At 59.5% G+C, this 55,416-nt stretch overlaps 1 protein-coding gene across 1 annotated transcript; it reads left to right on the top strand.

Annotated features, from left to right (window-relative positions):
• The first annotated feature begins 1,106 nt into the window (after positions 1-1,106).
• On the top strand, positions 1,107-26,101 carry SEMA7A (semaphorin 7A (John Milton Hagen blood group)). Its single transcript, XM_045531968.1, has 14 exons — positions 1,107-1,317; positions 15,917-16,068; positions 16,586-16,627; positions 16,980-17,072; positions 17,289-17,373; positions 17,511-17,621; positions 18,257-18,396; positions 18,876-19,060; positions 19,952-20,060; positions 20,144-20,342; positions 23,373-23,500; positions 23,679-23,833; positions 24,034-24,095; positions 24,408-26,101. Exons 1-14 carry the CDS (start codon positions 1,146-1,148, stop codon positions 24,767-24,769), a joined length of 1,995 nt encoding a protein of 664 aa, XP_045387924.1. The 5' UTR covers positions 1,107-1,145; the 3' UTR covers positions 24,770-26,101.
• The last annotated feature ends 29,315 nt before the right edge of the window (positions 26,102-55,416 follow it).

The following is a 55,416-nucleotide window of genomic DNA, read 5'->3' as shown; positions in this document are numbered from 1 at the left end:
TGAACATTCATTCACCTCTGTCTCCTCTCAGTGCAGCCCACCTTGCGCTAGACGTCCCTCGAGCACCAGATGAGTGCTTACTGAGCTGCGTGGATTTCCCAGTCATGGGTCCCCGGGGCACAAGCAGAGGTGGTAGGTCTGGGCCCGTCTCTGGCCTGAGGGAAAGGAGACCCGTTTACCAAAGGCAGTCCGGTTCTGAGAGGATGAGCTGCTGGCAGATCAGCCTGGGCTCCTCAGGTGACTGCGAGAGGCTGGGCCTCCAAGGGAGTCACCACTGGGTCATCAGGTTGCCTGTGGTAGCTGAGCCCTAGGCAGTGTTGTGAGCAGAGATCCCCTTAAGCTGGTCTGACCCTGCCTCCCCCACAGTGCATCTGGGGCATGCGGGATGCTCCCCTCTCTGTCTACTTGGGGAAGGGGCCCTCCTAATTATATCCCCCTCCACTCACATGGAAATTAGTTTGGATTTTCTGAGCGTACACCAGCTGGCTGGGGGGGAGGCAGCCCAGAAGCCTGCTGGCTGGGGAAGGGAGGAGAAGGGAGAGGGAGGGGAAGGAGCCAGGCCAAGATGAAAAATCCCCAGTGTTCTCACAGGCAGAGCAATAATGGGGCCCTGAGTGCTCCCCACGCACTATCACCCGCTCCCGCCCCCTTAGGGGAAAGCGTCTTGCTCCTGCTGGTAGGCTCAGCAGGGAGCTGGGTCCACTCCGGCAAGTCCATCTCCGACAACCATAGTCCTCAGGGTCCAAACCACTTAGCTGGCCACAGCGAGGCTGACTGGTGTTAGACTCCTCTTGACTCCTCCGTGCCCGCGGAGAGGTCCTCCACGACTTCTAGGCCAATCGTTTTATGGGGCGGAGGGAGTGGAACTGAGGCCCAGAGAGGGGCTGGGGCCTGCAGCCGATGACAGAAGACCGCAGTTCCGTCTTGTCCGCAGCTGGGTTCTCCCGGTGCAGTTGCCGGGAGGGGGTGGCGCAGGTTGCCCCCGGCAGCTCTGCTTTGCGTCTGGGTAGCGAGGCAAGGCAGAGGGGGCGGGGGAGGGGCGGGGTGGGGTCAGGCGTTTGACTCCGCCTCCTGGCTTGGCTCTGCCTGCGGCCGGGCGCTGGCTCAGTCTCGGCTGCTTGCCGCTGTCGCTCCGGGGCCGCGGGATGACGCCTCCTCCGCCCGGACGTGCCGCCCCCAGCGCACCGCGCGCCCGCGTCCCTGGCCCGCCGGCTTGGTCAGGGCTCCCGCTGCGGCTGCTGCTGCTGCTCTGGGCGGCCGCCGCCTCGGCGCAAGGCCACTCGAGGAGCGGACCCCGCATCTCCGCCGTCTGGAAAGGTAGGCGGCGCCGCACGGCCGGCCCGGCGCGGGATCGGACGCTGCGCTGGGCGGGCGCGGAATGTGCGGCACCCGGAGGGAGTGAGTGCGCGCTGCTCTGCGGGTCCTGGGATGTCCCCGCTCTGTCCCCGCTAGGAGCGTGTGGGTCTGGGTGAGTGTGTGCGAGTGTGCGCGCGGGCAAGCCGGAGCCGGCTGGAACGCTGCGGCGAGCGCGCGCCGGGGGCCGGAGCCCCGGCTAAGTCGCTCCAAGTCCGCGGGCAGCCTGGAGCCGCAGCGCCCGGGCGCAGGGGGAGGAGGCGGGCCCCTGTCTCGGCCCCGAGCCGCTCTCGGTCCTCCGGCGCGGGGGCTTCTGCGCAGGATCCTTTCCCCGCCCGGGCCCCCCATTCCAGCCACCTCCACCTGAGCTGCGGGCTCTGCTGGCGCGCGGGGCGCAGGCTGGGCGGGCGAGGGGGGCGCGGACCTCTTGCAGCCGCTGCCGCGCTTCGGCTGCGGGAACAAAGACCCCGCCGCCTGCCCCCGCCCCCGCCCCGGCCCGGAGCGCGGGCCAGGCAAGGGGGTGGGCACCCTGCGGCGAGGCGGGACGCGGTGCGGTGCAGGGGCTTGGAGCACCCGGGCTCTGCCTCTGCAATATCGGGACCGGCCGCTCCCCCCTTGCCCGCACGTGGCAGTTGTCACCAGAAATCGTCGCCAGCGTGGGGGGCAGTGCCCGTTGGGTGGGGCGCGGCTGTTGGGACCCCCAGGCGGCTGATCTGGGCAAGGGGTGCAGCTTTTAGGCCATCGTGGCTGTGATAACCTGGGGGAGCAGTCTCCTCCTGGGGCACCTCAGTTGAGACCCCTGTACTATGGGACAGAAAGCCTGCTAGGCGGGGGTTTGAGGCTTTCTGCCGCAAGGGATTGAGCTCCCCTCCCCTGCATTGCACACAAATGCCTCCCCACCCCCAGACCAACTCGGCTCTGTCCCCAAATTTGGCGTCTGCGGCCCCCCTGTGGTGGTTGTGGGGGACTCACAGTGGGGGCTGGGGGGACTGGCCCGGTCTGGCCCCACCTGGAGCCTTTTTGATGCCTTTGACAGTTTGCAGGGATTGCAGGAGTCTGAGCATTATCTGGGGCAGGTATTCTTAGCAGAGGGGAAAAAAAAAACCCACACACAAAACGAGTGGTCCAAACTGCAGCAGCAGCTGAGGGAGTGTGACTCGCCCAAGGTCACCGGGCAGCTTGCGAGCTCAGGGTGCAGGCAGGGTCTCTGATTTGGCGCAGGACTAGTTCTGGTTCTGGGTTAAGGAGGGGAGAAGGATTTAGGTGGTTCTGTGACCATGATTGAGGTGTGCTGGGGGCGAGCTCTGCTACCCAGCCTGATGTGTTCCCAGTGGGAGTGGAGCAGTGCGGCCAGAGCTCTGACCACCTTCTCCTGGGGGACACCTGCACTCTCCTCCGTCATCCTAGCTCCAGCGCAGGCTTCCTCTGCCCTCCCAGCAGCTTTGCCTTCCTTCAGTGCTCCTGGCTGCCTTGGGCATCACAGCGCGTGGGCACTCCGGAGGGGACGAATGGCCATGTCTGAGTGTTCTGGAATCTTTCCCTGCATCAAACCGTTTGCATTTGGCTCTGCTTGCTTTTCCCCCAAAGTCTTCCATGACCCTCCCTCCCCCCTTAATGTATACCCACCTCTTAGCACTTAATGCATACGTCCCATCCCAGGCACTTAGTCCCCACCCTGAGGCTATCTAAAGCTGCTTTCAGTCCTCTCACCCACTTCTAAGCTCCAGCCTAGCTCCATGCACCCCCCCCCCCCAGTTCACTGCTGTAGCCACACTGGCCATGCCCTCTGCTTGGTAATGCACTATTGACCCCCACTGGCTGGGGTCTGCCAGCCACTCAGCAATCTTGTCCAAGGACAGTCTGTGGTCTCCTTCACCCAGTGCCAGGTGCCCTACTGGCCAGACAGGGCCTGCCACTCACCTTCTCCCCCTCGCCCCCCAGGGCCACCAGCTGGTGATGGTGTGCCTGGCTGACAGCTGCCTCCTGTCTCCTGTGGGGTGACACATGGCAGTCGGACAGGAATGGGCTTGGGTAAGGCAAACCCAAGAGTGGGGTGGGGGGGGACCCTCCTATGCTTGCTGTAAGCCTAGAGCCCAGTCCACCAGTGGGTGGGTGGGGGAATGGTGGCCTCTAGGAATGACAAGATCAGCAATGATGATGGTTTCTGGAGCCAGTTCTCTATAAGGCTCTATTGGGGTTTTAGTTTTGAGCCAGGACAAGTGTGGGAACTGGAATAGGTATGGAAAGTTCTTTATTTTCTGCGGCTTGGATCTCCAAGCCCTAAGGAAAGATTTGAGCCAGAAACTCTGAGAGGGTCCCAGCCTGCACTGATCTGGAAGGTTGCTGTCTCTGCAGCCTGACAAAGTCTGGCAGAGCAGCTTGGGCCAGGGAGGGGGCAGTGCTGGCATGGACCTGCTGGGTGTCCTTGAGCTCCACACTTGTCTTTGACTCTCAGAGCTCACCAGAGCAGGAACGGCTCTGGGGGGTTGTATCCCCTAAGGGCTGTCACTGGCACATGGACCAGTCAAAGATGTAAATGTGTGGTCCCTCTCTGCAAGCAGGGGCTGGAGGGGAGTGGATTGCAGGTAAGGGCAGGGGGTTGGCAGGAAGTTGGCGTGCCCGTGTAAGCTGTGCACACCTCCCCACTTCCATCAATGCTTAGAGGAGCTGGAGAAGCCCAGGAAGGTCCTGACCCCTAAGGTCAGAGGTGAGTTAGTCTGTCCACAGAGGGGAAACAGAGCCCAAGTTTCCTATCTCTACCTGCCTAGCTGGTTCTGCCCTCCCTCTCTCTTGTCCAATTAAACAACAGGATGTTATTTTTGACTGGGTGGCTGCTGGGGAGCCATTATGGGGCCATTCCCCAAGGGCAGGGGGTTGTTGTCACCTCCTCCAGGGGATGAGATCACAGCTGGGGCTCCCCAAGCATCAGCATTTCCAGTGGAAATCCTTGTCCCCTTGGGGGCTTATATGTGTTCGTCACCTTCAAGGTGAACTCCCCCTGCAGAACGGCATGGGGGGGGCAGTTCCCTGGAGAAGGGGAGTTTCCTGAGCTGGGAGAGATGCTCGGTGAGGTCACCAGGCACTTCCTACCAAGCTCTGTGACCCCTCCGCCCTGAATGGTGGAGATTGTGGGAGCAGGTGGGGCTGGAAGGACACTGGCGCAGGTCCGAGGATGACCATGCGTAGGGGAAAGAAATGGTTTCTTGGGAGCCTGGTTCAGGCCCCAGCTATGGCCTGATTTGCTGTGTGACTCTGGGCAAATCCTTGCCTTTTTATTTCTTTATTTTTTATAGGGCCTGATCTGTTCTAAAATCCTTGCCTTTTTCTGAGCCTCATTTTCCCCAGATGCCCAAAGAGGGTGGAGGGAGGGGCTCATTCTTTTCTGAACCCTAATGTCTTGGGATTCCTGCCTCTTGGGGGTGGTAAGGGCTTGGCAGAGGCTGCGGTGGCCTGTTCAAATCTTAGATTTCAAGAAACATGAAGGAGAAATTAAAACCTGGGAGGTCAGGGGAAATCCTTTAGTTTCATGTTCTTGTCTGCCTTTTTCTCTTGGGCCAAAGGCTGAGAATCAATTAGAGGAAGTGCCTTGTTGGCTTCTGGCCTCAGGGGTGGACATTCATTCAGCAGACATTTGCTGGGGCCAGCCTTGTGCTGGTCTTGGGGCTGGGCTCCGGGATCCATCGATAAGAGGCAAGATGAGACCATGCCCTTGTAGACTTCTCAGTGTAGGTGGGGAGATAGGCAGATCAACCTCCAGGTATAATGGAATGGGCCAGAGCCTATAACAGAGGGCAGCTGTGGGGGCTAAGGAGATGCCTAATGCAGTCCTCCCAATCCGGAAGGGCTTCCTGGAGGAGGTAGCAAGCCAAGATGGCAAGAGGAGTAAGAGTCAGCTTGGGGAGGGAAGGGACAGGAGGAACCACCCCACCTGATAGGATTTCAGACTCAAAAATTTGCAGCTAGGACCACAGAGAGGAGACAAGCCACATGAGGGACCTTAAGAGGGAGGTGTTGAGTTAGCCTAGGCCTGGGCATGGGTGCTCCAGGATAGTTTTTTGCAGGAGGGGATGTCCGAGCTGGGCCACCTGTCATTCTGTGGCCAGCGCGGCAGTGGGGAGGAAGGCTGTATCCTCTGGAGAAGGACCGTGGCAGGCAGGGAAAGCCTCCCCGGTGCTGGCAATGCCTGACTCCGTCATGGGAAGCTGGGTCTGGGTCTAGGGGGACCAGGGCTTTCCCAGGGACTCTTGACCATGGGGGAAGCTCCAGGTGAGGAGGCCTGTCCCCCAGCTCTGTCACCTCGTGATCTTCCTCTGCTGAGACTCTCCCTGAGGGGAGGAACTCCCCCAGCACCAGCAGGCCCTGCCGGGGGAGGGGGCAGACACCCTTCTTCTGACCAGCTTCCCCTTCCAGGAACCTTGGCCTCCTTAGTGGGCGATGGGGGGCAGATCACTATCTGGCTGAGGGTGGGGTCTGGGGATTTGAGGGGAGCAGGAAAACTGGGCCCCCTTTTTTGAAAGGAGGGCCAGGGGCAGGTCTGGCAGCCAGCTGATGACCTATCCTTTTCCCCCAGCCCCACGTACCTCATTTCACCCACTGAGGGACAGCTGGCTGCGTCACAAGAGACTGACCACACCACACTTCCCCTGCTTCAGCTACCAGTTCGGGGGCTGAAGAGTTTCTGCTTTTTTTGATTTCCTGTTTTGGGCTGGCCTCGCTTACTCCAAGCCTTTCCTCTCCCAGGGTGGGCGGAGGAAGGATACCCTTCGCCTGCTCTGCCTTCAGGAGAGCCAGGGTTCCCTGGCCTTGCAAGGAGGGCCGGCTGCCAGGTGTGTGGCTAGCCGACCTGTCCTCAGGGAGCCAGGCAGGCTAGAGAGAAAGCTGGGGGAGGGAGGACCATGGCCCTTGTTTGGGCCCTGCCTCCTCCTGAGGGCCTGTCCCCTCCCTGCTCCCTGTGGTACGAGATGGTTCTCCAAGCCCTTTTCTCTACCCAGCCTTGACGCTGGCCCTGCTGACTCTCTGGGACTGAGCCCTGGCCTCCTTGAGGCCCCTGCGTCCCTCCACGTCCCTGTGCTGAGCATCCACCAGGAACACACAGCGGCCCGGCCACTCCTTTCCCCAGTGCCTGCATGGTGGCCTGGCCCCACTGCCACCTGAACAGCCACGGTTCTTCCCTCCCCACTCCCCAGCTTCCTGCTTCCTGCCTCGGTGCCACGGCCCTGCGCACTGTTCCTCTCTACACCCTGTTCGCCTGCCTCCTGCTTTCTGCCTGGCAAAGTCATACCAGTTCTTTCTCAATTCCTCTGAGGAACCTTCTTGGATGACCCCAACCCACACAGCCTGACACACAGAGATTAGGACGTCAGAAAAGAGATGTCAGAGATCAGCTGGGCGAGCCACACATGGCACAGATGAGGAAACTGAGGGCCAAGGTCACCGGGTGAGACAGGCAGAGCTGGGACCAGGGCCATCTTCTGCCCCCGAGCTCCCAGCTCTCGGCCTCTCTCCAACTGTCCGTCTGCCTTCATGCTCTGTCCCAGGCATGAGGCTCCTTGAGCCCGTGTCATCCTCTGCCAGCTCAGCCAGGCCCAGACCCTTCCTGCCCCAGTGCTGTCTAGTCCTAGGAGCCGCACCAGCCATGACCTTCCTCTCTTTGGATTCGGACCATACACCTCTTCTGATCTTCCCTCAGGTCGGCTGGGCCTTGGGTCTCGTGGGCAGGTTGATCTGTGTCATGGCTGAGGCTAATCTGGGTTTAGCCGTCACGGCAGCCTGGGATTAGGCTGAACCTGCTGTGCCTTCTGCACCCCCTGCTTCCAATCAGAGGCTCGGGCCCTGTGCCACCACCCCTGGGGTGACCCCTCATCGTGGAGGGCAGGCAGCCTAGGTCTGTGTTCAGCACCTCTAGGGAGAGGCAGGAGGACAAGGCCTGGGTTTGCCCTTGGGCGTCCCCCAGGTGCCTGAAGAGGCAGGTCTCGTGCCTGTGTCATTGGGAGGACCCCTGGAGGTCAGCAATGACCTGTAGATGTAGCCTAGGACTGTGACAGGTGAGAGCAGGGAAGGTCCGCGTGGGGTGGTACAATCGAGGAAGGCTTCCTGGGGGAGGGGAGAAGCCAGGCTAGAGCTAGGACCAGGGGCATGGGGGGTGGGCAGAGACAGCACAGAGAACCATTCATGTTGTCTTCTGCGCCCAGGGCTCTGGCCCAGCCTATCAAGGAAGGAAGGTCACGTAACGAGCTCTGTACCCCATCGACAGCCCAGGAACATGTTCTGAGATGTCTGCCGCTTTGGCATGGGGGCTTGGCTTGCCCCAGTGCGGCCCCGCCTACTGTCAGAGCTGTCCCCTCTTCTCAGCCCTGGCAGTGGATGACAGTGGAGTGAGAGGAGGCCTGGCCCTCACCTTCAGAGCCCCACAGCCCAGGTGAAATCCCACCAGACAGTGTGATTTGAGAGAAGATGATCTGTGCCAGGTGGTGTATGGCACAAGATCGGGGTGGGGTGGCGTGGCGGTGAGGGCTGGAGCAGTCTGGAGCACTTCCTGGATCCAGGAGGTTTAGGCTAGACCTTCAAGGACAGGTAAGATCCACGGGCACAGAGAGAAGAGGAAAGGGCATTCCGGGGGAACGGAGGACAGGAGCAAAGCGTGGAGAGGGGAGTGAGCCAGGGCAGAGATGTGCAGGGATGAGGTGGGCCTTGACTGCCCTGCCCTGCCCTGCTTGGATGGACAGTTGGGAGCCGTGGTGGGTTTTTTTTTTTTTTTCCTGAAGGGGTGGGGTGTTGTGAGGAGGGGTGCTCAGTTGCCTTGTTAGTTTTTGTCGAGACAGAGCCTCACTCTGTTGCCCTAGGTAGAGTGCAGTGGGGTCATTGTAGCCAGGTTTTTTTTTTTTTTTCCCCTTTCTTTTTGGTAGAGACAGGATCTCACTCTTGCTCAGGCTGGTCTTGAACTCCTGAACTCAAGCGATCCTCCAGCCTCGGCTTCCCAGAGTGCTAGGATTACAGGCATGAGCCACCGTGCCCGGCCCATGGTGGGTTTTGAGCTGAGGAGCCAGGGGTGGAGGCGAGAGTTTTGGCCAGTGCTTAGGCCAAGTGCAGGCTGGGTAGGCCCAGAAAGAAGGGCTGGTGAGTGCACTCTGGCCTTTGCTGTGGTCAGCCCCAGACCACACAGTGTTTTCTATTCTGGGCAGAGATCTCTGGAGACTCATCTTCCCAGTTAGTCATGCTGGTACACTCGGGGCACACCCCATGCTGCACCCCAGATTCCTGCCCCCCTGTTTTGATTAAGGAGCTTTGAGATGGAGAACACCCTTCAATGAGAGACACAGATGGAAATGCAGATTTCATTAATAACAGGTCCTGGGGGATACACGGCATACCAGGGGCCACACACACACGCACGCACACACACGTGGAGGTCAGGGAGCATGTCGAGGAAGAGAGAGAGAGCACGTGCATGCGCCGTGGGCCTACCTCTTTATTGGGTCCAGCGTGTTATTCAAACAAGTTTTCCACTGGGACTTTTACTTGGTGGGTTTAGAGCAAGCAGGGTCACGCAGTGACTGAGAGGGGTCACTGTGGCACATCCGCACAGTCCGTACGGGGGTGGAGTCAGCGGGATCAGCCAGGCGGGCTGTGTCTAGCTGTCCCATGGCGGGTGGTCACCAGGAGGCGGTTGCATAAGGCAGGTACCTGGATGCGCACGGTGAGGAGCTGGGAGGAGGGAGGACGGGGAACTGTCGGGTGGCAGAGTGGGTGCCGAGGCAACAGAACAGTGCAGGCCTTCACTGCGCTCACCCGGGCCTGCACACCACGCTCGCTCACACACAGCATCCTCAGGGTGTCGCGGCAGAGGTCAGGCCTTCACTGGCCAATAACCCCTGCCTGGGCTCCACCCCTCTGGGCCTTGGTCCCTCACTGTCTGGGAAGGGCTGGCCCGGAGGCCTCCAAGAGCCTGTCTGTGGAATACTGTGTCATAAGCATAGGTTCTGGAATCAGCCGGCCTAAGTGTCAACGTCTGCTCCACCACTTACTGGCTGTGTGACCCTGGGTAAGTCACTCAAATTCTCTGGGCCTCACTGTCCCCATCTGTAAGAGAACCTACCTCATAGAGTTCACTGATGAGTAAATGAGTTAATATTTCTAAAAATCACTTAGAGTAGTGCTGGACACATTGTGAATGCTGTGACAAGGCTGGGTGGTAGGGGCGTCATCACCGTCGTCATCCTTGGGCATCTCTGGCTTCTGATGGAACGCAGCCCCGGCAGCCCAGCCCCTGCCAGCTGTCCCCATGGGCCATGCTGGCTGGCTGCCCTTGTGCCGTCTCCCCTGCTGGTTCAGGCTAAGGCTAAGGCCGGGGAACCTTCTGTTTCTCAGCAGTCTTCCACCTGCCCCCTCCCTCCACTTGGGGTGGTGTAGCCATCCTCTGCCCTCTCCCCACCCCTGCCCTGGCTCCGGGCCCAAGGGCAGGCCCTGTACCTCTGCCCATTCTCTGCTTTGAAGGTGCTACCGGCTGACCTCAGCCCCACTCTAGGGCTTTTGGAACCTGCTGGGCTGAAGAACAGGCAGAAGGTGGACAGGACACAGTGTTGGTCCCAGACTTCCTGCTTTCCCCGGGCTTGGGCTCAGGGCCTCCTACCCACTCTGGCTGGGTCTCAGTGCCAGCCTTCCCGCCCTGAGCCCCTGAGTTCTGCTCGGCTCAGCCCCCTACAGCTTGCTTTCCACACTGCCCCTTCTCCCCAAGACTTTGCCCAGCTAGTCTCCCCACCAGCCAAGCCTCCTGGTCCTTGAACACAGTGGTGCAGTGCAGAGAGCACCCAGCCCTTGGTGGCCTTAGTTTTCCTATCTGTAAAATGAGGATGCAGAGCCTTGTCCCGCCTTCTTTGCAGGGTGGGTGGGGATTTGGTGGGCTTAGTCAGTGGAGGTGGATGAGAATGTCGGCTTCTGCTGTCTCTGACTTCTCCAGCACTCATAGACTCACACTTTCCCAAAATGAACCATGAATTTAACTCTGATTGTTTTGTGACTTGTTCCAAGAACCACGGTGGGTCATAAAACCCAGTGTTTACCAAATCCCAGCACTCTGCCTCTCCCCGCCCCTGCCAATCCACAGTGGGGGAAAATGGACTCAGGAAGGCCCAGCCCCTGATCACCGTCTCAGCCAGCCAGCCACCTGGCTGCCAAAGCGAGCACGAGGCTCCTTGAAGCCAGGGCTGAACCCACACGTGACATACGCCCCCTCCCACCCACGGCTGACCTTGGTGGGTGGCAGGATGCTCCCCTTTGGCCCAGCACATAGCTCGCTGTTCCCACGGCTGATAAAGACAGATAGACCTCTCACTCCTCCATAAGGCCCCACCACCTGCCCCAGCACACGGGCCCTGCCCTTGCCAGGCAGCTTTCTGGAACCCAGCTCTGCCTGAGAGTTGCCATGACCCCAACAGCAACCATGACCTGTCCTTTTTTTTTTTTTTTTTTTTTTCTTTGAGACAGAGTCTCACTCTGTTGCCCAGGCTAGAGTGCCATGGCGTTAGCCTAGCTCACAGCAACCTCAAACTCCTGGGTTCAAGCAATCCTTCTGCCTCAGCCTCCCGAGTAGCTGGGACTATAGGCATGTGCCACCATGCCCCGCTAATTTTTTTCTATATATATTTTTAGCTGTCCAAATCATTTCTTTCTATTTTTAGCAGAGGCGGGGTCTTGCTCTTACTCAGGCTGGTCTCGAACTCCTGACCTCGAGCTATCCTCCTGCCTCGGCCTCCCAGAGTGCTGGGATTACAGGTGTGAGGCACCGTGTCCAGCCTCATGACCTGTCCTTAGCGCCTGGCCAGTGCCGCTCTGGCACTGGGCTTCTCATGCCCTCTTACCTGGCCACACCAAGAGAGACAGAACCGAGGAAACATTAGTTCCTGCGCTCCTGCCCCCAGCGGAGAGGTTTCCCTGCTCTGCTCTGACACAGCACCTCCAGTTCCACCATTAGTCATTCCTTTGGATTTAAGGCTTTGATTGGTAAAGGCCCCGGGAGATCAGGGTCTCACCTGGAAGGTGGGTGGGTGGGTGATTCCCTGTAGTTATCAGGTTAGTGACTTGGCACCTGGTGAATGAGGGAGGAAGGGTAGAGAGCAAGAATGACTCAGAGAAGTAGAGAGAGACTGAATAGGCAGCTTTTTGCAAATCAGAGGCTCTCCAGGAAATCCAGGATGTGGTTCTGGAGAGAGGGAGCTGGGTGATGGGTACCGGAAGCCCTGAGCCTCCCTTGCTGTGTGCCCTTGGGCCAGGGACACAGCCTCTCTGATCTCTGTGCCCCCTTAGCTCAAGGCCTGTTCAGATCCCTGCCCTTCCACCTTGACCTGTGGGGTGTGGGATTCCAAAGGCTGGAGAGGCTGCAGGCTAATTCTTGAGCCCCACGTGGGCCTGCCTTCTCCTCTCTGTGCCAGCGTGTGGCTGGGAGAGGGTATAAGGTGGGCCTGGCAATGCAGGGTGGGGCACAACTGTGGGAGGTGGCTCCTGCAGATGTGGCTGGGTCCCTAACCTGAGGTTAGCCTGGCTCCTGCCTCTTGGCCCAGGGCCTCCCTGGCTGCCTGACTTGGACATGCCCTGTGGGGGTGCCCACATTCCTGCCATTTTCAGAGTCCACCTCTCTGCCCACATTCCTGCCATGGGCTCCTTGAGGTTAGCCTTCAAGGCCCGCTGGGTCAGTGGGTCAGGCTGGACCATGGGGCCCAGCCCTTTTGTGGACAAAACAACCCCCACTCCACCCTCCCCTCAGGCCGCCCTCTTTCACAAGCAACAAGGCTGAGGGGACAGTGGGTGACAGATGGTGACAGCACCCAGAGGGACTAGGACGAAGAGTGGTGCTCCGCCAGGCAGGCCTGCTTTAGGAAGACCCACTCCGCAGAAGTTCAGACTTGCCGTCTCAGCTGCTGGGACGGGATGGGCTGGGGCCCCAGGAGGAGTCAGACCTGATTCTTTCCAGCAGGTCAGAGCTCTGCGAGCACCTGCCCAGGGGGCTGTGTCTGGGGGACTGTCTCCCACAGCCCAGCCCTCCTCGCGGCCCTCACATCTGGCTGGGGCTGGGCCTTGCTGGCCCTGTCACCATGAGGAGGTGGGACTCAGGAGGGCCCCGGAGTCAGGCTGGGCGGGGGCAGCCTGAATGTGCTTTCTTGGTGCAGCAAGGGCGAGCTGGCTTGGAATCACATGGGGGTGGAGGTGGGTTGTCTTGTGCCCAGCCTGCCTCTGGGCCATGCCCTCCCCATGTGCCCCTGGCCCCTCCCTGCCTGAACCCCTGGTTATTCTGGGAGCTTTTAGCTACCACTTAGTCAGCCACTAATGCGTCAGGCTGGGGAGTGAGGGGGGAGTCATGGTGCCAGACGGTGCTCCTTTTAGACAAGCAGGACGGCAAGCAGGGGGAGCCAGGAGGTAGGGGCTCACCATGGGAGGGGAGGCATTTCCCACATCCATCCCTGCTTGTAGAGAGCAGGCAGCAGGGAGACCGATGGCCGGTGGGGCAGAGTATCCTTGGGCTGGCCGTGCCGCCCCTTCCCTGCCACCTTCCTGATTCTGTCATCAGGACTGGCTAGTCTGCAGCATGATACCTCTGTCCCCCGTACCTACTACACACCGGCTTCCCACCATTGCTCTGCGTTTCCCCTGCCGGGAATTCTCTCCTCACCTGTTCCTGCCCATCTAACTCTTACTTGCCTTCCTCATCCCTTTGGATTCATAAAGCAGCAAAAAGAAAGTGTTTAGGGATGTGACACTCCTGTGGCCTGGGCCTTCTTAGGGGCAGCCCTGGCCTCACTCAGGCCCTGGCTGGCAGAGCCTTGGAGGCCGGCCCTCCCAGGCCCAGCTCCCTCCGCGCTGATCCGGCGGGGCACAGACCCTGGCCGCGATGCCTTGGTGCTGCCTTCACTTCCAGGCAGGCCTCCTGCCCCGGAGCCCCCAGCCCCCGCTCCTGCCAACCTGAACAAAGCTTCCTTTCATGTATTCATCGAGCTGCTGCCGCTCGACACTTCCCGGACACAATCAGCCCCTTTGAGGGCCGCAGGCAGTGCAGGAGCCCGGGCCGGGGCTGGGTGGAGAATGGGCCAAGGCCTTGTGCTGGGGCAGAGCTCGTGTCATTCCCCTGCCCCATACACATCACCAGGCGCACAGCTGGGAGGGCCAGGGACCTGGGGGTCAGGGGAGGCAATGCTCCTGTCTGTTCTTCTGCAAAATGGGCTGAGCAGTGCTTGCCCCATCCCACCCTGGCTGCGGCGGCTAGGATTTTGGGGGAACTGGGCTCAGGCTTGCAGACCCGTGTGGGATTGTCCTGGTCCTAGCGTTGCAGCAGCTCCCCCGATCCCCGCTGGCTCTTACCCTTCTTCCGTGTCTTCAGCAAACACTTTGTGAGCAGCGCCAAGGTCTGTACTGAGACAATTTTGCTTGAGAGCTGTGGCTGTCTCACCCCTCAGTTCGCATTCCCAGGGTGTGGCCAGGCCTCTCCCCTCGGGCTTGACTCCCTGAACAGGACTACTCTCCTTCTCCCTTTGAGGGTCCTGCACCGCCGCCCCGCCCCCAGCCTCCTTGCGAAGCCCTTGCCAGTCCCCTTTGAGGCCTGGGACTGAGGTGACTGGTGCAGGTGGTCAGCACGGCCTGAGCACTTGGGGGGCTGTGGCTCTCAGGCCCCAGCCCAGCATCTCCAGACGCAGACGTGCACCTTGTCCTGGCTGCCCGGCTGGCCGTGAGCTGGGGGCTGGGGCTGTAGACTGTCTGGATCCTGGGCTGCCGCTCAGGCTGCGGGTGAAAGGGGAGCCGTGGGAGCTGAGTCAGGAAGACCGTGTGTCTGTAGGGCGCTGACCCAGCTGGAAGGGAGGGGGAGCAGGGCACTGTCCGAGACCTGCCAGCCCTGCCCAGGCCTTGGCCAGCACCGCTCCCTCCCCCTGAACCACCAGCACAGAGCTGGGCTCTCAGCCCCTGCCCTGTACACCTGGGGCTGACGTGCCCTGTTCCGTGGGCTGTTTGTGGAATGCCCAAGAAGAGGCAGGCCACACGAGGGCAGTGAGCTCAGCACTTCTGTCTGTGGCAACCATGCTAGCATCTCCCCAGACGTTCCTGAGAACCTGTACTCAGTCTGGACAAGCTGATCTGTCCTACCCGCTAGTGTGACCTTGGGCTACGCATGTCCCTCAGGGGCCCTCAGTTTCCTCCTCTGTACAGTGAGCCAGGCCATAGCAGAGGTGAAGAACAAGAACGTTCCCACTTCCAGGATGACTGGCCATGCAGGGAGGTGTTTAAGGAAAGCGAAGGAAGGTGTGGTTGCAGTGTGCGGTCCAGCTGCTCCTTGTCCTTGTTAAACGCAGTATCAGTAGGGATGGCTCAAATGGCAGCAAGAAGGATTTGGGGCAGACTTGAGGAAATGGCAGTTCTTTTCTGTTGGGGCTGGAGCTCGGGTATCGCTACCCCAGAGTGACACCCACTCTGGCTGCCCCAGAGTTTGCTGCAGCTGAAAAAACAGTGGTCAGACCCAGTTCCTGGGTGAGGCCCCCAGGTGGTCAGACGTGGGAAGATGCTGGCCGTGGCTGATTGCTGGGGGCATAGCCACAGGCCAGCCCATCCCTGTAATTTAGTCCTGCAACCAGGACAAACTTAGCAATGTCACCGGAGATGAGACATCTCCCTGGAGGCAGTGGTTGTAGACAGTTTCTTTTTTGGGCAAAATTGTCCCGGTCAGTCCTGCGGAAAGGCCCAGGCTGCGCTTTGTGAAGGTCCCCCTGTCCCAGTTACTGCAGCGGGAGAGCTGATGTTTTTCCCTCAGAAGAGCTGGTGTCTTGGTGGGTGAAACCACACCGGAACAGGCCGTACTGCAGACTGCAGCTTGGCAGGCAGGAGCATGGGCTCTGGTTCAGGGCCTGTTACCGACCTGTTTCTGTGTGCCTGTGGGCTGCCCCGCCCTTGACCTCTGTTTTCCCACCTGTGAAATGGGAGGGAGTGGACGTTAAGATTCCTTGCCAGCTCGGAGCTAGTGCTCACTAAGGGACTGGGAGTGGGCCAGGAGGGGTTGGAGAGGGCTTCCTGAAGGAGGGGTGGGGTTCGAACAAAATGATTCCTGGGGACCTGGGCTCTAAGTGGGATGCTTAGGGGCCCTACTTCTGCTGAAAGGCCCAGGTGCAGGTGGCTGCTGGCTTTGCCCTGGGGGAGCAGACCTCACAGAGCAGAGCCCGGCGGCCCAGCCTCTCAAGAGTGTTGTGTGTGAAGGAGGAGTCTGTTCTCTCCAGAGGTCCCTAAACCCTGCCCCACGCTGAGGTCACCCATTCTGAGGGGGAGAGAGGCTGCCATCCGGGGGAGGGCTGTGGCTCTGGGTGAGGACAGCTTGGTTGCTGGACCCTGCCAGGGTATCCCTTACGCCTCTTGCTCATGGCCAAGTCCTGGTGCCACCTCAGCTCAGACCTTGTTTCTGAGGCCCTGCCAGTACCCTGACCACCGAGCATTAATTGCCACATGGGTTCTGGTGTGCTTGGGGGTTGCGTGGGGGATCCAGAATTTCTCTCTCAGGGCCCCGCTTCAATATCTTTACCAGTTGCCTTCTCCCCAGGCCGTGTAGGGCAGGACCGGGTGGACTTCGGCCAGGCTGAGCCGCACACGGTGCTTTTCCACGAGCCGGGCAGCTCCTCTGTGTGGGTGGGTGGACGCGGCAAGGTCTACCTCTTCGACTTCCCCGAGGGCAAGAACGCATCGGTGCGAACGGTGAGCCTGGACCCCCTCTGCTGGCCCCAGGGACCAGCCCAGCCCCTCCCCCTCCCCCGCTTACCTCCCATCTCCCCCTATCTCTCCTCTGGCCCTGGTGAGGGGCCTCAGGGAATCCAGGGGAGCTGGCATCTCTTCCTGAACTGGCCCCCACCTCCGTATCCTATAAATGGCTTCTGGGGGAGGCGCCTTAAAGGTAGTCCAGATTGGAGCGGGGAGCTGGGGTGGTGTGGAGAAAAAATGAGGGCTAACAGGCCTGTCCAGGTGGGCAGCGCCGGTGCGGGCAGGCCCATGGCTCACCGTCTGAGGTCTCTGGGCTTCGGCTCTGGGTGTGAGACTGAGCCAGCAGCTGTGTGACCTTGGGCAGGTCACTGGTCCTCTCAGAGCCTCAGCTGCTCATCTGACAAATGACAATAGTGGTTGTTTCATCCAGGGCTTGTCCCGAGGCTGCATGGAAAACACCTAGGGGGCATCGTGCCCCTGGCAGAGTGGACTAATGCTTTTCCCCTTCCCGCAGGTGAACATCAGCTCCACCAAGGGGTCCTGCCTGGACAAGCGGGTGAGTGGGGGGCGGAGCGTGGAGGGGTTGAGCCCCTTGGAAAAGGAAGAGGAGATCCTGAGAGTCTGCGGGAGGAAGCGTGGCCCTACCCTGGGAGTCCTAGGCTGATGGGGGAGGTTTGGACCAGTCCTAGGAGGCCCAGGCTGATGGGGACACATAGTCCTTCTCCGGAGCCCTCTCTGCTTGGGGGATGGAGTCACCTGCACCTCCTGTGGGCTGTCCTTGGAGGCTGCCACCTGTGCTTAGCTCTTCCAATGCTGTCTCCCCCAAGACTGAGGGTTCTCATGCTGGGCCTGCCGGGCCCTCCCACCAACCAGCTTCTCTCCTTCCCCCTCTCCCTTTCCCTGGGCAGGACTGTGAGAACTACATCACGCTCCTGGAGAGGCGGGGTGAGGGGCTGCTGATCTGTGGCACCAATGCCCGCCGCCCCAGCTGCTGGAACCTGGTGAGAAGGCCCCTCCCCGTGTGCACGAGCCTGCTCAGCTCACTTCTGGGTGGGCTTCTGCCCCTGGGTGGGAAGGGGAGGTGGGGAGACTCTGAGGTTGGCCTTACCCTGGGCAGAATCCCTGAGAAGATGGGGCCCCTGGCTGGGAAAACGGCCCCCATGGGGGGTCGTGGCTGTGGGATCATGTGGCCATCTGGCTGCTTGGATCTCTGGCAGGTGAATGGCACTGTGGTGCCTCTTGGCGAGATGAGAGGCTATGCCCCCTTCAGCCCAGACGAGAACTCCCTGGTTCTGTTTGAAGGTAGGGCAGCGCTGGAGCCGGGGGGCCCAGAGGGACACTGCTGGGCTGGGGTAGGGGGTGGTCAGCTGGGGCTGGCCTGGGGGAGGGACTTCCAGGAGCTGTCTGCCCTTGCCCACGCCCCCTCCCACCCTCCCCAGGGGAGGAGGTGTACTCCACCATCCGGAAGCAGGAGTACAATGGGAAGATCCCTCGGTTCCGTCGTATCCGGGGCGAGAGTGAGCTGTACACCAGTGATACCGTCATGCAGAGTGAGTCAGGCTCCGGCTGGGCTGAGGGTGGAGAGGGGGTGTGAATGCCCCGGGCGACAGATGGGATCCTGATCTTTCCTGGGAGGGCTCCCTGGGGACCACTGGGGCCATTCAGGAAAGCAGGAGCTGGGTACAGGGCTGAGCGGCCAGAGCTGAGGAATCATGGGTGGCTGGGGGCAGGGGAACAGCAGAGACAAAGGTGTGGAGGCAGGTGGGCCCAGCACGCTTCAGGGAACAAAAACACAGGAAGCTCTCTGGACCCAGTGCGGGGTCCCCAAGAGCCAAAGTTTATCCTCTGCTGAGCTCATGTTGGGACAGCCCGCTCTTCCTCCTCATTAGGGCTCTGCCAATTGGGCAAAAGTGACATTGGGGCCCCCAGGGACCTTCCCCCAGTCCCCAGACATGAAGTCATTGCTCCTGGGCCGATGACATCTTTGTAGGAGGAGGTAAAACAGGTGTGGGGTGGAGGTGCAGAGTCTAGAGCCCCCTGAGGGGTCGGACCTGGTGGTCTGAGTTTTATTCCAGCTCCAGTTTGCCCTGGCTTTGTGCAGACCCCGAGTGCGGGAGGGTGTGCAGGGCCGGGTGGTCCCCCGGCAGGCTCCCAGTCTTACACCCCCTCACTTGTGTCCCTGCAGACCCGCAGTTCATCAAGGCCACCATTGTGCACCAAGACCAGGACTACGACGACAAGATCTACTACTTCTTCCGAGAGGACAATCCCGACAAGAATCCTGAGGCTCCTCTGAACGTGTCCCGCGTGGCCCAGCTGTGCAGGGTGAGGGGGGCGTGGGGCGGTGGCTGAGCGTGTGAACATGGTGAGGGCCTGTGCGCACATGCGTGAAGGAACATGTGCAGAGTGTGAGTGGCTCTGTGTCTGGGGCTGTGAGAGTAACTGCGTAGAGCATCACGTGTGTGTGAGTGGGTAAAATGGCTGAGCTCCTGTTCATGTGTGTTGGTGTGCAAGTGTGTGTGGGTGTGTGAGTGGGCACATGTATGTCTGAGCCCACTTGCTCTGTGGGGACCCATCACCCTTACCTACTGCTCCCCACAGTTGGCGCTGTGCCCTGGGTCTGCCAGGCCTGCTGGCTGAAGCCTCACCTGGAAACCTGGCCTGAGTCCTGGGCCACCTCTGCCTCGCCCTGCTGCAGGTCCCGGCCCCCCTCACAGCCTGCCTTCCTCCTCTAGCCCGGGTGCTGGCGTTCCTGGCAGCCCAGGCAGGTGCTGAGGGGCCTCCTCTCCAATCTGTCCTTCCAGGGGGACCAGGGTGGCGAGAGCTCGCTGTCAGTCTCCAAGTGGAACACCTTCCTAAAAGCCATGCTGGTGTGCAGCGACGCCACCACCAATAAGAACTTCAACAGGCTGCAGGACGTCTTCCTGCTCCCCGACCCCAATGGCCAGTGGAGGGACACCAGGGTCTATGGCGTTTTCTCCAACCCCTGGTGAGTGGCCCTCATCCTGCAGCTGGGACTGGCATGGGTTCAGTGTCCAGTAGGAATCAGAGGACTTGGGCCCTGCTGAGGGGACAGCCGAAGTGGCATGAGCTGGGACTACAGGCCCAAGGGACAGGGGTCTGCTTGGGGGACAATCAGTGTGGTGTGTGTACTGTCATGCTGTGAGTCTGAACACATGGGTGTGTGCATGCACTGAACGCACACTCATGGCTGCACTTGTGCCTCCGTGTCCTGCCACCTGCCTGTGCTCCGAGCGGACACTGGGCCCTGGGCAAAGGCTGCTGCGGCCTCTGTCGGAATGCTGGGTGCTGGGTGCTATCACACCTGCTGAGGCACTGCCCGAGCCTGATAATTTGCACTTCTTAATCGCTCTCATTGATTGAAAACAAGGCAGGCAAAAGTGTTATGTGTGTGGGGAGAGGTGGGGGACAGGATGTGGGGAGCCAAGACCCTGCTCCATGGCTCCCTTGTGGGTGGGAGCCTGTCCTGGGGGGGCACCAGCATTCTGCATTGCAGCCTGTGCCCGCAGGGGTCGGAGAACCTCCCAGCCCGTGTTGGGATTCCTCCTGCCTTGGGGGTGGGTAGAGCAGATGGCCTCTGAACTCAGTGATTCTGTAACAGAGCACAAGGCTGTGGTTTTAGATTGCAGCAGAAAGAAATGAGGCTGAACTTCCTCCCTCCCTCTCTCCTTTCAGTGGTGTTTGATAACTCTGTTCCAGCCAGTGGGCTGGGCTCAAGCATGGCCCTGCCCTCCCTGAGCTCGCTCCAGGCTGGGGAGCTTGATTGGAGGGGTGTGGCTGTGCCCTGTCTGCTTGCCCTGGGGAGTAGAGGTGGGTGGATCCTGGGCCCCCCGTTGAGGTGGTCTCTGTGTCCCTGCAGGAACTACTCTGCCGTCTGCGTGTATTCCCTTGGTGACATTGACAAGGTCTTCCGCACCTCCTCACTCAAGGGCTACCACTCCAGCCTTCCCAACCCTCGGCCGGGCAAGGTAAGCAGTGACACCAGCCGTGGCCCAGGCCCCAACCCCACCTCCCGGCTGCCCCACTGACCCAGGCCTGCTCTCCTCTCCAGTGCCTCCCAAACCAGCAGCCGATACCCACGGAGACCTTCCAGGTGGCCGACAGTCACCCTGAGGTGGCGCAGAGGGTGGAGCCCATGGGGCCTCTGAAGACGCCATTGTTCCACTCTAAGTACCACTACCAGAAAGTCGTCGTCCACCGCATGCAAGCCAGCCACGGGGAGACCTTTCACGTGCTTTACCTAACCACAGGTGAGGAGCTCCCTGGGAGCCCTGGTTTGCTTTGTAAAAAGGGATATGAAAGGTGCAAAGAATAATGTAGTTAACATCTGGTTGCATCTTTACACATGGCAGGAAGAACTGAGTGACCAGAGCTGTCGGGTTAGCGCGTGTGGCTATGGAAGTCAGGCAGGGAGGGCTTCCGGGGGGCGGGGGGCGGAGGGAAAAGGGAAGGGCATCCCAGGGTGGGAGAAGACCACGCACTAGGAGTCGGAGGCAGACAGGTGGCGAGTCTGAGCAAAGCTGGGTGCAGATTGGGTCGCGATGTCTGACTCAGGGAAGAGATGCACGAGGTCAGGAGCACCGACCTGGTCACAGGGCATCCTGGGAGCCTCTGCCAGGCAGAGGGAAGAAATCAGACCCTCTGCTTGTCTGTGGGCTGTGCAGGCGAGAGGAGACATTTGACGAGTGGGCAGTGTACACCTTAGAGCTGAGTTGCAGCCATGAGGAGAAGGGAGGTCAGACACGCCTAGCTCCGTCCCATCCCTTCTGGAGTTATTAGCAGGCCCGAGGCCATGTAAGACAAAGGTTAAACCACAGCTGCAGGTCATAAATTTACTTAACAGATCACTTGAGTCTCATTGTACATCCAGTGGCTTGTCTCTGATCAACAGACTTCTTTATCTTAATTTAAAACATTCCGAGCCTTTAGACAAAGCTTCATTTCTTTAACCAATTACAAGTCAAAGAACCTTTAAACCCACCTACAGCCTGTAAGCCCCTACTTCAAGAGGTCCTGCTTTTTCAGGCCAAACCAATATACGCCTTTCATGTATCAATTTATGACTTTATTTGCAATTCCTGTCTCCCTAAAATGTATAAAACCAAACCGCAACCCAGCCACAGCGAGACCACTTGCTCAAGGCTTCTCAGGCATGGCTCTCCGGGCCACGGTTGTACAAATTCGGCTCAGGATAAACCTCTTTAAATTATTTTACAGAGTTGGGGTTCTTTTCTGTTGACCACAGGACAAAAAGGATTCAATGAGAGGCAGGAATTCCAGACGGCAGTGCCCTGTAGAGTTTGCAGAGGGGCAGCCTCTCCCTTCCCTGGAACGGCCTCGGTGGAGGAGGTGGGGGGAATGCAGGGGGTGCTCCTGCGCTGCAAAAGCCCCTGAACGTGGAGGGGCCGGCCCTGAGTTGAGTTTGTGACAGCTTCCCAGTTCTGGCTGTGGCCAGAAAGGGCCCCTAGCACCGCTGGGGCCTCGCAGTTCAGGCCCTAGGCTCCCACCCTCAATTGCTCACATTTCCCCATGTGACTTCCTGCTGCTACTTCACCTTGGGGCTATCTTGGCTTTGGTGGCCTTATCAGAAACTGGAACCCCAGCACGATTGTTTGGCTCCTAGAAGCCTGGGGAGTGGAATTTCCCACGGTGCAGGGCCTGGTTCTGGGTCCTGAGTCCGTACCACTCTACCCCCTACCCCATTCATGCTGGCTGCACCTGTGGGCCCCTGTCCCTGCTCCAGCAGTGGCCGGCCTAGCTGTTGTGGTCAGCCAGGGGCATGGCAAGGCATTGGGGAGCAGGGGAGGAGAGGTCACGCAGCATGGGATTGGGAGCAGGAGCCAGGACGAAGAAGGCTGGGTGTGGGCCATGGACTCCCTTCCTGCAGACGTGGGTGGGAGCACACTTGAGTGGTTAGGGAAGGTCTGTTGGTTCTCTCTGTGGGGCAATGGAGAGACACCATTTTGGAGCCTGCAGCATTCAGAAATATTGGGGCCAGATAAAAAATAGAACTTTCTGAGTCCTCTGCAGAGAATGGGAGGCTCTCACAACTGGGAGAAGTTATTGGCTCTGCTCCTGAGGATTTTGCTGAGAGGAGGCAGTTTCCAGGGCTGCTTTGGAAGGAGGTGCAAGGCAGTGGCTGGGTGGGGGCTTGTCAGGCTCAGGGAGCCTCTGGCCACATCTCAGAGCCTGCAGACACGGATCACAGGCACATAGAGGAGACGTCCTAGGCAGGTGATCATCTGACTGCTTTTTTGGGGCAAGTGTTGCCCTGGGAGATTGGGAGGGAGGGAGAGAGGGAGGCGGGCTAGTCTAGAAACTGGGACAGCAGGTGAGGTGGGATTGGGAGGACCAGGGGTCAGGATGCCCATTAGTCCCCAAGTGGGAGCAGAGAGAGCAGTGGTCTGGGAGGCAGGCCGCCTGGTTATATGACCTGGGAACTCTGTTGTGGGGTCCAAGGTCCTTTTCAGATCTAAGATTTTATAAAAATTAAGATATCCCCTAAGACCACATGCAATGTGGAGTCCTGGATTGGATCCTGGAACAGAAGAAGGACATTAGTGGGAAAACCGGGGAAATCCAGATGAATCTGCAGTTTAGTTAGTAGTAATGCACCGATGTCAATTGCTTGGTTGTGACAAATGTACCGTGGTTATGTAAGACGGTAGCGCTGGGGGAAACTGGGGAAGGGCAGATGGGAACTCTCTGTACTATCTTTGCAACTTTTCTGGAAATCTAAAATTACTCCAAAATAAAAAAATGTATTCAAAGAAAATACATCCCCTAAGAGTCCAGGAGGCAGGGAGTCATAGAAGAAGCGGAGGGGCAGGGCTCTGACAGATCTGGGTTCTGCCTTGGCCTCTGCCGGTGGGCGGCTGTGTGGCCTGGAGCAAAGTGCTGAGCCTTTCTGGGCCTCACTCCTTACTTGCCAAGTGAGGAAGAGAACACCCACCTCCCGGGAGGGTTAGCCGAGGTAATGCGTGGAGAGCGCTCACACGGTACTTGGGGGTATGGGCTTCCGGGTTCTGTTCTTCACACTTCCTGTGGAGCCTTGGGCACTGGGCCCCTCTCGGGGGTGCCCTGGGCCTCCTGGGATGGCCTCTCTGGACTAGCCCTTGGGCCCCCACATTCCTTCCCAGTCACGCTCCCCTTGCCCCACCCACCCCAGTCCTGTGACCTTCGCCTGAGCCATGACTTCCCGCCCTTCCCCAGCCTAGAGAGAGGCTGCCTGGCTCTGGCGTGGGGCTCCCACATGCTGACCCTCTGCCCACCACCCACAGACAGGGGCACCATCCACAAGGTGGTGGAGCCAGGGGAGCGGGAACGCGGCCTCGTCCTCAACATCATGGAGATCCAACCCTTCCGCCGCGCGGCTGCCATCCAGGCCATGTCGCTGGATGCTGACCGGGTGAGCCTCCCCCCCACTCTGTCCTATAGGGCTACCTAGTGACAGCCAGCTGAGGACAGGGCTCCTTTGCATGCAGTATGCATGTCCTTATAAAAGCTTCTGGGCCCCTGGGCCTGGGGGCTTAGGACTCAGTGTAGGCCGGGGTCCTGGTCTGACCTGAGTTCTACTCTCCTTCCAGCGGAAGTTGTACGTAAATTCCCAGTGGGAGGTGAGCCAGGTGCCCCTGGACCTGTGTGAGGTCTACAGCGGGGGCTGCCATGGCTGCCTCATGTCCCGAGACCCCTACTGCGGCTGGGACCAGGGCCGCTGTGTCTCCATCTATAGCTCCCAACGGTACGTTGGCCGAGATCCCTTGTCCCTGGGGGAAGGTGGATGTGGGAGTGGGGGTGGTGCTGACGGGCTGGAGGAGGAGGCGGTGCTGGGCCACTCTGGCTGGCTCTGTCGTCTGCTGATGCTGCGCTGGGGTGAGGACAGGAAAGCGCCGGGGCTGCAGCCTCCTGTCTGCTGAGCCTCTCTCCTCCTTCCAACCCCAGGTCAGTGCTGCAATCCATTAATCCAGACGCGCCACACGAGGAATGCCCCAACCCAAAACCAGGTACCTGATCTGGCCCTGCTGGAGGCCATGGTCCTAGGAGGGAGGTAGAGCCATGCCCCGTTGTCCTGGTCTGACAGAGACATGGCCTCGTCCAGCGGGCCCCAGGCAGATAGGGCAGGGCACAGTCCTGCCGAGGGAGCCCCTGGTGCGGGGCTGGTATGAGCGGGGTGGGATGAGGGAGGTGAGGAATAGGAGAAAACTGTGGGCTGGGCTCCCTGTGATCATTCAGAAACCTTGCCCCTGTGAGCCGGGTCTGTGTGTGGGCACAGCCTCCCCACCCCCTCTTCACACTGCCTCCCCCTGCCTCCCCAGACAAGGCGCCATTGCAGAAGGTTTCCCTGGCCCCGAATTCCCGCTACTACCTGAGCTGCCCCATGGAGTCCCGCCACGCCACCTACTCGTGGCACCACAAGGAGAACGTGGAGCAGAGCTGCGAGCCGGGCCACCAGAGCCCCAACTGCATCCTGTTCATTGAGAACCTCACGGCCCAGCAGTACGGCCACTACTTCTGCGTGGCCCGGGAGGGCTCCTACTTCCGCGAGGCTCAGCACTGGCAGCTGCTGCCTGAGGACGGCATGATGGCCGAGCACCTGTTGGGCCGTGCCCACACCCTGGCTGCCTCCCTCTGGCTGGGGGTCCTGCCCACACTCACTCTTGGCCTGCTGGTCCACTAGGGCCTCCCGGGGCTGGGCATGCTGCAGGCTTCTGCAGCCCAGGGGCGCTAGGAAGTCTCACACTCAGAGCCGGCTGGCCCGGGAGCTCCTTGCCTGCACTGCTTCCAGGGGACTGAACAACCCAATGGGGGACGCCAGGCCTGGAGACGTCCAGCCGCAGGCGGCTGCTGGGCCCAGGCGGGGCGGGGGCGGTGGGGGGCTGAGAATGAGGGCGCCGACTGTGAAGCTGGGGCATCGAAGACCCAAGACTTTATCTTCTGGAGGATATTTTCAGAAACTCCTCAAACTCGACAGTGATGCTCCTGGCCCAAGAGCCCGTGGGCTGGGAAGAGGGATTTGGAAAGGGGGAGCTGGGACCTCCATCTCTGGACCTTGGGGCTGAGGCCTGAGTCCTTTTGGACTCTCTGTACCCAAATGGCCTCCTTCCCAACCCCCTCCCTGCCCCATGGCTGGGGTGGCCGGTGCTCCTGCAGACCCACGGCCACCCTCTGCCCAGCCCTGCCCTCTGCAGCTCCCTCACCGTCCCGGGTCCCACTGGACAGCCGCCTTGCATGTTTATTGAAGGATGTTTGCTTTCCGGACGGAAGGACGGAAAAAGCTCTATTTTTATGTTAGGCTTATTTCATGTATAGCTACTTCCGACTGCATCTGTATGAAAATACCAAAACTACATGCTGGGGTGGGGTGGGAGAGGGAGGGGCTGGGAAGGGATGGGTTGGGGAGGGGGGTGATCCCAGTCTGAGGCTCCTGGGGATGGGCTAAGAGTCTAGCGACGGGCATGGGTTCTTGGAGAGTGGCATGAGCTGGCTCTGCCCCGGGAGCCCAGTCTGAAGAGGATGTGGTCCAAGCCCCCGGTGTGGGGGGTGGTCATGGGAGGGGGTGGGGAGACGGGAGAGTGAAGGAGAAAACTGAGCCCTAGGTTCACGGTGTTCATTTAGAAGGAGGAGCCGGGTCCTCAGGGGGAGGTTCCAGGACTCTGCCCTTGGCATTGGGGGTCGGGGGGCAGGGGGGGCCTCCTCCCTTCCCCTCAGCCCCCTTCCCCAGGGGCTGTGCTTCCATGCTCCTAGCCTCCCACCTTCCGCTCAGGACATGTTATAACTTAGGCTAAACTGTGAAAATTCCCGTGGGGATGGCCTGGGCCAAGCTCTCCAGGTGGGTGGCCCTGCCCAGCCCAGTCCATGGATTTCAGCAGAGAGCTGAGCCCTTCTCTGGCTGTGTCTGGCTGCCCGGGGCAGGGCCTGGAGCCAGCGGCCTTCCAGCTTTGGCCCCTGCATCTCTTCTCAATGCACTTTAATAACGTAACATATTACTAATAAACAAGCTATTTATTTACCTGTGCCTGCTCCTTGCCTGCGCCGCAGTCCTGGTCAGGGTGGGAGGGTGGGGCTCCCGTGTCTCACCCAGCGCCTCCATTCTCACATTGCCTTGTTAGCCCAGGGACCAGCCCAGCAGGCCCTGGCTAGCGAGAGGCGGGAATGGGGGTCTGAGCCCCCAACTCCTGGGCGGCATGCTGCCTGCCCAAGCCTTGACCCTGGAGCCCTTACAGCTCCTGCACCCCTTTCACCATTGCCAGCCTCCACCTCCCACCCTCTGCCTTCAAGTTCTGGGAGAGAAAGCTGATCCAATGAGGCCCTTGGGATCTCTGGTGGTAGCTGTGTGTGCTCCCCTGGGCCGGAGGCCGGTGCTGCCGGGGAAGAGGGAAGGGGATTTGCTCCAGGCCAGGCCAACAGGGAGGGTAGGTGGTCAGGGTGAGGGGGGCGTGTGGAGGCGAGGGGATGAGGCGGAGAGTGGGGAGGGGCCTGGGGCAGGGATGAGGCAGGATTTGTGTCTTAGAAACTCAGAGCCCCATCCAAGGTAAAGCAAACGGGATTTAGAACACCAAAGTCTGTGCAAGAAGGGGCCTGAGGCTGGGACGGAAGGTGGGGAGGGGAGTTGGGAGGCTGCTGGGGGGATGGAAGTCAGGACAAGGGTTCAGGGGCAAAGGGGTGATGCAGAGAGGAGCCCAGACGTCCCCTAGAGGCTTCCCCTCCTGTATTCTCTCCCCTTTGTTCCCTTCTCTTTGTCCCCTGCCCCTGGTGGAGGGGACCTTGGCCTTCGAGGTTTGCTGGGAGCTTACCCTGAGCAGTGACTCATAACAGACTTGGGACAGTTCCCCTCTCTGAGTCTGAGCCCAGCTTCTGGGGCTCTGGCAGGCCCCGCAGGACCGGAATCGCCCCATGTGGAGTGTCCCCTCTGCCTTCGGTCTGCTCTGGGCTCCCAGGGGCCACCCGGCACGGAGGATTCTCCCCGGCTCTTTCCTCTCCCGCACCCGGCCTTCCCAGGGTGACCAAGGTGGCAGCAGGTACTCGGTCGGGGCTGGGGGTCTTTGGGAGTTTCGGGGACCCAGAAGAGCCCTGGGCTGGAGGCAGAGACCTGGGGCTGCTGTCACCCCTTGTGGTCCAGGGCAGAGCCTCACGTCTCTCATGTGTCAAAGGAAGGGCTGGGCCTGGGCTTCTGCGGAGCCGTCTCTTGCACATCTCGCCTGTCCCAGTCTGTCTGTATTCCTGCTCCCAGCCAATGTCAGCATGGGCATGGGGGCTTCACAGGCTCCCTCAGCAAGCCCCTGCCTGGTGGCAAAGCAAAGGACGGGAGTGAGTTCCAGCCTCAAGTGAGCTGAGCGGCTGGTGGGGACAGTGTGGGCTCAAGCCCTGGTCCCTCCTGAAGTGCTGGGTGACCTCCAGTGGGGTCCCTGCCCTCTCTGGACCTCCCTCTTCCCTTCAGGGATGCTCTTGGTACTCTGATGGGCTTTGAGTGACAGAACCCACTCTTTTGTCTCTATGGCGGCTGGCTGCGGGAGAGGCTGGGCTGGGAGGGAAGCCATGTGCATTGAGGCATGAAATGAGCCTGTGTAAATCCCATGTAAATGAGCTGGTGGGGAGGGGCCAGCCCGGCACAGGCTCCTGCCTTGTTCCCCCGATGGACAAGCAGCACAGCAGACAGGACCGTTAGGCTCAGCCCTGGGCCCCAGTGGCAGGACGATCTGCTACAGGGTTATCCACACGATATCAACATTGGCCTCTTGAGGGCCAGGCTGGGGACGTCCTGTGCATGCTCTCTGGGGAGGAGGAAGACAAAAAAGACTGCGAAAGCTCAGCTGTCCTGGGGAAGCCAGCAGGGAACTGGAGACCCCTTTATGTCTCCTTCCTGCCTTATAAATCTAAGAGGCCACTGAAGTTTATCCCCTGTCCATGCCCTGCCACCCTCTCCCCTGGGGGAAGACTGTTCTTTCTTGTCTCTCTGCTGCATATGACCCTTCAACATCCCTGCACTTACAGACCAGTCAGTCCTACTCTGGCATTCAAGGCCCTGCTGGCCCCATCTCTCCTCAATCCTCCACCCACCTTTGCTGGAACCACTCCACACCTTTGTCCCGTGAGTCCCTGCCCTGGAATGCCAGGAGTAGGATGCTCCCAGGCAGAGATTTCAGAGTGACCTGGAATTCTCCAGAGGAGTCCTGAACCTTCCCACCCCAGTGTTGCAGCCTGCTTAGCCCTGAGCTGTGGGAATGAGGGAAGGTGCACCTAGACACAGGCCCTGGGGTCCCTGGGAGACGAGGCTCAGCCTGGCAGGGAAGGGAGAAGCGGGGCTGGATGGGGACCACATGTGTGATGATCCTAGGCTGGAGGTGGGCGCTCAAAGGGGGCACCTAACCCATTTGCGGGGGTGCTCAGGGAAGGCTTTGAGTGGGGCCTTTAGAGGATGCATGGCAGTCCCCCAGGAGGAGAGTGACTGAATGAAAGAGGGAACAGCATTTGCAAAGACCTGGGGGTATGAGAGGGCCTGGGTGTTACGAGCCTGACTGGAGTAAAGTGAGCTCCGTGAAGCAGGAATCCTTGTCAGTTTTGTTCGCAGCTGTGTCTCCAGCTCGTAGAACAGTGCCTGGCACATAGTACGTGCTCAATGCATTCTTGCTGAATGAATCAATAGGATGAAGGAATGGAGAATATCTGGAGCTGAGATTGGACAACTCCATCAGTGCCCAGGTCCTGGGAGCTAAGGCCCAAATCTTTACCCTGCAGATACTAGGGAGCCATGGAAGGATTCTGAGCAGGGGTGGGTAGATGGTGATGATCATGATGGTGGGGATAATGATGATAATGATGGGGGCCTGAGATCCAGTTTTACTCACACCCCATCCCCTCCTGCCACACTCCAAGCACAACCCCCTCCCCCCTCCCCAGGTGTTTCCAGCTCCTTCCATGGCCCAAATTTAGCCTCTCATATGTGGAAAAGAAAGTGGAGCGATCCCGGCTAGGGCGCCAGACAGGAGGTCCGCGGGCGTGGGCCGATGGAGTGGGGCTGAAATGGCTAAATCGGGCTCAGGAAACACTTTCATGTTGTTGTTGGTTAGCAATGGGAGGAAGAGACCTTGGGGAAAAAACAAAAACAAAACCCGCATTCTCAGGGTCACCAGTGGCCATGAGCCAGCCCCCACCAAGGGAAGGAGCACAGGACCACACCCAGGAGGCACTCGTCCTTGATAACGCGCCGGGCCTTTCTGTGGGATCCCGTTTGTGCCAGAACTCTTGGACCCAGGCCAGGTCAAGGTCCCAGAACTCTGGCGGTTTTCTCAAGTCAGATAAAACGAATGGGCTCAGAAGGGCTTAGGCAGAGGTGAACGCAAGTTTGGGGTTGGGCCTGTTTCATGGTGGGCAAACACATGGCCTGCAGCTCCATCCAGCTCTGGCCCCTGCCCAGAGCAGACGTCGCTAATCAGTTGTGGCGTTCCTTTCTGCTGAGCTCGGAGGAGCAGTTCAGAATTCCCGCACTGCCTTCTCCCAGGGCTACTGAGCGCTCGAAATATGCCTCATCTGAACTGAGATGTGCTGTGGGCGTAAAAGACACACTGGAGGCCGGGTGCGGTGGCTCACGCCTGTAATCCTAGCACTCTGGGAGGCCGAGGCGGGAGGATCGTTTGAGCTCAGGAGTTCGAGACCAGCCTGAGCAAGAGCGAGACTCCGTCTCTACTAAAAATAGAAAGAAATTATCTGGCCAACTAAAGATATATATAGAAAAAAATTAGCTGGGCATGGTGGCTCATGCCTGTAGTCCCAGCTACTCAAGAGGCTGAGGCAGGAGGATTGTTTGAGCCCAGGAGTTTGAGGTTGCCGTGAGCTAGGCTGACGCCACAGCACTCACTCTAGCCCAGGCAACAGAGTGAGACTCTGCCTCAAAAAAAAAAAAAAAAAAAAGACACACTGGAGTTTGGAAACATAGTATGAAAAAAAAGAGAATTGATCTCAAATTGTTATATTGATTACACACTGAAATGATGGTATTTTGGATATATTGGGGTAAATAAAATATAAAATTAATTTCACCTATTTAACTTTAATGTGGCCAGTGGGAAATTTAAAATGATATGTGGGGCTCATACCGTATTTCTATGGGACTGCACCACTATAGAATATCTGCTCCATGAGGACAGGGATTTTGTCTTTTTTGTTTGCAGCTAAACCTCCAGCACCTAGAAGGTGCCTAGCACATGGTAGGTGCTCAATATGTCATTTGTGGAGTGAATGGGTCCTCATTGCTCTTCAAGAGCCACCACCGATTGGTCCGAGGGAACATATTTGCTGCCCCGAGCCTAGCAGTGGCTCCACCATGGTGCTAACACCCCCCGTTTGTGCTCTCTGACTTTAGAGCTTATGTCACTCTCGGGACTTTCCTGATGCCCAGACGGGCAGGCGGAGGTGGACTCGGGTGAGTGCACTGCTCTGTTGAGGGTCCTCTCAATGGGGACTTTGCAGTTCCTTCTGGTCAGGAAGCAGGCGGCAGCGTGCAAATGGTATGGAAATCACCTCTTGTGGGTGTTTGCATATCTGGGGTGTTGGGGATGCTTCCAGTCTGCCTCCTGGCCCAAACCCCCAGTCCTTAGAGAAGAAAGAGGAAGCTCCGGAGACCTTGAGCTCCAGGGGTTGGGTGAGGGGAAACTGGGGCCACCTTAGTCTTTCCCCAGCGAATAAGGGCTTGTAGCCCGGAGCATCCTTTCTCTCAAATCAGCAGGAGCCTAAAAATAGTCTGCAGTTCCAGCCTCCCCCACAGCCGCCCGCGCCAAGCCGGGCCCTGCGCCGCCAGCTCCTCCGCAATCCAGACTGTCTGCGCAATCTGCCCCAGCCTCCGACCCGTCTCCCAGCCCCGGTCCCATCCCGGCGCCTGGGAACCCTGAGCTCGCGCTCGCTGCTGGTAGGCCGGCTGCGGGGCTGCCTCCCGCTCTGCCCTCCCGGACTGGCCCCGGACCCCCTGGGCCGCCGAGCCCCAGGCTCTCTGTCCACTCTCCATTCTGGCAGCCAGACCCGGGAGCGGGGTGCGAGTGTTCCAGGCAGCGGAAGCAGCACGTGCAAAGCCAAGCAGTGCGAGCTCATAGCGTGGTGGGGAGGGTGGGCGGTGTGAAATGCTAGGCACGCGAGGGGGAGCAGCGAGGCAGGGCTGTTAGCCCCACCCCCGCGCAGGGAACACCCAGAGTAGGACCGTGTCTCTGTCCTGCCCTCGCCCCTGGCAGCCTGCAGTGGGGCTGCTGCCACCCATGCCTTGTGGAGAGCCCAGGAGGCACCCTCAGGTGCCAGGGCCCATCTCCCCATTTGGGGTCTTCCACACCTTTTGTCTGCGGAAAGCCCGGTGCCTCCCAGCTCTGAGCTTCTGGGGTTCTTGCCTGGTCAGCACTGCAGGTGGGCCCGGCAAGGGGAAGTCCTTAAGGCAACTAGTGCCTCAGTGGCACAGCGGGGACCACACCCTCCACATCCTGGTGCCAGCCTGGGACCCTTCCCCTCCCCGCAAGGTTGGGCAGGCACTGCTGGGGGGAACATTCTGGTCTGAGTCTGAAGTGTGGGGCTTGGGGGCCGCTTTGCGGAGGGCTTTCCCGGTAGCAGGACTGAGTGTGCAGGTGACACTGTTGGCCCATGACGGTTTCCACACTCTGAGCTGAGTGAGGTCCCAGCTGCAGGAAGTGGTGTCAGAGGAAGTCACAGTCCTCCTGGGGGGTCGGCTTCAGAGGAAGCCGGGGGGGAAAAACGCTGAGCTTATGGGGCGGTTCTTCCCACAGCTGGTGCCGGGAATCTGTTCCCAAAGGCCCTTCTTGTCCCGGTAGCCTCACCGTAGCCCTCAGAGGCAGAGCGCTGGTGTGGGCATTACTGTCCTGTTAGACGGACCAGGTGCGAGCCCAGGGACAGAGCTTCCTGCCCAGAGCTACCTGGCGCATCAGAGCCCAGCCGAGACCCCAGGACTCCTGCCTCTTCCCACCACACACAACGCCCTCCCCCAAGAAAGCAGCGGTGGGTAGAATCTAGATGCTTCTCAGCAAAGGTGAAGAGGTGGGGGAAGGTTTTAGACCCTTGAGGTTTTCTCACCTCCGCTGGGCCCTCATTTCCTAGCAGGTGGGAGACCTCAATGTGCATGTTGCCCCATGACGTGTCAGACACCTTTGCTCCTGGCTCTGGGCCTGTCAGAGGTGCTGCCCCTCCCCCAGGCCCCTCAAGAGCCCAGGGCCGCGTGGAGTGCTCCTGCACCTGGATGGCATCCTAGGGGTCCCAGATCCGTTTCTCAGCTTGGGGAACCTGCAGCCCTCAGAGAGAACCCAGACTGGTCCTGTGAGTGTGGAGGTGGGGCCTGCTGGCGTCCTAGCCCTGATACAGCCCTTCCTGAACTCCTCTCCAATTATGAGTGCAAACACAGCAGGGCATCAGTGAAATGAGTGGAGAGCCCACTGCCCTGGCAGCCAGCACCAGGGAAGATGGAACTGTGGGTTCTCTACCCATTCTCTTTCCCTGGTGGCCTCTGTTTCTGTTCTCTCTCTCTTTCATCCTGTGTCCCCCCTCATTCTCTCCCTGGCTTGTTCTCTTGTGTTCACTTACATGAAACAAGCACATGTATAAGCAACACGCAGGCACACAGGAGCACACATATGTAGAAATGCACATTTGCACACACATGCATCCACGCACAGAATCCTCCCTCCTCGGGTCCTGTACAGCTACTCGGAGAGGGGGCGGTGGCAAAGCTCTCTTTTGGTGTGTTCACAGGCTCAGGGAAAACCCGCATCTAATTTCCAGGCTGTCCCTGCCTTCCTGTCACTGGCAACTGGGAGCTTGGAGGCCCAGACTGGGATCCCCACTGATATCCGGGACTCTAGCGGGGATCACTAGGCCATCATGACCTGCCAGCAGAGAGAGCGAGTTGTGCGGGCTGTCCCCGCAGGTGAGCAGAGGAGGATGGGACAGGGAATGAGATGTGGAGCTAATGGTGCAGGCCCAGAGGGCTCTCTGGCGCCTGCCCAGTGATGCCCCTTCCCTGTGGTCCTGCTGAGAAGCTCCAGGACCCACCTGAGCCGGGAACAGGGATGACTGGACCACAGGAGGCCCCCGAGTGAGGTGACTGTAGGGAGGAAGGCTGACTGATCGTGTGCCCCACCCATATAGAGCTGGGGGCTGGCCGTCCCTGGGTGTGTGGTTATGGTGACAGGGCTTTTGTTCATGTCCTTTTAGGACAATGGACCAGATGAGGCCCTGCTAGGTTCTTGGGTTTCCTGGGAGGGTTGGGGCTTTCCTGGAATGTCCAACCTTCCTGGTCTCCCAGGGTTGGAGTGATCCCACTGGAGGAGGGGCAGGCAGGAAGTGCTTGGGGTCACCAAAGACCTGCCGTGTTTGGGGTCTGGACTCAGGTGGTCTTCAGAGCCTGCATCTATCCCCACCCTCAGCACGTGGGCCTGCTCCCTGTTCAGGGCAACCTACCACTAAGCACCCATTAAGTGCAGGCTGTGCTGGGAGGAGGCATGTGTGGGGCAGGCAGAGCTAGGGCTGGGCACCAGGGAAGGGGTGCCTGTCACTGCTGGGGCAGGAGCTACACCTCCCACAGGCACGTTCCAGGGGCTGGGGAGGACCCAACAGAAGCCCAGGGATCTTTCTCAAATGTGTCACTTGCTTCCACCTTCCTTACCAGAAAGGGTCATTGATCGGGGGCCTAGCTCAGCTTCCCAGGCAAGCGTATGAGGACGGCAGTGACAGCAACAGTGGAGAATGGGTGTCATCCATCACACACCTGCCTAGGACGGTTCTGAAGTTTCATATGAATGGCCGTAGTTGGTGTTCTCACCGGCCCTGTGAGGTTGATGCTATTATTGTCCCCACTTTGTAGTGAAAGGGGCTGAAGCACAGAAAGGGTAAGCAGGTCACCGAAACTCCACAACAAAAGGATGCATCTGGTCTTTGTCCTCAAGAAACAGGGGTTTGGACTGTTTTATCTGATCTCGTCTGCTTGTTCTGCAGTTATTTGTTAAACTGTGTTTCTCTGCCGGGCTCGTGGTTGGTTAATGCAGGGTTTGCGTGCAGCAGAGGTGAGCAGCCAGGTGAGCAGGCAAAAAGGCAAAGGTCAGGCCTGGGGCAGAGTCAGGCCCAGGGGACCAGGGCCCCTCACGCACAGCCCGCTAGGACTTGAGGCTTGGACATCAGTGGAAAATGCCGGATCATCTGTTCCAAGGCACACTGAGGCTCTGAGAGGGGGAGGTCACCTGCCAATCTGTCCAGGCGTGGGCTGGGTAGGCGCTGGCCCCTCTGCTTTGGCTGGGGAGCCACTGCAGGGGGTGGGGCTGTGATCAGCCTTCTCCTCCCGCCAGCTCCCACCAGAACCATCTTGGGGAGCAGCTGCTGTGGGGGCTGGCGGAAGCCCACATCCTGCCCCATTACGGTGCAGTGAGCACCCAGGGGTGAGGACCCCATGGAGGCCTGAAGCTGAGTAAGGTTGAATCAGGGTGACTCAGTGGAAACCTCTGCCCACTGCTGTCTCCAAGTGGAATACTGTGGTCAGACCAAAGGAAGAACTTTCCAACTGCTGGTCACCCATGTGGCTGGAATGCACACCATCCTCAAACTGTGTCATGCTGCATGCCGCCCTCAGAGACCCCGTGAGGCAGGCTGCTGGTGGGGAAGCGGAAGAAGGGGGCAGGCCCTGTACCAAGCCGGACTGCAGCCAGACCTCAAGTCCCCTCGTCATGGGGACACCTGCCCTGAGCTGGGGACACAAGGAGAGGGCACCGCGCTGTTGCAAGGCCCACTGGATCTCCCCAGGGTCCCTCTCCTCCCACCAGCTCCTCACAGACCCCGTCTGGGGGCAGGGCAAAGAATGGCTCTCTGGATGGTGTTTTCACAGAGACACAAATAGACAAGCCGACCAGCCAGCCAGACGGGTTTGGCCTTCCAAACTTGTCCCTGGGGAAGTTGTTTGCCTTTATTTGTTTGTTTATTTCTTGAGAAAAAAATCCACGTGACATAGTATTTGCCGTTTTAAAGCATACAATCCAGTGTTTTTAGTATATTCTCAATGCTGTGTGACCCCTACCACTAACTCCAGAATATTCTTTCACCCCAAAGAAGCCTGTTAGTGTCACTTCCTCTTTCCTTGTCCCCATATTAATTTACTTTCTGTCTGTATGGGCTTGTCTTTTCTAGACGTTTCATGTAAACAGAACTATACAACATCACCTTTTGTGTCTGACTTCTTTCACTCTGTATACTGTTTTCAAGGGCCACCCTGTCATACCTCATATTAGCGAGCCATGCCTTACGTGGGCGAGACTCTCGTGTGGCTGTGCCGTGTTTGGTTTATCCATTCATCAGCTCATGGCCACTGGGGTTGGCTGTTAGAATAGCATCCACAGCCGGGCGCGGTGGCTCACGCCTGTAATCCTAGCACTCTGGGAGGCCGAGGCAGGAGGATCGTTCAAGGTCAGGAGTTCGAGACCAGCCTGAGCAAGAGCGAGACCCCCGTCTGTACTAAAAATACAAAGAATATTAGCTGGACAACTAAAAAAATATACATATAGAAAAAATTAGCTGGGCATGGTGGCACATGCCCATAGTCCCAGCTACTCGGGAGGCTGAGGCAGGAGGATCACTTGAGCCTGGGAGTTTGAGGTTGCTGTGAGCTAGGCTGATGCCACGGCACTCTAGCCCGGACAACACAGCAAGACTCTGTCTCAAAAAAAAAAAAAAAAAAAGAATAGCAGGCAGAACAGCGGTGCATAAATATCTGTGTATGAGTTTTGTGTGGTCACATGCTTTCAACTCTTTGGAATATCCGTCTCCCTGGGAGTGGAATTGCAGAATCATGTGATAACTCCATGTCTAACTTTTTGGGGGAGCTGTCCACCTGCTTTCCAGTGAGGTGACACCATTTTACATCCCCACCAGCCGTGTGTGAGGGCTCCAATGTCTCCACACCCTGTTCTTGCAGCACATATTTTGTTGAGCACCTACTTGGCACCAAGCCTGTGCCGAGGGAGGGGATGTGGGGCCCAGGCTGCTCTAGACATGATCCAGCGGTGGCAGGTGCTCAGTGGAGGGAGCAGGCCCAGGGGCGGGAGGCACAGGCAGGGCAGGCTTCAGAGGGCAGCGTTCATGCCCTGGGGAGGTAGTGGCTGTCACTGCCCAGCCCTGCCTCTGCCTTCTCCTGGCACCTATGTCCCTGGGACGGGTGGTGATTGAGGTGCCGGGTGCCTCAGTGTTGTGACCTGAAAAGTCCCATCCTGGCCTGAAATCCATCCACTCAAGCCTGCTCCTTTGTGTTGAGGCCTCATCTCCAGATCATGCGCCAGCAGCCTAAGCCACGTGAGGAAACTGAGGCTCAGAGGTGGAGATGACTTGGCAAAGGTCATGCCAGAAGGCAGTGGCAGAGGGAAGATCAGAGCCCGGATCTCCAGATGCCCAGTCTGGGGCCCTTTTCGCTCTGATGGGTGAGCCTGGGCAGAGGAGGCTGGGGGTGGGGAAGGAGGCTGGGGGAGGGGGCAGGGCCAGGTGGGAGAGAGCCAGGCTTCAAAGACTTTCCCAGGCGGGGGGAGGCTCTGGCCAGGATGTGTGTGGGTAAGGGGTGAGCGACAGAGGCCCCTGGGGCCTGCCCAGACCGGCTTCTCCTCTGCCCAGTTTCAGTTCTGCCTCATTTGTCCCCTGAGACCCCAGGGTTAGGGGTGGCTCTTAGCCAAGCCCATCTTGACCCCTCGGGGTGGGGTGGGGGATGAGCTCAGTGACAGCCTCCTCCCTCAGCACCCCTGTGTCTAAGGGCAGAGGCTGGAGGTCTGGCTGGCTCATCCCGGGGGGAGGGGTGAGCTGGGGCAGGGCCTTCCCTGCTCCAGTGGGTAGTGACTGGCCCCAAATCAGGCTGGGGGAATGTTTGCTCGATGACCTCATAGTTTCTAGGACCAAGTTGAAATGCTCTCTCTTACCCCCTCACTCACACACCTCCCTGACTCACAGGCCGCAGGGCATGTCACTGGCCATGTCACCTGTGGTGGGTGCGTAGAGACAGGGTGGGATGCAGTTCCCCGTCTTCCTGGGCAGCGGGAGAAGCCCCAGTCCTGCTGCCAGCGTGGTCAGGGCACCAGAAAGGGCAGTGGGTGCCGATGGGGGTGCTGACAGGCGGGACCAGCCTGACGGGGGTGCCCAGTGGGTGGACTGGCAGTCCTGAGCCTGCCGAGCCTGGAGGGCCACTTCCCACACTGTGGTCATGTGCACTCAGAGACCACACCCTGGATGTACCAAAGACAGCCCCAATTTGAGGCCTCAGACGGCCTTGTGCTTGTCAGGGTCCTTTGAGGGAGGTGTCGGGGCTGCTTCCATGTCTTTGGGGTCTCTCCAGGGTTGGGACATATCCTTTGGGGGCACTGGGCACTGGCGGAGAGACTCAGGCTGTGGGGAGGGGACACACTCTCCCTCCAGCCCCCCCACCTCCTTGCGCAGGAAACGCTTTCCTGAGGCCTCAGCCACAGCTCTGGGGGCTGGGGGGGAGCTGGGTGTCCCTCAAACCCATCCCCTGCCCTCTTGCCCCTTGACATCTCCTCATTTCCTCGTCTCGGGGTTCGGTCCACTCCGGCTGACGTTGCCTCTTGGTCTTGTTTCCCGGCAGCCCCCGAGTCTGCCCCCGTGGCTGCTGTTCAGAAGTGCGAGTAACTGGGGGAAGTCCTGAAGATGATGTCTTCGAGGAGCCTTCTGCCACCTCGCCTCAGGAAGGCTCACTTCCCCATCGCGGAGCTCCTGCGGGGCTTTGGGGGCAATTCCTGGGTCTTTAGCAAAGGCCTCGGAGGGCCTGGCTTTTCCTAGGGGCTGTCCTGGTGTGCAGCACTGTGGGATGGGGGTTTCGGCATTGCCAGGGGCTCCTCACGGCTGAAACTTCCCTGGACAGCTGGGGTGTCCCTGGACAGCTCCCAGTGTGAGCCTCTGTGCGTGCCCTTGGGACCACCGTCCAGTGGAGCTCAGAGCTCTGACTGTGAACCAAGATGGGAGGACCCAGGAGGGCCATTTAAAGCCAGATACCATGTTAGTCCGTAGGTACAAGCAGGCTGGTCTGCAGGATTCTTGAGTTCTGGCTTTGGGAAAAGCAGGAATTAGCTGGTCAAAAGCTTGGAAGGAGGGAGCGGGGTGACCTGTTTGGACAACTGCAAGTGTCTCCAGATTGACCGAGTGTGAGGCCCAGGGCGGGGATGTCAGAGGAGGGCAGAGGGCAGACGGGCAACTCAGGGACCCTGAAGGCCCAGCCAGGGAGCAGGAACATTCCTGAAGCTGGCAGGGGCAGAGAGCTGGGCCCCTCCTGAGCCCCTCTCATGGACCTCGGAGGCCCCCTGGGGCAGACGGCTGCTGACTCAGCTCTGCAGCTGTGTGGCCAGTGGGAGGCCGCAGCCCTGCCCGGCCAGGGGCTGGCTCTCCTGGGCTGCCCTCTACCTACGGTCTTGAGGTTCTGCCATGTCCTCTTCGAGGGGTCTGATGGCCAAGATCTAGCTGGGGACGGGGCCAGCACACTGCTCACTGGTGCCAGGGCAGGCCACTCCAGCCCTGCTCCACCTCTGAGGGGCCAACACCAGGAGTACTGGTGTGTGCTGATGGGGTGGTGGGGACGGCCTGGGTGAGAGTCTGTGTCCCCTCCCCCAAACTGTGTGAAGGCTCTCAGTGTTCTGGAAGGGTCTGGGCCTCCCCTCCCTGGCTAACTCCAACGCCTCCCAGTGCCCCCACATACCACGCTCACGTGGGCTGACCTTGACCGAGGTGGGAAGTAGAGCTCAGGCCTGCTTCTGAAGGAGGCAGATGGCCGGTGCAGAGGGAGGGCATGAATTCTGAGTCACGTGGCCCGGGGGCCACAGCCTGGCTCTGGGAGCAGGCTGGGCTGGCCGGGCAGTGGGGAGCAGCACCGAGCATCCACTAGCTACGTTTTGACCTGGCCATCCCACTTCTGGGAGTTTGTCCTACAGAGACACCTGCACAGCTATGACGTATGTATATAATCGTGCACAGCTGTACCCTGGTGACAACAGAAGACTGGAAACACTCTCTATAGTCAGCTTGGGACTGGTATGTCCCCATGATGGAGTACAATGCAGCTGTGAACAAGAATGTGACCACTTTCTGTGTATGAATGTGCAAAAAAGTCCTGGGATTCTTGTTATGTAAAAAAGCAAGTACAAGTCAGTGACGAGCCGAGAAAACGGCTCATGCCTGGGGCGGGGGTGGGGGGGACTGTGGAAAGTTCGGTGGGATGGGAATGAAGGGCCGGAGCCAGGCAAGTCAGAGGGGGACCAGGTGGGAACGTCCCTGGGCTCAGAGAGGAAACTGAAAACTGCCAGAGCCAAGGGACAGTTTTCAGCTGATTCAGATCTGCTCTGCCTGGTGACAAGATCTGGCAACTGTAAAGCCATGACCCGCACGCATGATGCACTTTCCGCGCCCCGTCTCATTCAAACCTCTCAACACTGCAGCTGAGAGAGATGCAGTCATCGTCATCCCCTTTTTACAAGCGTGGGAATGGGGACAGGAAGGTTGAGGAACCGGCTCCAAGCCACACAGCTGGTAAACTGCACCGCCAGAGACAGCACCTGCTCAGTCTGGGTCACTCGGCCACCTGCTTTTCCGAGCAGCAGTTGGGATGGCAGGGAGCGCGGGGGTGAGGGACAGTCAGGTCAGGAGGCTGTTACAAGATGAAGACCCAGAGGAGAAACAACTGGGGAAGGCAGAGCCTGTGGCAATAGGGGCTCAGCTTTTAAGGGGACAAGCAGACCTGGAGGTGATGGGGCGGGGATGCGTGGAAGAGAGAGAGGCCCTGGATCGTGCAGCAAAATGACGGCGCCTGCTGGGGGCCAGGCACTGTCCCAGGAGCTGGGCTCCTGTCAGTCACCACAACACACAAACACTTCTGCCTAGAGGAGTTCCATTCTAGCTGGTGGGGACAGACGATAAATCATGAACATAAGGCATATAGAATTACATAGTCTGTTAGAACCCTGGAAAAAACAAAATCAAGGTAAGGGTGACTAGAAGTCCAGGTCAAGGGGGCGTCTGAGGTTTTAGGTGGGGCGGTCAGGGTAAACTTTGTCAAGAAGGCGACATTTAAACAGAGACATCAAGAAGCGGGGGAGGGAGCTGTGCGGATATCTGGGGAAGGGCCTTCCAGGCAGAGGGGACAGCCAGGGCGAAGGCCCTGAGAGGGAGTGTGCCTGGCGTGTTCCAGGAGCTCAGTGCCGTGGCCATGAGCCTGCCCACCATGTCTGTCTCTCAGCCACTTCTGGGCATGGCGGAGGCTGCTCTTCTTCCCTTCGAGGCCAGGCACAGCCACGTAACTTGCTCTGGCCAGTGAGATATGAGGAGAAGACGGGAGTGTCACCTCCTGCTCAAGTGCTCAAGGGCCAGTGAGTGATTCCGTATTCCCCCTTCACCCGGCCGGGGAGCAGGGGACGCGCCAGGTGATCCTGACGTGGCCACCGAGTGAGGATGACGCGGGGAACGCCCTACTGACCCTCACGGACATGAAGCACGGATGGGAAATGAGCTGCTCTGCTTTAAGGTCCTGTGACAGGGCAGTCACCCTGGCATGTCCCTGCTGTGCTGACTGACACACAGGGGGAGGCCCTAGCTTGTAGCGGGACAGGAGAGGCTGCAGGGAGGAGAGAGGGGCGGCCAGGCGGCCCAGGGGCCAGATGTTCCTTGGCTTTGACTCCGAGAGAAGTGGGAGCCAACGGAGAAGTTTAAATGGGAGAGAGGCATGATCCGGTGACATGTGTGAACAGGACCCCTCTGGCTACTGTGCAGGGGACAGCTGGGGGCAGGAGTGGGAAGGTGGGAGCAGGGGGACCAGTTAGGAGGCTCCTGCAGTGATTCAGATGAGAAAGGCCAGTGGTCAGATTCTGGGCATCCTTTGACATTGGAACCACAGGGTTTGCGACTGTGGGGGAGGGGGAAGGGGGAGGGAGAGGGGACCCGATGCCTCCAGGCTTTTAGTCTGAGCCACAGGAAGGAGGGAGCTGCCAGCCTGGGGTGGCAAGTGCAGCAGTGGGGAGCAGGTTGGGGTGCTGTGGGGAGCAGAGCTCGAACAGCTGAGTGCGTGGCAGACATCTGCGTGGGGTGTTGCGTGGGCAGCTGGGGAGAGGTCTGGATGGGGGTGGGGGCCGGCCAGGTGTGCGTTTGGGCATGGAACTCATTCGATGCCTTCCTTGGGACAGGATAAGATCAAGAGGGAGAGTGAAAGCTGAGGCTGCTTTTGGGGTGGCCCGGGTGAGAGCCGGAGAAGGGCGGGTAATGAGCTGTGAGTGCCCAGGGACACACTGGAGGGGTGTCCAGTCTGGAGCTCAGGAGAGGAGGATGCAGGAGGAGGTATCCTCGGGAGGAGGTGGGAGAGGAGAAAGGCCCTAGGCAGAGCCCTGGGTGGGGCTCCTTTGAGGGTGGCCTTAGGAGGAAGAAGCAGACTGAGGAAGGGCCATAGAAGGGGTGGCCAGGGAGGTGGGAGGAAATCTGGGTGGGAGGCTGGGTGCAAGTTTCAGGAAGAGAGAGTCGTCAGTAGTTTGGAAGAACCCTGGGGAGCTGAGTCAGGCATGGGCAGAGAAGTACCCCAGACTGATTATAGCAGTAGAGGCCTGGTGGGGTGTTGGGGGACCAAGGGGAGGGGAAGGTGGGGGGTGAGAGAGGCCGTGAGTGGAGACCATGCTTTCCGGAGCTGAGGGCAGAGGCTGGAGGTGTGAGTGAGGGGCAGTTGAGAGAGGGGTCCTGTAGGGTTTGGCGCCAGGAGGTGGCAGCAGCAGGAGGTGGGGGCGGCTGAGCAGCTGGGGAGACAAGGCAGAGTGTCGGCAGGTCCCCTGCAGCCTCCCTGGCTCCTGAGTCCCAGGAGGGAGGATAGGAGAGATGAGGGGGTCACAGGAGGGAGCAGAGCCAAGGTGGGGGCAGAGACGGGTGGAAGGGAGTGCCAGCAGCTTTCACCTGCAGACAAGGGTTGTTCGTGATGAGAGACCACAGAAAACAGGGGACATCCAGGCTGCAGGCACAGAGGTGGAAACAGGAGTGCGGGGCTTGGGGCGTGGCCTTAGCAAAAACTCAGAGGCTGGGAAGCTGCGGGCCTTTGGGAAGCAGGGCGATCAGGATGGCGGGACAGAGAGGTCGGGGCCTGACCCTGGGGACCAGCCTGCCAGGCAGGGGCATCTGGGCATTGCCGGGCGGGCCTCGGTGCTGTGGGGATCTCGGCTGAGCACCCCCCAACGGAAGATGCCACTGCCCCCCTGTCTACCTCCAGCTCGGGCTCGGGAGGCCCTGCGGGTGTTCACATCCTCTCTAGGCCTGGCCCAGAGGTCCCAGGAGGGAACAGATGTCTGGGGGCAGGGTGGGGGTGGATGGGAATTCAGGTGAGAGGCCCTGGCTTTGATAGCTCGTGTTTGGCCACCCGTGCCCTAGCTAGGTACACCTGGGTCTCAGCTACTGACTCATCAGAGCCAGCCACTGCCTGGGAGTGGAGCTAAGCTTTCCTAGGAATGCACCTACTTCCTCTTTCCTGAAAATCAAAACTACCTTTGTTAACTTCAGAGAAAAGAAACTAGCCTCTGTGGACAGCCCCCCTTCTAAGCACAAATTCACCTGGCGTGATACAATGGCCTCATGGACAGGGCACCGTTACTGTCCCCATTTGACAGGTGGGGAAACTGAGGCTGTGGGAGGTACAGTGACCCACCCAGGGTCACACTGTGGCGCGAGTCTATTGCGGTCACAGACCCGTGGAGCGGAGAGGCCTGGTTGTGGCGTTATCAGTCCCCTGCATGTGGCTGCCCAGACACCTGTGTGGCCTGGTAAGTTCCTGATTTCCCCGTCTGTCTCGGGTGCTGCTTTCTTGAATGCCCGGGCTTGCTGTCACTCTCACAGACACATGACAGTGTTCTTCCATCTATGGTCACAGGCGCTTCATGCGGAGCGTCATGCCTCTGCTGAGCGCTTCCTCATTCCGGCTTTGAAGGTCATGGGCTTCTTCCTCCTGGCAGCTGGGGATGGTCATGGACCCCACACGCCCAGCTGGACCGCCAGCTCCCTGAAGGCAGGGCCGAGTCCGACAGCTCATTCCCCATTTCCTTTCAAAGCTGACTTGGTCCTGCTGCCCAGGGCCTGACCGCGGGGGCCTGGGAGTCCTGGGGAAGGAAGTAGCACTTACGGAGCATCTCTGATGAGCCAGGCTCCAGAACAAGCGCCCCTTGTCCTCACAGGAGCCCTCTGAGGACGATGTCACTGTCAGCACCGCCGTTTTATAGGTGAAGGAGCAAAGGTCATGGAGGTGGCTTCCAACCCTTATCCTGTGCTCTTGGCACTGGAGCAGGCAGAGAAGTGGGGGTATTCCTGGCTGGGGCGTTTGGGGGGCTGGGACTAGCAGAGAGCAGGGGAGCCAGGTCCAGTCCCCATGCGGGGATCCCAAGCATGGCCACCACGTCCCCACTGGGGTGTCCGGGCAGTGGGCCCTCCGTGGTGCCCGTGAAGCAGGCCGTGTGCCAAGTGCCCCTGCACAGCCTCTGAGGCCACTCAGGGGAAAAGCAAAGATGGGACGGAATGGAGCTTGAGACCTTGTCTGGCCTCGTCAGTCCCACAAGGGGGCCCAGCCACTTCCGTCTGCCGGGGCCTGTTTGGGCTCAAACCCTGGGGCCCTCCCGAGGCCCCTCATTGCACCCCTGCCTGCATCAGGGCCCATAGGTGGGGCTGTGCCAGGAGGTGTGGTGACAGTGGCCGGGGAGTGTGTGCTCAGATAAGGGCCAGGGTGTTCTTAGAACCTGCCAGGCGCCATCCCAACTCAGGGACTTGGCACGTGCAGTCCCCTCTCTCCAGAACGTTCTTCCCCCAAATGCTGCACAACTCGTTCCCTTAGGTCTTCAAGGCTTTGTGCCAATGTCACCTTCTCGGGGAGGCCCTCCCTGACCAGCCTGCTACCTCCAGCTGCCTCTCTCTCCCAGGCACCGTGTTCCTCCCAGGATCCTCCGTGGGCTCCTTGCAGTGCTGGTGTCTGTCTGCCCCAGCGGGAGGGCGGCCTGGGAGCTCCATCTGTCTGGTCTGGGGCTCACAGCGGGCTCAGGAATGTCTGTTGACAGCACGAGGAGGGTAGAAGGTTTAAGCCCTATGGTGTTCCTGGCATGGGGCCCGGCCTCTGCGTGTATTTTATCTAATCTCTAACTACTTCCCAAGGCAAATTTTGTTCTCAAGGCAAAATTTGTTATCTTCATTTCATAAATGAAGAGGCACAGAAACACAGAGAAACTTGTGAGCGATCACACAGACAGTGAGTGGTAGTGGGGGCTTTGAACCAGGGGCTCTGTGAGGCTCCGAGGCGGCAGGCACTGCTCCAGTGCTGAAGGGGGCAGGAGGCTTGTCCCCCTGAGCTCAGCTGCAGCCCCGCTCTGGGACCTGAGCTTTAGTCCGCCCTTTGCAGACAAGGGCTGGGCCCACTCTTTGAGCTGAGCCCCTGGCTCCAGTTGAAGTCTGCTGATTTGCAGTCACGGAGTTGGGGGTGGGGTCCTCGGAGGAAGGGGCTGAGGCTGGGTGGGGAAGGATGGGGCAGGGATCTTCGGGGCAAGGGAGGCTGGCATGGGGAACAACAGGAGGAAAGGCTCGGCCACAGGAACGAGCCCAAATAAGGGACCAGAGCAGCCGAGCTGATGTGCAGGTGCGAGGACCTTGGACTCAGGCAGATGGATCAGCTGCAGGACCTCGGGGGCTGGCACAACATCACCACCCACGCTATGTGACCCTACGCTGCAAGCTCAGCCTCTGTGGCTTTCCCAGCTCCAAGAGCGGAGCGGCTGCTCTCTGGGGTGCCCCTGCTCACCTCACGCCCCAGGACTCGGCTTGCTGGGACCCTGCACCACAGTACCAGCCCTGGGGCTGGGCCCACAGTTGTGTCTGGAGCCTGCTGTGTGCTGGGCTCCCTGCCCAGTCCTGCTTTAGCTGTGCCCGCTGGCTGGCCAGCAGGGGTCTTCCGAGTCCCTTCCCAGGGGCCAGCCTGATGGGTGGAGTGGGGAGGCCAGGGCTTGTCCTCTCATAGTCCCACCCCTAACATTTGCCAAGCCCAGGGCAGGAGCAAAAACGGAGGCCCACATACCATATGTCTAGATATTGCAAAGTTATGAATCAAGCCAACAAACTGCTAAATAGAATATGCTCTATCTTCCTACATTGACAAATATACTTTCATAACCCCCTGGAAGGCCAAGATTGCACTTAGAGTTCTTGGGCTCCTGGAGTCCAGTCCTGGAAAATGGCAGCATGGAGAAGGTTGATCCCAGCCCTTCCCCCAGCCTCTGCTTTGGGCAGCGCATGTGACAGCCCCAGGCCATTCGTCTATGGCCCATCCACATGCCCAGCAACAGCTGCCCCTTGGCCACCCCTTGGCCTTGGGGTGCGCACACCGGCTGCAAGTTCATTCTCAAGAAGGCAGGTCCAGGAGAAAGGCCCATGTGGACTGTGGAATTGGGTTTGGAGCCTCGTGGGCAGGGAATTCTGGGGTCCTGCAGTTGGAGGAGGGATATGGGCCTTGGGTGGGCATGTCTTCTTCGCTCAGGGACTTTTTGCCCCCCTGTTGGAGGGTAAGACCAGAAGAGGGCCTGAGTAGTTTCCTCTAGAATGTGGGGCCCAGGGCAGGGGCCCTTCTTTTGTGGGTCTACAGGTGATGCTGCCCTCGGGGCACTCCCAGAACCTGGCCGCAGAGTGAATGTCCCTACCCTGCTTGCATCCCAGTACTTGGGGCGTCCTGAAGGCCCACTGGACCAGGGTGACCCAGGCCCCTGTGCCTTGCTGAGCCCATAGTCTAGGGAGCCAGCCCTCCCCCTCTCCTGGACACCAGGACTCCTCTCCGGCACCTGTCCCTCACTTCCTACCCAGCATGCCTCACCTTCCTCATGGGAACACGGCGGGGGGTGGGGGCTGCCACCTGTCCCACACCTCTCTGGGATGCTGGTCTCAGCCAGCCCGTGTGTGTGACCTGCCTGGTCTTCCCCTCCCACCCTGACCCGGGGCCCTGCAGGCAGTGGGCAGCCGTACCTAGTGCGTGCCTGGAAAGTGGGGCACCAGCTCTACTTTAGCCAGTGTTTCTTGCTCACTCAGCTGAAAAGCCACAGCTTCCCTGAGGCTCCCAACCCTCACCCAGTGCTGGCAGCTCCTTGCCTGATGCTGTGTGACAGGCCCCATGTCAGGGCTCCCGCACCTGTCCTGCCGCCCCGCTACCGGGTGCCTCCCCCATGGGGCACAGCATCTGCAGTGAGGCTATCAGAGCACCAGGCCCCTGCCCCATGGGGGCTGCCTGCCTGCATGCTCCCCTGTTACCCTGCAGTCCTCCTCCCTGCTGGGGGGTTCAGAGGCAGTTCAGGGGTCTTTTCCATTGGGAGAGGGGCCTCCAGGCCCCCAGGGAGTGGCGATGGGGATTTTGGGGGGAGAACGAAGCATGCCCTGAGCTGTGCCCATGAGGGGCCTTAGCCAGCCTTGCCTCCCAAGCATCTGACCAGGACCATGCTGGACTGAGCACCCAGGGAGGGCGTCTCCTGTGCCCTCCCTCAGCCTGTAGCCCACGGGGCAGGCCGCCTTGGGAACGACTCCTGCAGACGCAGCCCCTTCCCATCCTTCTTTGTTCACTGCCGGCCGTGTTCCTGCTGTGTCAGCATCATCGCCGTCCCCTGCCAGGCATGGCCGTGGCCCTGCAGCCTGCATTGGCTCCTCTGGGAGGGTGCTGCCAGGTGGGGGGCTCTCCGTTGTGGGGACCAGGTCTGGGACTGGGCAAGGAGGGTGCCCACCTCATTCTGCCAGGTAAAGGGTGGAGGGAGAGGCACCCCCTGTCCCCTGGGAAGCTATGGGTGTCCCTGGACAGTCTCTCACCTGCCCACCCTGGGGAGGACCCTCCTCCCTCCTCTCTCCTCATCAGGATGGGCTGGCCATTGTCTCCCTCCTGTTAAGCCACCCCTCCCTGCTGGCCAGCCAGGGACCAGTAGCCTGATCCACTGGTCAGTGAAGAGACTCCGGCATGGGGGACAGTTACCACATGCGGGGCCGAGTCTTAGCAAACTTATGGTGGACAGGGAGGCCAGATTCCTCCCCTGCCAGCCAGCCTGCACGGGTGGTGGGCCACAGGCCAGGGCATCCCTCTGAAGGGGGCACTGCAGAGCCCCTCCTCTCTGCCACCCTCTGCACCTGCCGGGCCGTCTCAATGCCTTCCTCCCTCCTTGCTGCCCTTGAGCGCCCCCCCCGCACCCCCCTCTGAGAAGCCCTCCCAGCTGCATAGACTCCCCAGCCTGAGTCTGCGTGAAGGACCCCTCACGGTGCATCCTCCTTCTGTGAGTCAAGAACAAGCCCAGGTGCCCTTTTGTTCCTACCCCGCCCCTCCTTGGCATGCGCCAGGCCCTGGGGCTCAGTGCAGGCTCTCAGGAGAGGTGAGGGGCTCACGGTGATCATAGCCTTCTGGCCTGTGGCCTGCGCCCCAGTTGTCCATCTGAGAAGTGGGGGCTCTGCCACACCCTCTGCCAGAAGTGGCCTCCCCTCCCCCATTCCCTGATGGAACAGCCCAGCTGCATCCCAGTGGGAAGTGTCCACTCCTCTGGGAAGGGCTCCGGAAGCAGTGAGGATCTGACCTCATGTTTGTGTCCATCCTGCCCTGTCTGGTGCCACCAGATGTCTGAGGAGCTTCTGCAGGGGAGAGGGGAGAGGGGAGTGATGGGGCTGCAGGACGGGGGGCTGGACCTGACCTCAGCCGCCCTGGGATGAAGCTGTTCTCCGTTCTGATGGGGAACTGGGATCCCAAGTTGAGGACAGCCCAGTCTGCACAGCTGCTGCCCATGCCTCCCTGCCCAGAGCTATCCCTGGCATGTGCTAAGGAATTTGCAGGGGAAAAACACCAGTGAATTCCAGGCCTCGAGGCCACCTGCGACCCAGGAGCTGTGAGGAGCCAGGTTTGGGCTGGAGCCAGCAATGGAGCAGCATTGGCCAGGGGCTGGGGCGGCAGGAGAATGACCCCAGCTGGGTGGCTGGGTAGGCAGGGCCGTGAGGACAGCAGGCTGGGAGGCAGAGGCTTGTCCCAAGCGTCACAAGGATGCTGCCCAGGTGAGAGGTTCTGAGCCAGGCCCCCGGGAGGGACGCCTCTGGGGCACTGCTCCCCTCTGGGAGTATCACGGAGCCAGGTGGGCAGGAAGACCGGGCTCACTGTTTCAGGACCAGTCATTTCCTCTGTCTGGACCATACCTTTCTCATGAGAACACCACCTACCTCACTGCCCAGCCCACTCTGATGTTACAACAGCAAATGACGTGGCCGGGCGTGGCTCATGCCTGTAATCCTAGCACTCTGGGAGGCCGAGGCAGGAGGATTGCTTGAGGTCAGGAGTTTGAGACCAGCCTCAGCAACAGCGAGACCCTGTCTCTACTAAAAATAGAAAGAAATTAGCCGGGTAACTAAAAAATTAGAAAAAGTTAGTCAGGCGTAGTGGTGCGTGCCTGTAGTCCCAGCTACTCGGGAGGCTGAGGCGGGAGGATCGCTTGAGCCCAGGAGATTGAGGTTGCTGTGAGCTAGGCTGACGCCACCACACTCTAGCCCCAGCAACAGAGCGAGACTCTGTCTCAAAAAAAAAAAAAAAAAAAAAGAGCAAATGAGGTGATGAAGACTCTGAAAAGCATAAGGGTGGTATTATTGTTAGCAGAAGTCATATTTGACTTGCTAATTCACTTCCTAAAAATACCCACGTTTATTATAGCGTAAGGAGAACCCTATGCTGGAGTCGGCGTCCTGGATTCTCTGTGGCAGCATTGCTGTGTGACCTTGGGCTGGGCTCTGGCCCTCTCTGAGCATCTGGTTTCTAGGTGGCAGCTGGACAGCCTCTGAGGGCCATAGACCCTGAGTGCAGAACAGCAGCCGCTTGCCAAATAAAAAAGGAGGGCTCCTCCTGTCTGCATCTGGGTTCTGGAGGACTGGCTTCCTCTGAGTCCCTGGGTCAGAGCAATTGGTGTCACTGAGGCCACCCCCGTAATCTGTTGGGGGGGATTGAGCCTTGAGTCTTGCCTTGATCTTGGGGCTGGGACCAGTTGCCCAGTCCCCACCACAGACATAGCGCAACACTAGGAGGCTCCAAGAACTGTGGGTGGAAGGGTCACAGACAGGAGCCAGGGCCTGGTGAGGGGTGGCGGGGGACCTCGGGGTGTCCAGCCTGCTGGGAGATCCTCTCATCCAGTGCGTGTTTGAGCACTTCGTGTGTGCCTGGCACTGTGCCACACGCTGCAGAGAGAGTGGCGGGCACACTGGACCAGGTCTTGGGGTCTGCCCTCCTGGCGCTGCAGATCCGGCGTGGAAGGCAGGCCCTCGTCACCAACCACACTACTCACTTTGGACAAGGGCTCGGAGAGGGGTGTGTGGCTCCAGGAGCACACATATAGGGGTGCGACTTAGTTGAGAGGGCAGGGAAGGCTCCCTGGAGGAGGTAGCATGGGTTGAAACTTGAAGGATGAGCAGGTGCTGACTAGGCAAAGCGGGGTGGGGTGGGGGGATTCCAGGCAGCAGGAAGGGCGGGAGCAAAGGCCCTGTGGTGGCAGAGGGCTGAGGGCAAGCTGGCGTGGCCACGGTGGAGACGGGAGCTAGGAGCCCCCCTTTACCACCAACGTGGTGAAAAGCCCCGGGAAGGGAGATTTGTGATTCTAAGCAGTTCTTACGTGGCCAGGCCAGAGGCGATGGCTCGGGCCACACTCAGACATCAGCATGAGGCAGTGGGAGGGGTCATGGTCTAGACTATGATTCATAGAAACACTGGCCTGGAAGCACACCTGTCAAAGGACAAAACTGCGGGACGGCGTAATCCTTCCTCCCTCCTGTGATTCTGCGTCTGGTTTCAGCGGCTCTGGGAGGAAATGCCCCTGTCAGTCCTGTGAGTCACCGGCCCCGCCAGGCAGGGGGAGTAGGGACCTGACAGGATGCCCCCCCGCCATGTGTCCCGATCTCCATTCTCCTTGCCCCTCTGTCCCTGGGGTGCCTCCCGTGACGCCCCAGGTCCCTGCCCACCCCGTCTGCTCTCTGGGCAGCAGAGCCAATGAGCTTGTGAGAACAGAGGGGTTAACTGTGGTTCAACTCGCCCTGACGGTGCCTGGACCTTGGAATATGGTGGCGTGGAGTGCTGAAAGGGGCCCCTTGGAGACCACCTGTCCACCCCCCCCCCCCACAGGGCACAGCCAGGCTGGGTGCCAAGGGCCACGGGGAAGCAGAGTGATGTGGATGAGAACCCCCAGCCCCGGGGCGTTCTGTTTTGGGGGAGGCAGGTCTGTAGGGTCTTTCTGGCCTAGGGGCCCCCAATAGCCCCTATCCCCTAGGTCTTGCATTGCCTGTTGCCCTGGGACCTTTACCTCTAGAAGCTGGAGCTCTGGGATTGTGAAGGGAGGTCTTGGGAGCACTCCGCCCCAGCAGGAATTCCCGCCGGGATGGCTCCAGAAGGCCGGCTAGAGCACGCACACCTCACCACTGGGCAGGGGCTCAGGGCTGACGGCGGCCGCATGGAGCCCCCTCACCTGGGCAGGCCGGTTGCCCTGTACCCTGGGGTCCCTCCGGGGGGCCGGAGGGGCTCACCTTCTCCACCCCCGAGGCCCTCCTCACCCCATCCCTCCCCCTTCCTTGGCTGTCCTGGGGAAACCTCTCTCCTCCCACATAAGGGGGGCCTGAGACAGCAGGAGGGACATCTAGCCCCGCTCTCCCCACAGCAGTTTGCCCATCCTCTCCTCCCCTTCCCCCAGACTATGATTTCGGGAAAGGGACGATCCCAGAACCATGGCGGATACTGTGTGGAGAACTCTGGAAGTTCCTCCTTAGGTCTAGCTTCCTTTGCAAGTCAACTTTCTGTGTAGGTCTGTGGCCTGGGACACATTCTATTCTCTAGCCTCTTCCCCTCTCCAGAGAGTGGAGTTTGGATGGAGCCAGGTGCATTTCTAGAATGTTCTCTCAGCTGGTGGACACGCAAGGAGGGAGGAAGAGATTATTTTCTCCCTTGCTCAGGTTAGAAGGGACTGTGGTCAGAACGGGGCCCAGGAGTCCTGATGTTCAGCCTTGCATGCTGCGACCCCCTTACCTCTGTGTCCGCAGATCCGATTCTGCCCTGAGACCTTGGGGTGGGCCCAAGGGAGGTGGCCACTCCTGGGGCAGCACCGCCCCCTGCTGGCTACCCAGAGAAGCCCGGGGGCTAGAAGTTTCCTTCTGTCCCAGCTGTCAGCCCAGTGCCGGCTGCTTGGTCCTGTGGGGCTGGTTCCTTGGCTCTCCCCAAGGCCAGGCTGGGTGCGTCCTGGGACAGATCCTGGCTTGGCCTCTGGCAAGCTGAATGGCCTTAGCCAAATTTGTGTTCCTGCCTGGGCCTCAATGTCCTGTACAACAGGCAGGGTGACTCCAGGAGGTTTCTCCCAGATGTCAGGTCTGGAGCTGGCTCTTAGCCTGCCTCACCATCCCTGTTCCTGTTCTCCCTGCCCTCAAGCTGTCCCCGCCCCTCCCTGCCTCTCTCTACTTGGTGCCTGGCAGGCCCCAGCCCTGGCAACTCCGACTTGCCCTCCGAAGGCCCAGCTGCTGGGGGCGGGGGTCTCCTAGGCCCTCCACGCTTGGCCCCTCATTCTGCTCTGAGCCTGGCTGGCTGAGACAGGTTAAGGAGCAGCCCTAATCCTCCTGCCCCTCAAGCATGAGCCACTGTGAGTGGGCCCCTGGTGGGCACGGAATGGGACCAGAACATTATCCCATTTGCCCAGTGTAAAATGGGATAATAACACCCAAATCCTAGAGCTGGCAGGAGGATTAAACAAACTAATGATACCTTTGCGAAATAGCTTTGTAGGTGGTGGATCTGTCAGAGGAGGGGGAAAGAGTGACTCTGGCAGGCTGCCCTGATGGTCCCTGAGGCCAACAGCGGGAGGCTGGGCTCCAGGGCCCTGGGACCACTCTTCCCAGACCCCTGCCTAAAGGAGCCTGTCAGCACAAGTGGCTGTTGCTGGCCGCAGGCCCACCCCCTGGAGTTGGAAGTCAGTTTGGGCCCCGAGAGTCCACCCCTGGTCCCTGGTGGTGACAGCAGCTTGGGGTCTGGCAAGAGGAGAGAACGCCATTACTTACTAGGACCAGCACAGACTGGGGGCTGGAGGGCGCTGGAGCCGGACCCCTCGGTACCCTCGGGGCAGGACTGGCTCTCAGCCTCTGCAGGAAAGAAGGTAGGACAGCCCTTGGCACTGTCTAAGGCCCAAAACGGATCAGAGACTTAAGACTTGGTCCTGAAGACCCCCCACTTATCTCAGGAGAAAGTTCACAGGCCTTAGTTGAGCACTGAAGGTCTTAGGGACCCAGGCCCTGTGCCCCTTTCTGCTTCGTTTTGTCCCCTTCTTCCATCTTCTATCGGCCCCCCTGGATTCCTTGGTAATGGGACTGTTCACAGACAACCCTAGGACACAGGTACTGTTAAGACAACGAAGCACAGAGAGGTTAAGTAGCTTGCTCAAGGCCACACAGCTGGTGAGTGGAGGAGCAGAGAATGGAATCCACTGGAGCCACACACCTCACCTCCATGCTCTGCTGCCTCTTGGGACACATGAGAGGGGACAGCCTCAGGTGGGGAGACCAGGGAGGGCCTCTGCAGTATTCAGGTGGCAGAGGATGGTGGCCTGATTGGAGCAGGGCCTTGGAAGAGCGGGATGGGGTTTGGATACACTTGGGAGAGGGAGCAGGGGGTGCTGGGGTTTGAAGCTTTGAAGACTGGAAGAAGGGGGCTGGGGCAGGGGCAGAGGAAGCCGGTGGGGTGGGTGCGGGCCGAGGGCTGCCCAGGAGGCCTGGGTCGTGGGAAGTGGAGGTAGGAGGCTGGGGCTCAGGGGTGGGGCCGCTTGGGAGCCATCAGCTCAGTGCTCTGGGACTGAGGGGGGGTTGGGGGCGGCGTGTGTACGGGGAGAAGCGCCGGGCAGCCTCCCGATCAGGGCTCTCTCAGAAGCCATTGGGGCTGAGGAGACAGGCAAGGGGGGTGGTGCTAGGGGCACGTACCTGCCCAGGAGAGCACCAGTGGGCAGGCAGCATCTGTGGGTGCGCTTGGGACACAGGGAACAATAGCCGTAGATGGTTGAGATGGGCCCTGTAGGTAGAACTTGCACGATGAGAGGCTTATCTTTATGTGAGGAGCCTTCTCATCGATGGAGCCCCCAAAGGTACAGGTGTCCTCCTGTGCCACTGACTCCCTGTCACAGGAGTTAACTGAGGCAGGGCTACATGGCCCCTCTCTGGGGTGGAGAAGGGGTTCTTTGCAGTGGTGATGACAGACACGAGGCCAGAGAACCTGCATCTAGCCGGAGGGGCACTGCTTTCTAAACTTTAAACAGCCCCTTTCAAGGGAACAAGTTCCGACTTATTGCTGGGAAACCACAGCGGGCCCAGCGCTCTAAGGCTCTAGACGGAGGCCTCCCGCATGGCCACGGCAGCCCCGGCAGCCTCCCCAGGTCTCAAGCTCATTTTCTTGGGGGGGCTTCCTCTGCCTCCCTTCGCCCCACACCGCCCCAGGGCAGGCCTCTGAGCCCAGGTTTCCTTCCTGGTCTGGCACAAGGGAGGGGGCCGGCAGCATGTTCGCCAGCGCCCCCACCCCCACGCTGGTTGGCCCTGGGGCAGGGGCTCCTGAGATGTTTCCTTAGACACATAATTGGAATTGCACGGCTTGGTAATTAGAAGAGGCAGCAAAGTGTTCTATAAATGACTGTAATTATAGTTTCTGCAGCCAAATCAGGAGTCCCAGGCATCACCTGGGGAAACCGGACAAGGTGGGGGATGGGGGGAAGATGGTTGTAGGTGGTCTGCTGTGGCCCAGACACCCCCCCCCAAGAGCTATATCCACAATCACAAGGCCCCCTCCACAGACTCCTGGGGGCTCAAGACCAACAGCAGGCCGGGAGACCATCTGGATCAAGGCCCTAATTTGACAAAAGGGAGAAGCCTGGAGAAAGGAGGGGACTTGGCCCAAGTGACAGAGGCATCAGCAGCAGAAACTGGACTGGAACCCAGCCATCCCCTCGTTTTTAGTTTCTAGTCCATGCTAAGTGCTGTCTCCTCTCCCGCTTTCCCCCAGGACCCCTTTGGCCCAGCGTGCTCCCCTCTCCCCAGTCTCGGAGGCTCCCAGCCTTCCCTCAGGTCTCTGTGATACCGCCTCCTTCAGGAAGGCTTCCCTGAACCCCTGAGCAGGGTCAGCGCCTCCTTGGGTTCTTTATGGCCCCAGTGTGTCCCCCCGTCCCCCACAGACCACCCCACCCTGGGTGGGCCTGTCTCCCTCAGAGAGCAGGGATGACACGCAGTTCCCAGTGGTGGGCCGCAGCCAGCTTCCTCCGGCCCATGAGCCGGTGGTTACACTTTCAGGAATCTTGTGAACTGGTTGTTCAACACATCCCCTGTTTGTAATTAAATCACATAAGCTTACAATTAAATACATTTTGTTAAGAAAGGAAATACACACTAGAAATTCATCATTCCCTAATTATTTTACTGTATTTTACTATTATTGATGCTTATAAGGTAATTTGTGTCTATTGTATCTGGTGGCGGACACGTTATATAATGGTGTGAACCAGCTCAGTGTTCAGTGACATTACACTGATGGCTTGATATCTGCCCTGGTAGTATTCACACCACAGAAATGGGCAAAGGCTACAAATCAGGGTCCCTCACCCTAGCACAGAGAGCTGGTTGTGGAACATTTTCAGCTCTGCTGAATTCATCTGGCCGTCCGGCACTTTCAGCAGGCCTGGACCTGGCAGGTGCTCAATGAGGGGCTGCTGACCAGGAGGAGAGAGAGAGCATGCAGGCTTGGCCTTGGGACGTGGGAATTCTGCTTCTAACATCTGCCACTAGTGACGACACTGGCCCTTGCCCCCTTTTCCTACCACCACCTGGGGCTCTCATGGGGCACAGGTGAGGCTTATGTCAGGGGCCTGTGTCTGTGGGCCCCGGGATGGTGGGGGAACCACTTTCCCAAGCCAGGGCTGAGGGGCCCCAGAGAGGCAGGCAGGTGTGGGCGGCCTTGGCAGGGCTCACAGAGAGCTGAGCCTGGAGGAGGTCCTGCCTCTTCCTCTTCCAAACGGTCCCTGGCAATGTGCCACCTTCCTGTACCCCTCCCAGCCTGGCCACAGCAGGAGGGATGGGTGAAAAGGCCATGGGCTGGGCCAGCTTCAGAGAGGCGTTTAGCAGGTAAAGGCATCTTACAGTGCACAAGGCAGACCCCCACAGGAAGGAATTATCTGGGCCCAAATATCAATGGAGCTGAGGTTGAGAAACCTTGCCCGGGAAAGATGTACTTGGACACACCCATGTGTAATTTTGGGAAATCCCTCAGCCCCAAGAAGAACC

The sequence above is a fragment of the Lemur catta genome, chromosome 1 (assembly GCF_020740605.2).
Source record: "Lemur catta isolate mLemCat1 chromosome 1, mLemCat1.pri, whole genome shotgun sequence".
In the NCBI taxonomy this organism is placed as follows: domain Eukaryota; kingdom Metazoa; phylum Chordata; class Mammalia; order Primates; family Lemuridae; genus Lemur; species Lemur catta.
Note: the sequence above shows the minus strand (reverse complement) of the source record. Positions and strands in the feature narration are given on the sequence as shown.

What these genes read in the sequence shown, in the direction of transcription:
- SEMA7A (XM_045531968.1), top strand. Translation starts at nt 1,146, where the DNA reads ATGACGCCTCCTCCGCCCGGACGTGCCGCCCCCAGCGCACCGCGCGCC. An exon ending in AGAACGCATCGGTGCGAACG is followed by an intron (nt 16,069 to 16,585) that starts GTGAGCCTGGAC and finishes CCCTTCCCGCAG; the next exon opens with GTGAACATCAGCTCCACCAA. An exon ending in GGCGTTTTCTCCAACCCCTG is followed by an intron (nt 19,061 to 19,951) that starts GTGAGTGGCCCT and finishes GTGTCCCTGCAG; the next exon opens with GAACTACTCTGCCGTCTGCG.